The sequence below is a fragment of the Erinaceus europaeus genome, chromosome 11 (assembly GCF_950295315.1).
Source record: "Erinaceus europaeus chromosome 11, mEriEur2.1, whole genome shotgun sequence".
Classification (NCBI taxonomy): domain Eukaryota; kingdom Metazoa; phylum Chordata; class Mammalia; order Eulipotyphla; family Erinaceidae; genus Erinaceus; species Erinaceus europaeus.
The window spans coordinates 109497320-109569408 of NC_080172.1; the positions used below are offsets into that span (position 1 = coordinate 109497320).

Consider the following 72089-nt stretch of genomic DNA (forward strand, 5'->3'; position numbering starts at 1 on the left):
ATATAATATCAACTGAGGATCAGTCCTGGAACCTCTGGGACTTTGCTTGTTTTTCTTCATGCTTCTTTTGATCCCTACCATGTGATACTGCATCTGCTGATCTCAGCCTAATAAATGCTGTCAGGGTGCATCTTGGGAGAGAGAAGACACCAGGAACTTGTGGCTGCATGATAATACAATTTTTTATTGATGCTTGAGCCCCAGAGTTGGGTGCAAGAACAGCAGGTTTAGGCCACGTGGAGCTAACAAAATGGCCACCTCCTGCTATGTACGCCAGCTCTTGGGTCTTCTCCAGGTGGGGACACAGAAGAGAAAGAGAGAGAAAGCAGAAACAGGAGTGACTTTTATAGGAGAATTCCAGAAGTGGCAAGTCAGGATGGAATTGGCTAGGAAAGGGGGTGGAGAGAGGCAAAAGGCATGCTGGGAAGGTGGAAGCATCCTTAGCAACTGTTGCAATGGTTTTAACTGAATTAGCAATACCCTGAGGGGATAACGTGGTGGGGATCTGTAAATAATACTTGCATGGAAATACAGTGGTTTGTGGGCCCTGTCAATGTTCAACCACATCTGCACAATTTTCCAACACAATGTAATCACTGCCGCCTCTACATGTTTCACTTTAGACTGTGCCCAGAGATGTCAGGCCAGGGTTGTCAGCCCTCCAGCTTCAATACTCTGGTGAGACCTTTTCTAGCTCGGAGGGATGTGCTAGTTCCATTTTGGGCGGTGTGCTTCCAAAATACTAGTTTTAAAAAATTAAGTAGCTCAAGCTCCCAGCCCTCACCAGGAGGGGGCAAACTTCATGAGTGGTGAATCAATGGTTCAGGTGTCTCTCTGTCTTTCTCCCTCTCTACCTTCCCTCCCCTCCCAAATCCTCTCTGTGTTTTAAAAACAAAACAAAACACTGGAGCCACTGTGACTTTATGGTACAAACAGTGAAACCCAGTGATAACCCTAGCTGCAATAAAATAAAATGGGTTTCAGATTTCTGGATGGCTATGGAGTAGCAGCAGACTCACTACAATCTGCCTCACTCAACTAGAGAAAACAAGGAAAATCACCTGCTAACTCAATAAAATAAGACTATGATTTCTCCAGAAACTCACAAAGCCACAGGTAAGCAGACATGTGTGACTTGTGGATAGACAAGGGGTTACAGAATGATTCTCAGAACTCAGAGATACACTCATGGACAGATGGCACTAAACTGAGAGTTACCCAGTAAAGCACATACCAGTGGCAGAAAAATAGGGCTGGATGCTTAACCTAGGAACTCAGGGCCAGCAGTCTATTGAACTACCAACTCACAAGAATCCACTAGTGTTTAAGGAAAAATCTGGGGAAAATTAAAGATCTTTAGCTGACTTAGGCTCCCAAACCCATGTAGAATAATACACCCCAGCCAACCTCTAGAAGCTTAACTAGGGATGAATGGCTGAAACATGGAACTTGGAGAGACTGAGTTAAAATAACAACAACTGTTTAAAAAATCTAAATTAAAAACTCACCAATTAAAAATGGTGGCTTCTCAGGTAACTCACTTAGCCACAAATGGCTACAGGCAAGCCTGATCAGGCATTAAGGCAAAGGTCTCAAAATTTAAGTATCCCTGCTGAGTGGCAGTGGATGCCAGTTTGGTACTTGTAAAACAAAGCACTTGGTCAGAGGAAGAGAGACAGGGAATTTGGAGGGACCATAGATGTTTGCTTTTCCTTTGAACACTAAGAAAAAACAGTTCTCTAAGGCTTTAAGGGACTCCTAACCCCACTCTACCAGAGGGTGGATCAGCATGGAGATCATATCCTGACTTCAAAGACACCAAACCACCATTCTTGTGACACAGGATCAAATCTTCCCTTCCCCACTAAAATATGTAAACAGGGAAATCGAACACCTTAGCCAAAGTGTCTCCTGCAGGCACAAAAACAGTAGTCATACTAAAGGTGAAACCAGAAGTCAAATATATATATGTACTTTTTTCTGGGAGGCAGTAGGATTCTGAAACTGATAAGTAGCAGTTATAGCCCCTAGAACACACATACCTACATAAAGAAGAGACTTTCGGGATTTTACTATCTATGATGCAATTGCTTTCTCTGGAGTCTGACTGCTTCACAGGGGTTCTACGGAAAGTTACTTGATGTTGGGGGCTCAATTCCAGTCCTACCCCTACTCTTACTGAATGTGGCAATTATTGCTGCTGTCTCAAGATTTTCATCGTCTAGTATCTAATTATCTCCAATTCAAGAAGAATGCCAAGTAACAATTTAAAAAGAAGGGATGATTAAATGATTTTACTTAATTGAAACTTTCTTCCTACATCATCATTGTTATTATATAGTCATTTCTGTGTCTTAATTATCTAATCATTTTTGTAGGGTGTACATGTGACACTGAACTAAGATTGCTACATATATTCTGAATTAGCCCTGAAACTGAACTGAGAACCAGATATTTTTATTTCTGTATTAACATTGTCGATGACCGAGGCAGGTGGATAAAATACTTTCTTATAAATGACAGAACAAAAATTGGGTGTCTAAATCCAGAGTCCATGTTCTTAAGCATGCCTCTATTTCTGATATAGTGACAGTCATGTGCCTGGTTTCTTCTCAATAAAAAACAGGGTTTTTTTTGTTTTTGTTTTTAAGGAAAAGGGAGTTGAGCGGTAGCACAGTGGGTTAAGCGCACATGGTGCAAAGCACAAGGACTGGTGTAAGGATCCAGGTTCCAGCCTCCAGCACCCCACCTGCAGGGGAGTCGCTTCACAGGTGGTGGAGCAAATCCGCAGGTGTCTATCTTTCTCTCCCACTCTTTGTCTTCCCCTCCTTTCTCCATTTCTCTCTGTTCTATCTAACAACGATGACAACAATAATAACTACAACAACAATAAAAACAATAAGGGCAACAAAAGGAAAAATAAATAAATAAAAGTAAAATGAAAAATGGGTTTAAAATTTTTTTTAAAAAGTGAATAACAGGAAAGCACTTATAACTCTTCTCCAAATCTTTATTTTTCCATGTCTTAGGACAATATTTTGTCTAATTCCATTTTTTTTTTTGTCTCCAGGGTTATCACTGGGCCTAAGTGTACCTGCTACTACTACTAGTCCACGGCTCCTGACGGCCATCTTTTTTTCCATTGTTGTTGTTGCTGCTGTTGTTGTTGGATAGAACAGAGAAAAAATTGAGAGAGAAGGGGAAGACAGAAAGGGGGATAGAAAGATAGACACCTGCAGACCTGCTTCACCACTTGCAAAGCGACCCCCCGCCACCCTCCACCCCCCCCCCCCCCCCCCCCCCCCGCAGGTCAGGAGGCAAGGACTCCAACCGGGATCTTTGTTCTGGTCTTTGTGCTTTGTACTATGTGCACTTAACCTGGTACACTATTCCTTGCACCCTAATTCCAAATTTTTAAAACTGTTTAGATATTTGCATTCTGTATATGGCAAGACTCCCATTCCAACCACCTTCACTCTTAAAAATTTTCAGGAGTCCAGCAGTAGTGCAGCGAGTTAAGCACAGATGGCGCAAAGCACAAGGACCGGAATAAAGATCCTGGTTCCAGTTCCTGGCTCCCCACGTGCAGGGGAATCGCTTCACAGGCGGTGAAGCACTTCTGCAAATGACTGTCTTTCTCTCCCCCCCTCTGTCTTCCCCCTCATCTCTTCATTCCTCTCTGTCCTAACCAAGAACAATAGGAAGTTCTTGCCATAGCAATCAGGCAAGGGTTACATTTATTTTACCATAGCAATGCCATTTCTGGCTTATGGTAGTCTGAATATTGAACCTGGAAGAATTAGAGCCTCAGGAATGAAAGTCTTTTGAATAATCATTGTCTATTTCCCTAGTCAATTCTTTGACCACTCAACTATCTGTAACTTAAGCATTTGGTTGAAAACTGAATTGAGTTATGATTTACTTCATAAGTATATAAAAAAGAGAATCTTGTCTCTATTACATCTAACAGTTTTTAATCTTTGAAGGCCTATCATTTCTACCCTTGTTAAATCATGTAATATTTATAGACTGTCTAGGTATATTGTGTTCTGTTTGACTTTGTTGGTTATTTCCCCATACCGTATTTATAGAGCAAACAAACAAACAAATAAATAAATTCTTATTAAAGTTGTCTTCATATCTATGCCAGACTTATATAGTTTGCTGTTTTTATGGTAGAAGGTGAAAAGGTAAAATTTGTATTCCTTAACTGATCTAACTGGGCACACCTCCATTTATTTCTTTATGCTTCTCACCTTAACAGAAACCAGACTAACATTTTATTATCAATGAAAATCGTATCCCATTGCTAATTTGTTGTGGTATATTTATGTGGTATATTTATGTCATAATAGACATAGTTATGGTATATTTATGTCATAATAGACATGGAAGGGTATGTGTTTCTAAGAATGTGTCCATTTCCTTTAGGTTTTTCAGTTTGGTGGATATAGTTGTTCATAGCAGTCTCACATGATACTTTGTTTGGACTTCTGTGGTATCAGTTGTGACCTCTCCCCTTTTTCTTTTAGTGAATCTGTCCAGGGTAAAATGACCAATTTTGTCGACTCTTTCAAAGAACTAGTTCCTAGCTTCATTGATATTTTTTTTTCAGTGTTGTTTATTTATACTCTGATTTTTATTTCTCTCCTTCCAGAAACTTTTAAATATTTATTTTACCCAATAGTTGTTGAGTTTCCATATTTTGGCTCTTTATATATTGTCTTGTTTGTTGCTAAGTGTTAGTTTAATTCCACTGTGGTCTAAGAAGATACTTGAAATAATTTTAATTTTCCTGAATTTACATATGCAGTCTTTGTGACCTAGCATATTATCTATCCATGTGATGCTCCATATAGGTTCAAGAAGAAGGTATATTCCATTCTTTTTGTATGAAGAGTTCTGAAGATATCTAGTAGGTCTAACCTTTCCATCTTTTTCTTTGATTTTCTTGCCCTTGTTGATTTCCTGCCTGGCTGATATATCCACTTGGGGACAGTGGGAAGTTAAAGTCTCCTACTATTATGGTGCTGTTATTGATAGATCTTTTTAGGTATCTTAGTAGTGGCTTTACATCATTTGCTACTACCTCACTTGGGGCCTAAATGCTAATTATTGTGAGCTCTTCTTGGTTGACTGATCCCTTGAGCATTATGTAGTGACCATTCTTGTCTTTGATTATGTTAATCATGTTAACTATTTTGAAGCCATTCTATCAGATATGACTATATCTGTCCCTACTTTTTTTTTTTTTTTTAGATCCAGTGGCTTATATAATGGCTTTCCATCTTTTCACTTTTAATCTGTTATTGTCCCGATGGGTCAAGTGTATCTCCTGTAGACAGCATATGGACATGACATATTACTGATCCACATTCCTATTTTGTTCCTTTTGATAGAGATTTCAGACAAATGGCATTTAATGAGACTACAGATTTAAGATATTACAGTGCCGTGACTTTATGTAGTTCTTGATTGTTTCTTGAGTGCATGTGGTCTGTTTGCCTTTAAACACCCATTAGACCTTCCTGTAGAACTGGCTTAGTTGTAATTAAATGTTTCAGCTATTTCAAAATCCAAATATTTTTCCTTCCAATTTGAACAAAAAGTCTATCAGGATAGAGAATTCTTGGTTGGAAGCCTTTCATGTTTAGCACTCTATAAATGTCTTGTCATTCCCTTCTGGCTTTTAGGGTTTCTGTTGAGAAATCTGCCTGTAAACTTATGGCTTTGCCTCTGTATGATACTTATTGTTTTTCTCTTGCTGCCTTTAGCAACTTTTCTTTGTCTTTGGTCTTTGCAAGTATAATTATGATACATCTTTGTGTATGTATTTCTGGATCTATTTTATTTTGTTATTCTATGGGCTTCTTGTATCTTTATGTTTCTAGTTTTCAGCTGGGGAAAATTCTTTTCTATCATTTCATCAAATATGTGTTCTTTCCCTTTTCTTCTCCTTCTGGCAAGCCAATGATTCACATGTTGCTCCTCTTTAAAAATCATCACACATGTCTTCTGGTGTTGTTTTCATTGTCTCTATAACCCTTTTCTAGATAATGTCCTGTCTTCTATTTATATGTATTTCCCTCTGAGGAGCTAAGGCTTGGTATTTGTTTGAATGTGGGTATAAACCAAAAACTCAAGTTTTCAAATAGTCAATAGTCAGTAGGTTGCTGTGGTTCAGCAGGTCAGGTTTGATAAGCAGTTGAAGTGTCAGTCTAGGCAATGACAACACTGCACATGCTCTGGGTCTGGTTCAACAAATATTTTAACAGGCTGTCAGCTGGTAATTTACCTCCAATGTTTGTCAGTATGGAATCTGAATTCTAATATGGTGTCCCTCAAGGCTCAGATAGCTAGACATGCAGTTAGAAATCTCTCTTTTCCTTTTTACATCAATTAACTTCTTATTACATATTGCTGAATAGTTGTAGGAATGAAATTGGGATGCTGGGTTTCAACAAAACCTGCCCCTTACTCACTAGATTTGAGTTCCATATCTTATAGACAATGAATTGTGATTTATTGTCATATGAATGGATTTTTAGCTTATTTGGATAGGATGTTCATCTACTTGTCTGTCTAATAGAGGTTGACATTTTCATATCTTGCTGTGGAAATTATGTTTCTGTGTGATTTGAGTGGATTTTCTTTGTTCATTTTTTGTTTTGTTTTTGCCTCTAGGGTTATTGCTGGGGTTGGTACCAGCACTGCAAATCCACGGCTCCTGGTGACTTTTTATTATTATTACAACGTAGGACTGAGAGAAATTGAGAAAGCAGAGCTACCAAACTCAAGCAAAACTACTATAGTTGTATGCCCTCAGGAACATGCCTAAAATGGTTTCCCTAGCTTTCTTCTACCCTAAAATCCCTAATCTCATCTACTCTGATCCTACTTTCTGGTTCCTGTCTATTAATCATCTTGTCTCAACCTAGGTCGTACCACCTTCCAGATACCAGACTGCAGATGCTACCGTGACTCTGCTCCATTTTTTCTGGGCAGATGACCTCACCAATGTGTCCTGGACCCTCTCATAGTCAGTGCTCTGGCCCACTAGGGAAAGACAGAAACAGGCTGGGGGTATGGATTGACCTGTCAACACCCATGCTCAGCAGAGAAGCAGCTACAGAAGCCAGAACTCCTACCTTCTGCTCTCCATAAACGACCTTGATCCATACTCCCACAAGGGGAGAAGTGATAGGATGAAGATAAGAGGACTCTGCACTCCAGCTCCATCAATACCCAGAGAGAGAGAAGAAAAAGGAGAGGGACAGATGGAGGTAGTTATGATGTCATGAGTGTTTTAGAGGGAAAGAGAAGATTGAATCAGGAAAAGAAGGGGAAACTTTGTATAAATGTGGACAGACCATTGTAGGAAAGATGGTCGGCCCATATCTAAAACTTTAGGGGAACTGTGGTGGATTACAGTGGGGAGAGTGAAGATTCAGAACTCTGGTGGTGGGAATGGTGTAGTTTCAAACCCCTGTCGGCATGTAATTCTGTAATATAAAAATATAAAAAATAAAAAAGAGAAATGGAGAAAGTAGAGAGGAGAGAGTGAGAGAGAGAGAGACCTGAAGACATGCTTCCCCTCTTTGAAGCATCTTCCCTGCAGGTGGTGAGCAGGGGACTTGAACTGGGATCTTTGCTGTAGTCCTTGTGCTTAGTACTATGTGTGCTTAACTGGATGTGACATTGCCAGGCCCTCTGTTTATTTTTGTTTTGTGATGTTGTTGTTTATACTAGAGGAAGAATATGCAGTTTCTTTCTATTCAGTTATTCTAGTGTCACCGCACAGGGGTTAGTGAACCACAGAAAACTATGAAAAATATTAATTAAACATTGCAAAAACAAGACCAAATATGCTAGTTATATATATACAAGTATAAATTCTGTGCATTCTATTACCAAAGCAAAACCCCTCAGACTAATTCTGTGTACTTCTATTAGAATGAAGCAACTTATGTATTAAAGAGACAGAATCATTAAGGATAATCAGAAATTCAATAGTTTATAATTTCAAGGTTTCTACAGTAAATAGGTACTACCTTGTGCCTGGTACAGAGTAGCCTCAACTTTAGTTTTGGTTTATATATCAACTACGACTATGACTATGCTAGTGTCCTCTGTATAGCACATCAAGGCTAGAACAGTAACAAAAGTGTCACAGCCATGCAGCCCTTCTTAGCTTTAGAGTGAAGTTGGGTAGATCTGCGAGAGGTCCCCAGGGTAAAATTCCTTGTAGTGATTTCAGTTATTTGTGGTGTCTCTCATTTATCATGATCATATCTTTGATATATAGGCTAAGAAGTGGTATACAGCAGATACCTACTTTCATTATTTCCCCTTTACCAGCAATAATGTGAATTATTCTGCAGTTTACACAACTCCACCTCTATTTTATAAAATAATAGGAAAAATAAGCAAATGTTCATCTACATAAAAGGAAAATTTTCCCTAAAACATGTAAATTCAGCTGTTTATTTCAATAATTAATGTACTTGTCAATGGTAAGACATTATACATATATAAAGGTGAATAAAAAATGCATAATTCTTGGACACTTAAAACTTACTGTTTATTAAGAGACAATATTTAACTTATTATTGAACTTAAAAACAAAAAGAAAATTTCATGAAAGCATGTAAGTACATCATAAGAAGTTTGTCTCTCTTTACACAGAAGGGAAGACGGTGATGTTGACATTCACTGCTACAGTTAAGGGTTATTATTATTATATCTTCTCTGTCATGTCATTTTTTTCATCATCTTTATTTATTGAATAGGGACAGCCAGAAATCAAGAGGAAAGGGAGTGATAGAGAAGGAGAGAGACAGAGATTCCTGCAACACTACTTCACCACTCCCAAAGCTTTCCCCCTGGGGATTAGGTGGTGGTGCACCTGTTTGAGTGCACATATCACAATGCACAAGGGCCCAGGTTCGAGCCCCTGGTCTCCACTTACCGGGGGAAAACTTCATGAGTGCTAAAGCAGGGCTGCAGGTGTCTCTGCATATCTCTCCCTCTGTATCTTCCCTTCCCTCTCGATTTCTGACTGTTTCTAGTTAATAAATAAATAAAGATAACAGAAAAAAATGTAAAAAACTTTCCCCCTCCCCTCAACTCACCTTTCTAACATCCAAAATGCTGATTCACCCAAATGAAGATATTAATACTCAAAGGATAATTTGTTCTAATCTCCCAAATCAGGTCTGAAAATATTAGTGTATACCTCATTTTATTAAACCTTCTATGACGTGCAAAATTATGATGAACATTCACTCATCAGTAAGAACCACAGGTTACTTTTAGGGCAAGAATAGACAAAGTACACAGCTATGGGTGAACTGTTACGTATAGTGAAATATACTGAAACAGATCACTATTGGGGGAAGAGATCAATGATGCCCTGCCTAGTATTCTCTGCTTCATCAAAAAGTTGAGGATTTCACATATATTCATTTCCCTTGTTAGATCTCTAAGATCAGGTCCATATCTGAAAGCTTTTCATGGGCATGAAAGAGAAAAATCATAGTGTTATAATCCTAAATGGTTAGTATAAAGCATTTTAGTAAAAAAAATATATATATCCGACTGCATTCCTCTTGTAAAAATGAAGCCACTGTCAATAAGATTAAAGTAACTTTTGGCAATCCAACTAGCATTCCTATACCATGTAGCATCAGTAAAGATAGTCCCTACCACTGATTGGATGTGCTTCTTCCAGGACATTCCTCCCGAATTTGCATATACAAAAGGTGGCGCAGATCTCTCTTTCAATTTTTCCATAAATATTATTTTACATGTGTCTTTGTTACTTAAAAAATACTGACTCGATCTTACAAATTTTATGTGAAAATACAAATAGATTTGCCTCACTCATTTTTACTGTTGCCCAGTATGCCCAAATGGGAATGTTGGTTGCATCCATTTCCTCTTACTGTAAAACAATGTTACAAGGAATTTTCTTCTGAGTACGGGAGTGGTTTTCTAGAATGCTATACATAGATGTAAACTTGTGGATACTTCTGCACTGTAGCTGACACGTTCTTATTGTCCATATTACTGTAACTGACTTTAACAATGTCAAAGATCATTCTGTAGTTCCTTCCTTCTCTCTCTCTCTCTCTCTCTTATTCGGAGGCTAGGAATTTATTATACAGTTGCTAGCACATTGGTGCAATTTCTCATCTCATCAAGATAGATATATACAAAACACTCTCACTCACAAGTTAGGTCCATCACTGTGACCAGGACCTGAAATGCTTCCCTATCCCTGTCCTCCTTCCCCAGGGCCATTTGCTTTGGTACAATATACCACACTAGACTTAATTTTTACTTTATGTTTCATTTTTTTCCTTATTTCTTAAGTTCTTGCCGTAAGTGTAATCATCCCATATTCATCTTTCTCTTGCTGGTTTATCACACTTACCATGATTCTTTTAAGCCCCATCCAAATGAAGTGAAGAAGATGAAATCATCATTCTTAATAGCTGAGTAATATTCCATTATGCATAGGTACCAAAGTTTTCTTATGTACTAATGCTGTTGTTGTTTCCTTGTTTGCTGAGTCCGGTGAACTCTTTGTATAGTTTGATTATCAACATTTGTCTGATATATAGCATAAAAAATATTTTTTCTCATCCTTTAAGGAATCTTTGAGGTCAGCCATATGCCAATTATGTTCATATCCCAACTTAGTCAGATTTGTCTTTTTCTGCTAGTATGCATGAAGGCAATAATCATCTTGGTGCTATATGTGAAAATTCATCAGAAATGATAGAAAATAAACTCAGATTAATTTAACAAATATTATAAGAACATTTAAACATCTGGAAAATTAAACAATAATTACTAAGACCATAATTTGAAGAGAATATAATATACATGCATGGGTTTGTAGCTATCAGTAAATAACTATCAGTTATTCCTGACTATTCTAAAGTTATACACAGTTAAGGTATTTGTTTTTAATACTTTAACTTTTTATTATTTATTTTCCCTTTTGTTGCCTTTGGTTTATTATTGTTTTTGTAGTTATTGTTGTTGATGATGTCATTGTTGTTAGATAGGACAGAGAGAAATGGAGAGAGGAGGGGAAGACAGTGAGGGGGAGAGAAAGACACCTGCAAACCTGCTTCACTGCCTGTGAAGCAACTCCTCTACAGGTGGGGAGCCGGGGGCTTGAACCCGGATCCTTACTTCGGTCCTTGCTCTTCTCACCATGTGCGGTCCTTGCTCTTCTCACCATGTGCGCTTAACCCACTGCGCTATCGCCGAACTCCCAACCATTTAAATTATTTTAGATATTTTCTACATTTTTTTAATGTTCCTGGCACATAGATAGTTCCTTTCAGAAGTTTCTCTAACTTTCTTAATTGTAGCTATGTATTTTAAAAGAATTAAGCCTGTGCTTCCTTAGCTTTTGTATTTGTTCTTAACGTGTAAAAAAAAAGAGAGAGAAAGAAAGAAAAAACTGTAATCTTTTTATTGGAGTTTCTTTCATCCTTCCCCTGATATAGAATCAGGGGAAAAAAGTTATGGACTATTTCATTTGCAGAAAATTTAATGACTCCCTGTGACTACTTCAAAAGCATCCAAAATTTTATTTTATGTTTAATTACTAAGTAAGAATAATACATCCTCCCCCCCACCCCAGTAGAACAACAGGAAATGGGACTAGCATGGCAAATTGCAGTCCACAAAGAACACTCCTTACAAAGTAAAACAAAACATCAAAGAATATCATTTCCTTTTGCAGTATCCTAGAAATGATCACTTCCCTAATGCATGGATCGTCTCTTGCCAAAACGTTCATGCTAACATAGACATTTTAAATAAATTAAATGAGGATTTTCAAAACTGATTAAATGACAGCAGACAAACTAGTAGAGTAAGAGTCAATCTTATTTTCTACCCCTCCCCCACAATCAGTCAGAAATATAATCGTCTTATACCGTCCTGATCCAAAAGCAAATGAAAGCCATATTGCACTCCAAGCGCTCATGACAGAGGGATCTTAGGAAGCAATTTCCAACCCTCTGACTTTAGACCTTATTAAACCTCTTGTTTGTATCATTGTTTTCACATTTTCTTAGTTTCTTTACATCGACGGCAGAATAAGGAAGCTGCAATTTTGAGTACAAGATTGTTTTAATTTCATCATCCCTTCAGACCCATTTCCTCTTTAATTTGTAATTTGAAACATTAAAATAATAAAAAGTCTTCAGTAATTCTAAGACTAATTATTTGACAGGCCTAAGATCTTAATCTCAGACACCTTATTTATTCCAGTGAAGCACATACAATTTTAAGTATTGAGAGAAAAAATAATTTTGAATCGTCTTGTGAACGGAGAACATTGTATTTAATTGGATAACAAATCAGTATATTCAAATTTATTTTTAAAGGGAGCAATAGTATATTTTTGGGAACCTAAGCTCGGTGCTGCCTATTCTATTATGTACAGATAAACTTGATCTTTCTCCTTAAAATGCATTTATACTGCTAAATATGTGATAGACATATTCATTGGTTACATAAAACTCTGACCTAGAGATTGTCTCACCATGTTAAATACCAAGGAAAAAGGATTATGACTTTAGCTGGTAGTGATGTAATAAAATACAACATAGCAGAAAGATACATAGGAATGACATTACATGTATCTTATATGTATCAGTGATTCCTTCCCTTCAAGTAAGTTCTTGGGATTGTTTCACAGGGGTGACTTTTTTTTAATAGAATGAATAGAAATTAGAATGTGATACATATCAAGAGAGATTTTAAAATTAAGCCACTGGCCAACTATTAAAAACCACTTTGAATAGGTTTTTTTTTCCCATATAGATGTGTCTACAATCCCCTCGAGTAACTGGAAAAAATGTATTTACAAGAGGCTGCCACAAGGGGCAAGATGTAGGCAAGAAAATGTCTACATTCCTCTTTCACCTTCTCCTCGACACCTGTTTGCCTTCAGCAGCAAAAGCTATGCTTTTAGCTTTATTATATATTCATAATTGTGCTGCAAAAAGAAATCAGTCTCTCAAATCATCTGTCTGTAAATTCAGAGTTTTTTTTGTGTGTGTGTTTGCAATTAACCCATCTCTAGTAAAAGATATGTAAACAAATAAATTCCAAAAATAAAGGAATTTTTATTCAATAAATACTTCCATAGTATTAACCCAATTTCGGTGACAGTATTTGTATATAGTGAAAACATTGAGGTAAGATACAGATGGACCACTTACTAAGACTACAGCATTTCATAACAGAAGCTGTTCTATGAAATTTCAGACAAAAATTTGTGGGTTTTTTTCAAGAATTCATCAGCACAGTACATTACTCTAAAAAACAAAATCTAAGGCCTATCGAATACTTTCCTAAATTTTGAAATATATCAGTGCTTAATCATTTCTATATGCCATGAAAATCTTTTTTATTATTGAAAAGTAGAACAGCAAAGTAATTCCTTCGAATATAAATTCCCTTTATGGGATTTAAAAAAAAGGTAAATGTCCTTTATTTCTTGAGTACATGATCTTGTCATTAAAATATAGTGAAAGAGCTGCTTGTATAGATTGAAAGAATGATGCTGGCCAGTTTATGTTAGAATAATCACCCTGAATGGAAACATTCCCACTATATGCATGCTTACACACACACACACACACACACACACACACACACATTCCTACACATTCTGAGCTACAGTTTTAGAAAATGTCTTGACAAGTGTGAGGAATTCAAAAGGAAGTGACAAGAAAAGAACTTTCTTCTGTATTGTGCAAAAGAGCAAGGAGTTTAAAAGCTGCTTGTAAAGTGCATAGGGAGCTGAGAATTGCCTCTAGTTGGCATAAAAGTCTCACACTTGGGTTTGAGATAGCAATGACTGCATTTTAAGTCTCAACTTGGTCAGGTAGGTCATCGTGTGCCCAGATACTTGTAAGACATGATTATGGATATTCCTGTAATACTATTATGAGATATATAGTACATTTTCTTTTTTTTTTTTTAAATATGCATTCCTTTTTCTATTTCTTTATTTTTTATATTGATTTATTACCTTTTGTTGCCTTTGTTGTTTTTTTATTGTTGTAGTTATTATTGTTGTTGTTACTGACGTCGTCGTTGTTGGATAGGACAAAGAGAAATAGAGAGAGGAGGGGAAGAGAAAGACACCTGCAGACCTGCTTCACCACTTATGAAGCGACTCCTCTACAGGTGGGAAGCTGGTGGCTCGAACCTGGATCCTTATGTTAGGCAAGTCCTTGCGCTTTGTGCCACGCTTAACACACTGCCTCCGGACTCCCTGATTTCCTTTTTATAATATGATGACCCTCATTCATGAGTAGAACAAGACTGATCTTAAATGAGTTAAGAGTTTGTTCGTCAATATGACAACCTTTAGATTTCATCTGAATTTTTTTTTCTCTGATTCTTTGAAAGATGGCTTTAGGATTTGAACTTTAACACTTTTCTGAGCCTCCAGTGTGCTTGCACCTCACCCCGTAGGATTCTTAATTTAACAAGCTGCCATAGTCATATGAACCTTGTTCTTAAAAATCAATCAATCATCATCATCATCATCATCATCGTCATCATCATTATTCACAGCCTATTCTGTTTCTCTGGAAAATCCTGAATACTGCAAATATGTCTTAGAATTTTCCCTGTTGAGACTGGGAATGTCTAAGTGCAATAAATCACTCTGACTTTGGCAGAAGAGGGTAAAAGTAGAAAATAAAAAGATATCTAGGCCAGGCAGTAGCACAGCGGGTTAACCACATGTGGGGAGAAGCGCAATGACCTACCACATAAGGATCCCCAGTTCGAGCTCCCTCTCCACCTGCAGGAGGGTAGCCTCAAAAGCAGTGAATCAGGTCTGCAGGTGTCTATCTTTTTCTCCTCTTCTCTGTCTTTCAGTCCTCTCTTGATTTCTCTCTGTACTATCTAACAACAATAACAATAACAACAACAGCAATAACAACAACAATAATAACAACAACGTCAACCAAAAAAGGAAAAAAAAAACACCAGGGCAACAAAGCGGAAAAAATGGCCAAATGGCCTCCAGGAGCCGTGGATACATAGTGTAGGCACAGAGCCCCACCAATAGCCAACCTGGGGACAAAAAAAAAAAAAGAAAGAGAGAGAGAGAAAAAGGGAGAGAGGAAGGAAGGAAGGAAGGAAGGAAGGAAGGAAGGAAGGAAGGAAGGGAGATAAATAAAATAAGGATATATCCAATCTAATGAGGGCATGAAAAGCCGAATAACACAAATGAAATTTTTCCAGAGATGGCAATAATGAAGACTTTTCAGAAAAAAATATGTATTGTTTTTCTTTTATAGCTTGGTTATACTATATTATAGTTTACTTACTGTTTGTTCCATGATCCTGTCTTTCAACCATTAGTCCACATTTTCAGTAAAACTTACTATATACATTACCTTCATTAGATGATATTTTGGAAAAAAAATACACCAACGTCTTAACAATGCCACAATATATGGTGTTCTAGTATATGGGAATTCTATAGACAGCAGCCCAAGGAGAGGTGCAGTGAGGAGAGGGTTCAGCTTGCAAGTGTGAGGTCCCAGGTTTGATCCTTAAGTTCTCTCTCTTTCTCTGTGTCTCTCTGTTTCTCTCCCTCTCCCTGGTCCCCCCTCCCTGCTCCTCTCTCTCATCAGTTACTGAACAAGATCAACCGCAAAGAAGGAAGAGGAGGAGGGAGAATGGGAGGAGGAGGAGACTACAGAATAGAAAAACTCCAATTCCTTTTGCCAGTTTAGCCTGATATTTTGATAACTTCTGTAAATCCAGAGGCTAAATACATTATCCAACATTATGCTCAAGTTTTATCTGGTTCCAAAATGACTTTGGAGGTACGTACCTCTCTTCTGAAAGATGGGACTAGCAATTACTTCCCAATTAGAAGTAGAAAGAACCCCACTTCCTAGTGAAGAGTAAGACCTGGGAAAGATCTCTGGCAAATCATCTACAGCTATATCGTTTCTTCTCCAAAACAGAAGATTCTGGGTGCATCTGGGTGACAAGTCTAGCAGATGGAGACTTGTCTCAAGTGGCCTCCCCCAGGGCTCTGTTCTGGCTCCTACGCTATTTAATATTTACATCAATGACCTCCCAGAAACTTCTTCAAGGAAGTTCATCTATGCCAATGACATCTGCTGTGCAACTCAGGCATCCAAGTTCGACATCCTCGAGGAAACACTCACGAAAGACATGTCTCTGATATCTGATTACTGTAAAAAATGGCGACTAATCCCTAGCACTAAAAAACGGTATCATCTGTTTTCCATCTACACCATGCCTCAGCCTCGCGTGAGCTTAATGTGCAGCTTGGCGATACGAGAATCCGGCATGAAGCCCAGCCAGTCTATCTTGGCGTTACTCTCGATCGCACTCTGTCATTTCACAAACATCTCATAAAAACTGCAGCAAAGGTGGGTGTGAGGAATAACATCATTGCAAGACTGGCCAGCTCCTCATGGGGCACGAGCGCTCCCACACTACAATCATCATCTCTGGCATTATGCTATTCCACTGCAGAATACTGTGCCCCAGTATGGTTCCGTAGCCCCCATGTCCACTTGGTCGATTCCAAATTATATTCCTCCATGAGGATAATTTCTGGTACTATCCGTTCCACCTGGGTTCCATGGCTGCCAGTTCTTAGCAACATCGCCCCGCCAGATATTCGTCAGGATGTGGCATCATCTAAGTTCATTTCCCACGTCTACGCTCGACCGGACCTGCCAATATACGCGGATATCTTCGCCCACCCTGTCCAACGCTTGACGTCTCGTCACCCAATCTGGTCCCCTACGCCTACACTGAATTTCTCTGTTCCAGTCTCTTGGAAACAGAGCTGGCAGTCAGCTGAGGTAAAGAACAAACACCTCATCACAGACCCCTGCGAGCGTCAACCCGGCTTTGACCTAGCACGTTATGATTGGGCCCTCCTCAATCGCTATCGAACAGGCCATGGCCAGTGCGCCACTATGTTCCATCGCTGGGGAGCCAGAGACGACCCGAACTGCCCCTGCGGCTACAGACAGACTATGACCCACATAGTCAACGACTGCCACCTCTCCAGATTCAAAGGAGGTCTCGAAACTTTACATCAGGCTCAACCTGATGCTGTTGACTGGCTACGGAAGAAGGGCAAACGCTAGAAGAAGAAGAATCTACAGCTCTATAAAGTTGACAGCTGGTGAGGTCAGATATTTATCTTTCCCAGAATTTACCATGGACTGTAATGTAGGCAAGAAGAATGCAGATATATTTCATACATTCAACTCAGAGGCTCTTAGAATAATCTTGAGTAGAAAATCCAAGATTTGGCTTTATTATACATCCTTTCAATTACATTCTGTCTTTCACTGCATTTAACTGTGGAGAATGTCCCTTTTTGGATCTCTGAGCTTTTTTTTCTTTCTTTCTTTTTTTGGGGGGTACAGTAGTGGCTCACATCTATTGGGCCTATAAGAAAGGGCTGCAGGTTTGAAAAGAGAGGTCTGTGAGAGAGAGATATATTAGTCACAGAACAAATTCATCTTGTTTTCTCCAATAACTGAGAATTGTGATTCAATCATTGGGACAAGAATAGCCCTTTATTAGCTAGAAAAAGTTTAATCAGCAAGAGAAAGAATCAGCATGATTTGATCCTCTCAGCTTTGCTCTTTCCTCCATCCAGTATTTCCTTTATCTAAGAACTACAGACAAGTGAGATATCAAGGTACTGAACTCACTCCATTTCTTACACTTTGCCTATCTGTCTCTCTGGATTGCACGGATTTTTAACATAACTGACTTTCCCCTCAATATCTAGTCTGTTCTCTGTTCTCATCTTCCCTAAAGATTTCTCCTGACCCCTCTAAAAATACTGCCCAGTAACAAAACACGCCAAGCCTCTTTTCTGTTTTGTTCCTAGTACGTGGACACGTCCATCATCTGTCTGTCTATGTGTCTATCATCTATCTATCTATCTAGCATCTATCTACCTAAGATTTCATCACATCTTCTGCTTATATATGCACGTACCATCTATCTTTCATCTATTATCTTTATATTTATAAAATATTTCTACTAGAATCTAAATTCCATAGAGGAAGACTCTTTCCTGTATGTCTCTTCTTTATGCATAGTTTGTAGAACAGTTTATCTCATTCATAGAAGATTATCACAAATGAATAATAGTACTTACAGAGATTTTAAAGAGCATGCTCATCTCCCTTCTATTATTTTCAATGTATGTGTTAACAACAACTGATTGATGTCTATTTTTCAAAACTGGGCCATTGAGACCACTAGCTGAGGCATTCTTTGTTCATGGACTAGTAAAACTCTGCCTAGAATGCAATGAATTTATATATAACTTAAAAATGTCTCCGTCATTCAGGCTATTTTTTTTTTTGCTAAATACAATCAAAACTTTCCCAAATTAATATGAGCTTTTAAGATTTTGGTACCATAATGATGTATGATTCACCAAGTATCTCAAATGTTTTTTCTTTGTTAAATAAAATCTAAGGAAATGACTCATTAGTCACTTTGAATGATTTCCAAATAACACTACCAGCCTGTGTTTGTCTATACTACCAAGGTGAATTATTCATTAGCATTTATGAGAAGTGCCTGAAGAACACTAGCAGTGGGAGTAAAACAACCTGGAATGGTTTTTAAATGACCTTCCAAGCAACTTGGATTAACACTGGCATTATTCTCTCTGTACAAATCGAGTTAAAATTTTCCATGTGTCAGGTCACAGAAGAAGGCAGTGAAGGAGTGCTATCTTAGAGAAGAAATGACCTTCTGCACCTCACACAATTAAATTCTGCTTCTTTCTCTGTGTGTAGTATGTGTATCTCCATGTCTGTGGGAGAAAGAGAAAGAAAAACAGAGATGAGAGAGTCAGAGAGAGAGAGAGAGGAGGGCAAACGAAGAAGGAAAGAAATATAAAGGGAAGGAGATAGATATGGGGCATGAAGACAAAAGGATAAACATATGAGAAATAACATCTATACGGCTGAAAAGGAAGGTAATGGGGAAACGGGAAAGGAAGGGGGGAGGAAGGAAGAAACTTGTGACAGAAATGACAGATTCAGAAACAGGCTTTCTTGTGAGTTGACACACCAGGTTGTCAGCCTCCCAGGAGTTCTACCAGGTGTGCAGGGTCACCTGACTTAATCCTGATTAAATTGTAAATTGTAACACACACACACACACACACACACACACACACACACACACACACACACACACACACAAGGAATTGCCATGTTTCTTCTCTCTGTTGAGGTCACACTCCCTGGTTGTAGCAAAGCCTGCTGCTAGGCACACCCCTCTTGTTTAATAAAATTGTATTAACTTTATCCCTGTCCTTGATTTGCGGCTTTCTCACGTTGTGCAGAATAAATAATAAATGATTGTAAAGCACTTGTACATATGAAATGCCACATAAATGCTTAATAATAATCAGCTTAGGCCAGGAAGCCAGAGGGTTGAGTAGAAATCATTGTACAGGGCCAGTCTTGTTTATGTGGCTGAAATCATCCTGTGTGATGTCTCTACTTCACATCCTCCTGCTGATTGAATTTTCATCCATTCAAGAATCTACTTCAGTGCAAACTAAATAACCCTTGTTCTCGCACCCCTATAATAATGTCATCTCTAATTGTATAATATAACTGCAATAACATATCTTTGCCTTTTTTTTACAGCTCTCCTTCCTCCATCTTAATTCTTCCAGATTCCTGCCTGGACTATTCCGAGATATCATTTCTTACTTTTTGGCAGTGCCTGTACTACTCTATCTTTGGAAAAAACATCTGCTTCTAAGTGTTGGACTGGACTCTCAATCACATAGGATTACATTTCTTATCAATTTAGTATTTTGCAATACATAAATATTTACCTGTTACTGTCTTGGCACACAGTGTACCAAAAACAGCTTCATACAAAATATCTTTAATCATATTTCAAATGATCCCTTGATACTCTATGATATTCTATGATCTCTTGATATTATTCCATGATATTCTATTATGTAAGTGAATTATTATAATGTCTAGTTAACATATCGATGGAACAAACACCCTAAAATTAGAATTGCCGGCTAGAGTGATGTACGTATATTAACACTTTTATTATATTTTCAATTTGCAGTCCAGAGAAATTGAACTGTCTTACACCCTCACTTATCAGACATCTGACCCTTACCCACACCCTTATCTTCCCTTACCCCTCCATTTGCCTCTTAGCTAAAATGAAGTAGTCTCCAAAAAGAAATGTTTGAAGCTCAACAATTTTAATTTTTTTAATACTTTCCTATTTTTCCCTTGTGGCACGAAAATTAGTGGGCCTTGGGCTTTCAAACAGGTGGAGTAGTCTGGAGGGTGTATAATTGTTCTTGGTGAAACCATCAAGACCACATTTAGTTCTTCCTGCTCTACTTCCTCCAATTCAATTAGACTGTTTTTACCAGGGGGAGAATTTTCAAAGCATCAGATGAAGTGTTACCTCATGATTAATAATTCATGACAAGAAATGAAGATGGGAAAGGTAATAATGGCCTCCAAGCTGTTCTTCTCCACTATTCCCTTGTTCTCATTCACATAAAATGCTATGTCTCAGTCATTAAAACAAATATACAAAGTTTCACTGCTCCATTAAACCAAAGATCTGAATCAGGAATTCATAAGCTTTTTGAAGTCCTAAACCCCTCTGAAGAATCTTGTGAAAGCTCATGGAAAACACAAACAGTGACACATACAAATAAACTATATGTGTAATCCTCATCGGTTGGTCATCTCTACAAGATTATACAAGAACACCTTAGTAAGGAAAAAAAAAAAACATGGGCAAACAGACAGACAAAATGAAAAGATAGATAACTCAATAAGAAATTAAAAGAAAAATAGAGTATATAAAGGTTGTTTAACTTGCCTCTACTTTCTGTGTACCAAATGCAAATGGGCAGTGAAACAATGACTTTTTTTTTCAAGTGTGATTTATTTTGCTCTGCGGGCACTGTGTGAGGGAACCAGTGAGGTAGGTGAATATTACAAGAATCCATTATGGTAAATTCATATAGTTCATGGCAAATCAAATATTAAGAGGTTTGGGCATGGTTGGTGTTGAGATCTATTTATAAGACTACTATGGAGGCTGTAGTATTTTCTTGCCAAATGCTATCAGCCATAAAATGTTCAAGTCAGTGGATCACACCCACTACTTCATGCTCTGCTACTTGGCATTCCTCTAAGTTCTTCCTCAATTGTCATATATCCACAGGCCATAACAAGGGACAACAGTCAGCAGCAATTCAATTTCGACCTCCATCTGCTGGCAATAAGAACATAAGGGGGAAATTAATGTACATGAACATACTTGTCATTATAATAGCCCAAATTGTTTTTATAGTAGGAATTTATTCCAAGGAAATCAGAAAAATAATTGATATCCAAATTCCCAAACAGCAACTCACACGGTAGATGGCTAAATTAACTATCTCCATTTTTTTTTGAAGGCACAGAGATACTAAAAAATTGTCAGAGGTCACATAATGCTTTCAAGGTGAAGTATGGTTATCAGTAAAGCTCTCTGCAAATTAGTTTGGCATTCCTTAGAACTCTGATATCTAATATGCAAGCTAGATAGCACATTATAGCAGCAGTTAATTCAATTACATAAATATACAGCAAAATATTTGTGTTCTACTAATGAACATAGTATTTCACATTCAGTTTTATCCCTTTAATTTCCTTGCCTTACAACCAAACTTAAGAAATACAATTTTCCTAAAAAGTACTATGTCTGTCATTTTGGACAAATCACCTATTCCTCTATTTCTTCCTCTACAAAATGGAAATAATAAGTAGTAAATAACTCAAAGATTTGTTATGAGGAGTGAATTAAAAGTCTTATATAAGCATTCATGAAATAGGGATGCCAATATTTTAATTCTATATTTTTTACATATTGATAAATTCAAATCCATTGAGATGATATAGCTAAGTGGGTGAAAGAGCTGATAACAGCAAGTAGAAAAAGCCCTTCATTTCCTGCCATTTTCCATGTCCTGTGGAAACTACTGAATATTTCAAAAATTCTGGGATATAGTCAGTGTACTGGACAACTCTTACGAAGGAAACAGTCACAGCTAAGGTGATAAGTAGTCCAAGCAAGTCAATTTGCCTAAATGAAAGAAATTAGAGGTATCTTGCAGAAGTATTGAAGAGATCCCCAAGTACATCTCTTCAGGAATGGAGCATGTTTCCCAGAAATTAGTGGAGAGTATTACTGAGCAGCACAGAGTCAGTGTACTTACTGTATCAGCTAAAAGTCTTAACAAAATTATATATACCCCCACCAGCAGGGGAGAAGCCTTGTGAGTGTGCTTGATGCATGTGCTGAAGCCATGACACATGTGCTTCCCTCCTTCTCTCCCTTCCCCTTTCCTCTGAATTTCTCTCTTTCTCTATCCAAATAAAGAAATGATGTAAGTGCCAATGTAAAGTCATATATTACAGTATCAATAACTATCTGTTGTACTTGTTGTTGATGTATCTAGACTTTTTACTACCTATAGTAAATATTATTGCTATTATTATTTAAAAACTAAGAAACACTATCTCTTGCATAGCACATGGTGCTTTTTTATTGTTTATAAAGTCATATTTGGTACCAACAAGTAAAGGTGGAAAGATCACTAGTTAGCAATAACTGCTATAGTCTCTTTAACTCTGTGTGTGTGTGTGTGTGTGTTCTATCTTAAAAATACACACTACATACACACAGGGACACACACACACACACACACATCTTCTTCCATAAAGTCAGTGAGAACAATGATAATCAGTAGTCAAATGTTTAAGAACTGAAATTAGTCACAAATGTGCAACAATCTAAGGAATGTTTAGTCAAGAAAAAAAAAAAGTTGAAACTTAGTGAGAATATTGAGCTTTGTGGTAATTTAATTTGTCCTGTTCCCATCCCCTTTCTCCCAGCTCTATGGTAACCTTAAAAACCAATCACTTTGGAATCAGGATAATTGTCTTTTTAAAAAATTAGCAATCTAGTAGCCACTACAGAGAATGGATTTGGAACCCCCTAATAGACCATTCCCAGAGAATTATCATTATCTGACTTCTCATGGAGTTCCCTGAAAAAAAAAAAAAAAGTTGTTTTCTGGACTTGTCTTCATTTGAGCCAATTCAGAACAGACAAGGTGAGAAAAACCATAACCACAGGGCATTTGACAAAAACAAAGATAATTGCCTAGCATCATAGATGCCAACGGTAGCAATGAAACTTGGAATCAAAAAGAAAGAAAAATGTTTATGTTTTTAAGCAAATAAAGGGAATGTAATTTTCATAGAGGGCTTTGAGAAAATCTAACACATTTCTGGAAACATCCCCCTCCATCTGTATGTGAAGGGCAGTACACACCACTAATAGAGTTAAGGAAACCCTAAACTCTGCTGTGACTACACTTGAACCACTATGTGCAAGAAGTGAAAGGTAAGACACAATTATAAACCAGTGAAGTAGTGAGTGGACTCCCTTAGCAAACAATCAGAGGATTACTGGTTTAAGGACATTAAAGATATTTCTATATATCATTATCCAATCGTTATTTGACTATCAAGATAGCTAAACATAGAGGAGAATTTGTGACTTCATATAACCTACAATACTGATAGTACAAGACTTGTGGGTGGGGGAAATAGCATCGCTTTGCAAAGAGATTCTCAGGTTCTGGTAAAAAAAAAAAAGAAAGAAAGAAGGAAAAAGAAAGAAAGATATGAAAGGAAGGAAGGGAGGGAGGAAGGGGAGGAAAGAGGGAGGAAGAAAAGGAGAGAGAGGAATATAAGAAGAATAAGAAAAAAACAAAACCTGTATAGGGAACACATTAAACAATCAGATAACAACAATAAAAAATGAGGCATAGATATATTCAGCATTTGCAAGTCTATAGATCTAAACAAGTAACAAAGGGACATTACAAAAGAATGAAGCAGGAATCATAAGAACATAACTATCTATTTCATTATATGTAAAATTTGAATTGAAAAGTGCAACAAATATTGAACCAAGTAACTTTCCACATTTCTCTTGTTCTTCAAACTGGACTCCATAACAGAAACAAAAAGGAAGGTAGATAATGAAGGAAATGAGTCAACGATTGAATGAAACTGTTTAAACTTTAGGCAAACACTAAGTCTAAAGAAGAGGATATCCAGAAATCACGCCCATTCACTGTCACAGCAAAATCAATAAAATATCTAGGAATAAACCTGACCAAACAAGTGAAAGATTTGTATGCTGAAAACTATGAGTCACTATTCAAAGAAGCAGAAAATGATAGAAATGGAAAGATATCCCATGCTTATGAATTGGAAGAATTAATATCATCAAAATAAAAATTCTCCCCAGAGCCATATACAAATTTAATGTGATACTCATCAAAGTCCCACCAAGTTTCTTTAAGAGACTAGAACAAAAATTACAATCATTTATCTGGAACCAGAAAACTATTTAAACCAATGCCAGCAGCTCAGCCTTCCAGAAACAGTGGAATAACCTATCCATATCTACACTTGTGCAGAACTGAGCTCAGTACATACATCCTGATTTTCCTTGAACTCATAGACCAAATGAAATCTTTTTATTTGAAGTTAAGCAAAAATAAAATCTCACCTTATAAAAGTAACTTACAACAAAAACCTATACTGCAAAAGCATATTTTCTTTCCATAATTAGAATTAAGCCATCACAGAAAAAGTCATTTTGTTGCTCTCTATTATTGTAAGAAGATATTACTGAGTATTTTCATCTTAGCATTTTATAGTACTTGACACAAGGTACATTTAACTATAAGTTGAATGGATGAAGAAATAATTTGATTAAAAAGCCAAACTAGGATAAAGGAGGGACACTGCTGATGGTGTTTGAATCAGTGTGGAGTGAAATGTATTTTTTGCAAAGCAATACTAAGTTGGTTTTGCTTTTTGTCTACAACCAAAAACGTAGGTTTTAACAAGGCAAATATGACTTTAAAAACATTTCCTGGTCCTAAATTGTACTGGTAGTAAGCTGCCTTTTGAGTACAAAAATAACAGGGGCAAGTCTCAAGTTGAAGAAGATACGACACCTTTCTGGAAATTTTGAAATCAGCCACAGTCATAGAATAGTGTGAATGAGAGGTCAATAGCCATGTAGCAAAAGAGTGAATGTTGACTAGCTTAGAGAGAGCATAAAATGTAAATTTAACCTAGAATACAGTATAGATGCACATGTAGTATATATTATTGTATCCTTATTGTATTCCTGTATTTTTGTATATAATTATAATGTTAGATATATAATAATATTTCTGTTTGCTTTTATTTTCAAAATACTCAAGACTTCAGTGGTTAGAGAAGCAGCAAGACTGCCGAAGGGAGAGAATATTAGCTTTTGGAACTCTTTTAGCTGTTGTCTTAATACTGGTGTGAAAAATATTGCATAGTCACTAGTCCCAAAATAAAGAAATTAAAAAAAAAAACAACTTAGAAAAATGTTATCAGATCTCATTTTTTCTGTCATATTGCAAATCTACTAATAACTTTAAAAATAATTTAAATGTTATTTACTTTCATAAATAAATAATAAATAATGAATAGTTATTGTATTATTATTTTATTGGAGAGAGATAAAGAGAAACTGAGATGAAAGAGGGAGCTAGGGAGACAGGAATAGAAAGACACCTCTCTATTGCTTCATCCTTGCCGTGGGGACAGGGGACCTGAAGCCTGGTTTTCCTTCACTGTAACATGTGCGCTCAACTGAATTAGCTGCCCCTGCGCTTGCTTTTTTGGTTTTTGTTCAGTGCCCAATGAGGCATTTCCTTTAGTTGCCCACTTTGTTGATAAAAGTACTTAACTAGATCTCTTAGGAAGCTGCCTTGGAGGTAAGCTTGAGTTTCTTTGGAATGTAAAATCTGAAACAATGTCTTGTATGCAAATTGTCTGAATAGAGGTTGGGGGTGGGAGAAACAAAGTCAAAGTATGAAAATACTTGTTTAGTAAACCATGGAAGACCAAAGGGCTCACTGTTAACTTAAACATTTAAAGAACATAGAAATAGCTGAAATAGTTCCTAATATTAATTCAGGGAACAACCTAAGAGAATTATTTGCACATTCACCATGTCTCTATTAAGATATGACCCTGAGGACACTCACTGTTTTGCAACTTTTGGTTTCACAGCAGGTTTCTCTCACCAACTTCTGTAAGATGAGAGAAGTCCAGACAGAAAGATAAATACATTAAAATACTACATCTTGAGCCAGGTGGCGGTTGGCACACTGGGTTAAGCACGTGTTACCGTGTGCAAGGACCTGGGTTTGAGCTCCCACTGATGGTTTAGGAGTGTTGAAGTAGGTCTGCAGGTGTCTATCTCTCTCCTCCTCCCTTCTTCAAATTCTCTTTGTCCTATCAAACAAAACAGAAAATATAAAAGGGGAAAAAAAACACCCATAGGGAGTGATGGATTTATAGTGCTGACACCCAGCTACAGTGATAACCCTGGTGGCAAAAAGAAAAAAATAAAGTAAATCAGATCTTCACTTGAACAAAACAGTCAGTGCAAAGTGGGTAGAAATTAGGTTCAAAGATACTGTCTATGGGCCCACTAAGATAGCTTACTTGGAAAAGATGTCCACTTTGCCATGCACATGACCCATGTTCTAGCCTTCACCCCACTGTAACACCATCCCCAGTCTGCTCTGGAGGAAAGATTCTGGACTACAATTCCTGCCCCTCTATCTCTCTATCCCACTGTCTCTGCACTAGTTTATCTCTCTCTATCTGCAAAGTTCACCTGGAGCAGCAACACTCTGATGTAACAATAACAACAAATAATAAAAGAAGCTGTGGCAATGATGAGTGAAATCAGAGGTGAGACTGATCAGATATTACGCAGAACAAAGTCGTATTTGGACTACATTGATAAGTCTTCCATATCCTACAAGCCTTGTAACACATGATTAGTTCCCTTGTATACAATTCTAATGTCATCAACTTATCCTTTGTTTACAATACTGTAACATTTCAGGATTTCAGCCTCAGCTTTCTGTAGGTTTATATGTCTTACTACATCTACCACCAACGTTCTAGGATCATCACAGAAACCAAATGACTCCTATCGTCACCTTTCTCCCAATAAATGTTCCCTTTCATTCTGGTAATCACATTCATTTTATTCTATAGAAAAGAGGAAGTGAGTGGGAAGGGAGAGATAGGCACTTCACCATTTGTGAAGCTTCCCCATTGCAGGTAAGAAGTAGGGGGCCTTGAACCTGTGAACTTGCACAGAGCAGCCACCCAACCTCAACCATCCTATTATCTCACAAAGTCTATAAGCAGGTTTATTGTGTCTTAAAAGATTTTTTCTTTATTAACTGTATTTATTTATTGGATAATGACAGCAAGAAATAGAGAGGAAAGAGGGGTAATAGAGAGGGGGAGACACCTGCAGCGCTGCTTCACCACTTGTGAAGGGGACTAGGAGCTCAAACCTGGGTCCTTGTGCACTGTGACATGTGCACTCAAGCAGGTGCACCACCATCTGGTCCCTACTTAAAAAGTTTTTTTTGTACTTTGTTTATTATGATTTAAAAGATTGATATTTGCTTTTCACTTCCTGTCCTTCACTTTACTTGACACAACCACCTTAAGTTTCATCAGTGTTACTGCAAACAGGAATTATTTCATTTTCTCCAAGCTGAGTATTAGTCTATTTAATATATATACCTACAGCTTTTTATTCAGTCACCTATCAGTGGGCACTTAGAATGATTCCTTGTTTTGTCTATTATGAGCAATGTTGCTGTTATGAACATAGGGATGTAATTATCTTTTTGAATTAACATTTTCATATCCTTTAGACAAGCTTAACAGTGCCATTGCTGGCCTACCTTTGACTTTTTATTCCAGTGGTTGGATAGACCCTGAATTGAAGAGAAATATCTAGAGGAGAGAACAGTAGAAGACTATTTCTGAACATCTGTTTTGAAAGCTGCTTAACAAATTTAGACATTTAACAATTTCTAAAAACATTTGTTTTAAAAATAAGTAGACGGAAAAAAAAAAGAAGTGAATAGATCAAAGGACATTAAGAGCAAGAGAAAGGACAGACATACAAAACACTACAAAGTCTCTATCTTAGCATTTAAAGTCCTTATATATTAAATAGGAAACTGACTTCATTGTATTCATTTTGATAGATAAAAGCAACTGAAGACTAATTTCAACTTGCTAAAAGATAAGCCTTTGTAATATATATCTAAAAAGAACGTAGACCCTTTGTGAGATATTCAAAATATGATGGTTGAGGCTGGGTGGCTGCTCTGTGCAAGTTCGCAGGTTCAAACCCTCCTACTGGTTAGAGTGTAGCAGATGCACTGGCTCAGTGACCAGAGTCTGATACTTTTAAGATTGTTCCAGTGTTGAGTTAGTCAAATCTACAACAACTTTGGTGAAAACAGAGGCATGCAGCCCTACTTTTAAATTTGTTTCCCATAAGAAATAATATTTCTTCCATGCAAAGGAATGTCAGCAGGACATGCCTGCTAAAAAGTATTCTCGGAATATGTCTGTTTACTGTGTCTCACTGAGGGCATAAATCCATATCTCAGTGGAAAAGAACATATGGAGCCTGAAGAAAGAAGGGGAATATATTGGTTTAAAAACAACTCATTAAGACTGATGACTGGGACCAGAAATATCTTTCACCTTTACACTACAACATTTCAAATTAGCTTCTAATTGATATAAAGTAGAAAATTTAAAAATAGTTTTATTGCCCCAGAAATTACTTGTGATGCTGCTTCTGTGACAAGGAGGATCTAGACAAAAATGGCTCAGAACATATCGGCATAGCCAAGATAAAGTTTATTAATGCAGTTTCAAAGCAAAGTGCAGGTATCCACCCATGTGTCTGATTCATACGTCTTCCATTCTAGCTCTCAAAACTATATGAAGCTAAGCATAAATAGCTATTAATCTAAAGTCAAGTTCCTCTAAAGAAGAGACAAACGTAGCCTAATTAGTCAATGAGTTGCTCTTTATTACGATCCCACATTGTGGTGATATTGTGAAGAAAAAAGTGATAGCTTATCTCAGGCAATGACACTGCCCTCTCCTGTAACCTAGCCTAGAAAACTCAGTTATATTTAACTCCTTTCTTTTCTTTGCCATTATAATTAATCTGATTCTAACATGTCAATTCTACTTCCTAAGTACCTTCAAAAACCTCATCTGCTCTCCAAACCCAATACAACTTTCCTTTTCAGGACTTTATTACTTCCTCCCAGGATTATTAAAATAGCCTCCTATCTGTCCATCATCAGTCAACCATCCACATTATTGCCGATAGTGTGTAAGTACCTCACTCTTGCATTTGAAAGTCTTAACCACCTACAAAATGAGGGCTTGGCTTATATCACTTCTCAGTCCCTGTCCCTCTTATACATTCTGGATTTGTTTCTCTCTGTAAACATTTATGTAATGACAAACAATTCCCAAACAACTCTGTAGTTAAATAAATATATGTGTCTTGGCATATGGTAATTTTCCTAAATTTCTGAACTGATGTTGGTGTCTGTGCCTGTCTGTCTATTCATCTATTAATCAATACAAATTTCACAAAGAAAAGAATCAGGTTAAGTTGTAAAAATATACAACATTATTGAAAGCATACTATTGGGGAAAATTGCTTTTGATAATTGCCTCTGACATTTGTGCATCACTTTAGAGACCTGGTGAAAGGATTAGTAGCAGGTAGATAGTTCACCTGGTGGTGCACAGACACTGACATATGTGTGAGCCCTGAAGTTCAAGATCTTGGACAGTGCCCAATGGACAACACCAGTACAACTCCATGGATGGAAAAGTAGTGCTGTGGTTTCTCTCTTTCTGTGTATGTTTTCCCTTTCTCTTCTAGCTCTAGCCCATTTTCAAAAAGTAAGGGTGGCAAAAGGTGAATAAGGGCAAGAGACTGGCATACTTTAACAATGAATCTTTAGTCACTACCAAGCCACCCCATCAGTTGGGGCCCTATTCAGGGAGTCCTGAGATTCCCAAATAGACGTGATGGGCCTAGACCTCTAATAGATCCCTCTTTCCATTGTTACTGATCATCTCTAACAGGAAAATCACAATAGGCCCCTTTGTGGGCCCCCATAGGACCTTGCCCTCATTGTGAATTAACAATGGCAGAGAATGTCCCATTTTCTGAAGGGAGGCTGGACAGCATATTCTTTGTTCCACTTAAGGAAGATGGGTACTGATATTGGGGCAGCTTGAAGCATTCCTACTCATGACCACAGAATGTGAGCTCAGATCTACAGGGATGCCAAGGTCATACAGTCTCCTAAGCTGAATAGGAGGCCCAGATCAGATCCAATTGATGGGGTTTACAATCAACAATATTTATACACCTTTCCCATATTTGGGAGCTACTTTCTCCCCTGATCCAGCTTTCTGGTCCTTTTTCCAGTCATGCCATCATCTCCCCAGACAATAACTTGGATGCACCTATATATCAGATGTCAGGCTCAGAAAAAAAAAAAAGAAAGAAAAAGAAAAACTAGTATACTAATTTCTTTGGAATATAAATAAATAATATTCCTCACTATCTACACAATGGAGATAGTCAACTCTTCATCTGAACTATTCCAGCTTTTACATTCATGATTAGTCAACAATTTGTTTGACTCTATATATTAACTCTTTTTTTAGCCAGCAGGTTCCAGATGCTAACATGATGACAACTGGACTTCCCTGGGCAGACGACCCCACCGATGTGGCCTGGAGCCCCACTTCTGTGGGGGCCGTTTCTCCTCTGTGCATCTGCTGGCAACCATGGTGGAGGGAGGGGAGACGGGCCACCTTGGGGGTCCTGGGAACCCTGGTGACAAGAGAGAGTATGTGGAGAGGAATCAGGACCTCCTCTAGGAGAAGCTTCAGAGAGACGACTCGTTTATTTTGGGACAAAGGTAGGTAGATTTTCCCAAGGGTTAGAAAAAGGTTATGGTAATCATTGAGCCACACACACAATCCAGAGTTAAGTCTTGACCTATCAGGTGTTTGTTCACTACCAGGAAGTTACCATATAAGGTCTGGTCATGAGCTCACCATGCATAGGCAGGCTTCTCTTTAAAGGTGAATCATGAGCATCTCAGGGCAGCGGGGGAGGCGGCAGTTAAGCAAAACCAGGATATTTGCAGTGGATTTTAGTTGGCCATATATGGTAACTTATGACCTTTGTTCAAAGGGAATGAGGAAACATATGCGAGGAAGTTCATGGTCTGGAAAACTCCATCCACCATAAGGTCATGGGATCAAGTGAGGATCTGTCTACTGCCTCTCTTGTGAGGAGATTGCTCAGGGTCGAATCTTTCAGACCTTCATGGAGATGATGGCCTGGATTTCCCAGACAGTGGGCCTTTCCCCACATGCTTCCCCAGAACCCTGCCCCACTAAGGGAGAGAGACAGGCTGGGAGTATGGATTGACCTGTCAATACCCACGTTCAGTGGGGAAAGCAATTCCAAAAAAAAAAAGACCTTCTACCTTCTGTACCCCATAATGACCTGGGGTCCATACTCCCAGAGGGATAAAGAATAGGAAAGCTATCAGGAGAGGAGATGCTATATGGAGTTCTGGTGGTGGAAACTGTGTGGAGTTGTACCCTTCTTATCCTATGGTTTTTGTCAGTGTTTCCTTTTTACAAATAAAAATAAGTAAATAAATAATAATAATAAAGCAATGAAAAAATTAGACTTCGAAGGTTGCTCAGTGGAACATAACATGCAAGAGAGACTGGGTTCATTCTTTTATGCCATATTTAAAAAGAGAGGAATGACAATTATAGTAAAATTTATTATAATCCAATTTTTCAGAGATTATAAATATTAACATGTAAGTTAGTTTTGTTATATCTCCTCTTTAAATACACAAATAAAATATTTAAAAATCAAAATTCTGTGTCATAGAAAACTTTTCACTTACTTTGTTAACTATATTTTATGTACATGCTTCTGGTTAGGATGTAAATAGGTCCAGTCTTTGTGGAAACAGTATGGATATTTCTCAGAACACTAGGATTCAGCAATCTCTCTCCTGGGAATTTATCTAAAGGAAACAAAAATACCTATCCAAAAAGATCTGTGTACACTTTTGTTCATAGAAGCACAATTTTAATAGTCATAATTTAGAAGCAACCTGGATGCCCAATGACAGATGAGTGACTAAGAAATTAGTGGTATGGGGGTCCAGCAGTAGTGCAGCAGGTTAAGTGCATATGGCACGAAGTACAGGGGCCAGCATAAAGATCCAGGTTCGAGCCCCTGTCTCCGCACCTGCAGGGGGGTCGCTTCACAAGTAGCTATTTTTTTGTGGGCCAGTGAAATAGTTCATTTGAATACTATGCTTCTTTGCTATGTTCATAACCCAGGTTCAAGCCTGGCCCCTACAGCAGGTAAGAAAATGTTGATGCTGTGGTCTCTTTCAATTTCTCTCTCCCTGTCCCCCTCCCCTCCTCCTCCCCCTCTCCCTCTCCCACTATTTCTCCTCTGTCTAAAAGAAGGAGGAAGAGGAAAATAAGTTATTATTGCCATGGTATAATTAGATTTAATTTTCGTTGCTGAAGAAATTAAGCATTTTGTCCTAAGGACATCCCCCATTTGTTTTGTCTCTATTATAAATTACCTATTCATACATTTGGCCCATTTTTCCATAAAGGTATGAGGTGACATATATTTTGTCAGCAGGTTTCAACACACTTGGGGGAAAGATATATTCGTGGAACACGCCTTTGAACCTGCACTCAAAAAAGCACAGATAGAGGTTAGTGGTGAATAAAGCAAACGCTTTTGCTTAATGACACAGGTGGGGAAATTCTGTAGAACATGTTTTTCTAGAAAATAAAATATCTGTGACTCACAATGTAGGTGTACTTACAAATCTGCTTCAAAAGTGCTTTCATAGAAGGAGCTGTTGGAAGCATCATATAAATATCTGCCTTTTGTATCACAACATTTCTTTAGAAGGATGTGTATAATAGGTCTTTCAAGCCTAAATTTAGGAGTTGATGATAAGAAAAATATCAGAGGAGTTGGAAACTTCAGAGTCATCCTTGACATGTCCCCTAGCCAAATTGCTCACCAATTCCTGTTCATTTTTTTTTTTCCTGAGCATCAATCCAATAAAACCCCCTGGGTCTGTCCCCTTTGTCACTGTCTCAATTTGAGCCTTGTAACATCTCACCAGGACTATTGCAGCAGTTCAAAGTAGCTCCCAATTAGTATCTAGTCTTAGAGTTCTGTAAGAGTTATATCAATAGGTAAGCATCACTTTTTCTCTTAAAAGAACTAGTGAAAGCTCATCAGAGCACATGCAGTCATTAAAAAGTCACATGTAGTTCTATCTAACCTGGAACATTAAAAGTTGAAATCCCCACATGCATTCTTTCGGTTGCTCCATTTAAACAAAAAAATGGAAAGGTCTGGAAATGTATGTGTAAATCTTTTGCTCAAAGTGCAATATACTTCTTCAATATAGCTTCTCGGGTTTTTAAATTTTTGTCTGAGATAAAACTTTTTTAAATTTCTTTATTGGGAAATTAATGTTTTACATTCAACAGTAAATATAATAGTTTGTACATGCATAACATTTCTCAGTTTTCCATATCCCCACTAGGTTCTCTGTCATGAGATAAAGCTTTTAATGGTTGCTTGATGTGCTCTTATGTGGAAATGTTGTCATTTCCAGTATTTAGCTACAACTAGCAATGTCACCATAAGTATATTTTTCTTTTAATATTTTAAAATATTTTAGATTATTGTGTTTTATTCAAAATTTCTTATATTTTTAACTTTTATTGTTGCATTTATTATTGTTGTTGCTATTGTTGATGTCATTGTTGTTAGATAGGACAGAGAGAAATGGAGAGAGGAGGGGAAGACAGAAATGGGGAGAGAAAGATAGACCTGCAGACCTGCTTCACAACCTGTGAAGTGACTCCCCTGCATGTGGGGAGAGAGGGGGCTCAAACTGGGATCCATACAAGGTCCTTGCGCTCAGGCTACATGTGCTTAACCCACTGCGCTACCGCCTGACCCTCCCTTATTTTTTATGTATTTATTTTTTTACTAGATTTCTGCTCACCTCTGGATTATGTTGGTGCCATGAATTGAATCTTGGCCATTAGACTTTAATACATGATTTTTTTGTTTGTTTTTTGCATAACCACTATGCTATTTCACTGCTGTCACCAATACTTCTGTAGCCAAATCTGACGTCAACTTCACTCTTTCTCTACACATGGACTTCTCTCCCTTTCTGGAAGCTAATAGAATTTGCTTCTGTCTTTGATATCCCTTATGTGAGACTTCCCTTATTTCTCTTGTTGGGTTCTCTGAAATGTATTGTTAAGTCTAAAATCTTTCACTTTTAAAAATCTATGGACACACTGCTTTACATTTTTTATTATATATATTTTTCTTTTGTGAAAAGAGCACTTTTATTTCTATCTTTGGTAACTCTTAGCTTTTTTTATGCTCTTCCTCTTCATTTTGCTCTGCTTCCTTCCAGATGTTCCTCAATCTGAACTTTTCATTTATCCCTAACCCAGTTGCCAATTACACAAATATTTGTAACACTTTTTTTATGCTGTTCATTTATACATTTCATTGTTATTTTTTATATTTATTTTCCCTTTTGTTGCCCTTGGTGTTTTTTATTGTTGCAGTTATTATTGTTGTTGTTATTGATGTTGTCATTGTTAGATAGAACAGAGAGAAATGAAGAGAGGAGGGGAAGACAGAGAGGGGGAGAGAAAGCTAGACACCTGCATAACTGCTTCACTGCCTGTGAAGCGACTCCCCTGCAGATGGGGAGTGGGGGCTCAAACCGGAATCCTTAAGACAGTCCTTGCACTTTGCTCCACCTGCACTTAACCCACTGCGCTACTGCCTGACTCCCTCATTGTTATTAATTAATGAGATAGGGAGAGGACCAGAACATCACTCACATATGCAGTGTTGGGGATTAAGTTCAGAAGGTCAATTTACATAGGCCTTAATGTTAGACAGCTTAATAGCTACATATTCAACTATATGAAAGCTTTACTTTCAGAGAACTCATTGTCTCTACTTTGGTGTGTGTCTACAAAGAAGTTGTCCAGAAATACATTTTCTGTGGTGCCGACTTCTCAATCTGGTAAGAGCGTGCCCTGAAAGAGTTCAAGAATTAAAATCCTTGGCTCATTGCTAGTTTAGTTAGACTATGTTTACTTTAATAGAAAGATAAGTAAAAATATTGGGTCAACATGTCAACTCTTGCTGATTCCTCTTTTCAGCACATTCTACTTTTATTATTTATCTGTGCACCTGAATGAACTTTTAAACTGTGAATTACTTTTGATACAGACTAAGTCTTAACATTTGTTTTATTATTAGAGGCTTATGGCTACACCATAACTCAGTGCAGAATCAATGGATGAATTCTAAGAAACAGATCCTAACTGGAAGTGGAAAACTCTTGAATCATTTTCAAAAGTATTTATCATTTTTATTTTGCAAAAAACGTAAACTTCAGAGAAGATAAGTAATGTTTCCAATGCCCAGCTAAGATTTCAATTGCTATCTACGTCTAGAGTTGAGGATCAAAATTGAGGGGTACAACACCACACAATTCCCACCACCAGGTCTCTATATCCCCTCCCCTCCCCTGATAGCTTTCCCATTCTTTATCCCTCTGGGAGTATGGACCCCAGGGATGACACAATTTTAGCAGGTTCTTAAATGTTAAGTGACAAAGTGACATTGAAAGATAATGTTCCAGTGGAGGGGATGGGATGCAGAGTTTGTCAATTACGGTGCACAAAGACCCAGGCTCAAGCCCTCAGTCCCCAATTTTTTTATTTTAAAAAATAAATTATCATTTTTAAATAGTAATTTTTAAAAAATATTATCTTTATTTAGTTATTAGGTAGAGACAGGCAGACATCGAGAGGAACATGGAGACAGAGAGGGAGGCAAACAGAGAGAAACCTGAAGCACGATTTCAGCATATGAGAAACCAAGGGGAAAGCTTCATGAGCAGTGAAGCCGTGCAACTGATGTTTTTCTTTCTTTTTCAATTTGTCTGTGTCTCTATCCAAAACAAAATAAATAAATAAATAAATAAATAAAAATTCAAGTCTTAAAACACAAAGTTTATAAAAAGTAAATTGTTGGTATGCTTCTAGTTCTGCTTCTGGGATCCCTTCTGTTACATTGCTTGATGTTGTGGTCTATTTACATGGTCATTCTGTTACATTGGTTTGGTCTCACCCCCCCCCCCAGGTTTGTTTAGCCCTAGCCTTTTAAGGCTTCTTGCTTCTCCCCGCCCCCATCGGGGATATTTCCTGAGTTCCAGATGCCGTGGGGGGGGGGGGGCAGGACAGATTTGTGTGGTGATTAGTTTTTTGAACTGTTTGCTTGTGTATAAAGAAATACTGCTTCTCTGCTCAGCCATGTGTCCCTGGTCTCAGTCTCCCGCCCGCAAAGCTAGCCCGGCATACTGGCGCCCCGAACTTTGACGACAATAAATATTTTGAAAATACATTTAACTTATTTCCCATTTTCTCATTTAAATGAACATGAGTGGGAGAATTAACCAATAAAGAGGGTCCTATTTTTATTTGAGAAGACATTATTTCTAGCTAAATATAATCCATTATTTGTGAGGTATGACATTCACCATTTCAGTTATGTACTGATTACCTCAGACTAGAAAGATAAAACTATACTATTTATGAGAAATAATCTGGGAATGTTTGTTCTATAATAACCTTGCTGAGAGAATTTTATATTAAAAGAAGACTTGAAGGTATTCATAACCCTACAACATGGTTGTATATATATATATATATATATATATATATATATATATATATATATACTGCTCTATTTCAGAATGCTCTAAAGTTCACAGTCTTTTACTCCTTCATGAGAAGGGGGTAAGGTAGGCAGATAATTTTAAGTGTGTGTAGAAGGATTCAGACAAATGTTACTTCAGGTACTGGTTTAAACTATGTATGCATACCATTTGATTCTGCAGTTAACTTTGGAAATTTTAAACACAGAATCAATGAAAAAAATATGATGAACTAGCTTTATGATCTTGCCATCTTCATGAAAAAAATCTTCATTGGTCCAGCTTCAAAACACATGTTGACTTTCAGAATTTGGGTATATAAGTATGGTTAAAGGGTGACTATACAATACCAAAATAACCTTGCAAGGTCAAGTTTTCAACTTTCTTCATCATGAACTAACTAATAGTCGACCAGTCTAAGAAGGTAGATCACCCAGGACCCTGATCTGCCCTGACATGCTCTTGTTATTTCAGGCATGGAGACACAGTCCAAGGTAAATGTCACTGATATGTATTTCTCTAAAGCTGAATAAAAACAAAGGCAGAGCTTATTGATTTTTTAAAAATTAATTTCTTTCTGCCAGACTTCATTTAGGCCCATTGCCTACGTTCTTTGAGAACACCTGGACAAGCAGGAATTTCACTGCTGATTTACAGCATGAGAAAACCAAACTATAAGGAGCCAAATTCTCCTTGTCATTCAACAGAAGAAGACAGAAATCTTTAAGAGAGCCATAGTGATCATTCAAACTGCTAAGAGGAGTAAATAATTTATCCAGGGAAACATCCCAGAGGTTCAAGACCTGCACAATCTGATTTCAGAGATCCTTCTGGAGTTAGACATTCTCATTGTTTGAAAAGTGTTTGTTTTACTGGCAAATTCCCATGCCCTCTTTGCATTGTAATTGGCTATTTTATTAATTTTTTTCATGCATTTTGGCAGAGTATATGTCAGTATTCCTTAAATGGGAAGTGGAATCTTATTCACTTGGATTCCTTTTCTGAAGAGTATAATCTAAGATTAAACCCCGAGTGACTGTGCCCCAACATGCTATCCTACTATTGAAAAGCTTCTGCAAAAAAATACTTAGGATCTTATGAAAATATTTAGTCATGGGTATTTTGACGTAGGTACAAAATGTTCTGCAGGTTCCAAATGTTCTAGATACCAACCATGTCTCAACATGAAAGACAAGAAGAAAAGGTCACTTAAAAGAGAATACAGCTGCAATTGAGAAGCTTTTGTCACATAGTCTGATTTTGATAAGCATTATAAAATTAGGCTTTGAACCCCTGGCCTTCCACATGCTCAAAGGAGCCACTCCGATTAGAAGAAATGAAAATGAAATGTACCAGGCACAAATCACGTCACTTTTGAATAAGGGAAGGGATGATTTAGTTTGCTTATGAGCAAATGACCCTGGAAATGCTGTGACTCTTCTAATTCTTTGGCCAGAACCCTCAGAGTGGAAAATAAGCAAAATCATAAGGAGCTTGATACACTGAAACTGCTAACTTGTGGCATGTATATTATAAAAATTGACTGTGTATCTTTAAAGCCAAGGTGTTTTATTTTTATGAAGAGTTAAATTTATTAGTCTCAGCTTCTCTCTCCCACAAGAAAACGGTTTTAAATAGCTGAGCTACAATATTACAATACTCAAAAGATGACCCATGTCTAGTTGCTATGCAGGCGACCCTATTGCTGTACAAATGTATGGTAACCAACTGAAATTGTTTTGTGCTAGAGAACAGATAAATGGCATGGATTGAAATTATGGTAAATTTAAATTGATGGCCTAATTAGTATTATCTCTTTTTGTATTCATTGTAAGAAAAATTATCCAGGAGGAACTCATTTTGCATTAATGTTGATATAAAGTGTAATTCTCCGGGATTTTCATTGTAATTTGGCATTAATTAATGCATCATTATTTTAAAGTGTTAATTAAATTGTTACAGAAAGGGACATCTGCAATGGCTCAGAAAGAAAATCACATGAACAATTAGTTTTGTATGGGTCTGTGGCAAAGAATCTGAGATCACATGCATGGCAGCAACAAGAAGGCAAAGGTAAATGCAAGATGTGAAGAGCTGTGCTCTTGACAATACAGGGCCACTTCTTTCACATCTTTCATTGTGTTACTATGAAGAATGGGAGGTCTCGAAATCACTCGCTATTTATTCGATGCCTAGGACAGAAGGAATATCATCAGGACTATATTGTTGCTTTTTTTTTCCTTTATTTGATTTTTTTTTTTCTTGGTAGTTTATCAAAAGTCAAAGACCAGGCCAGTAAGAGAGAACAACAAACCCCTTTCTTTATAGTGTTTTGTACAGATGTCAGAAACAGACCTCTGTAGAAGACTACTTGAGTATTTTGGCTGGTAATAAACACTACACAAAAATGTGACAAATCAAAGGGAGAGAATCTATGGTGATCCCTTTACACAGTGGACCATCATTGTTAAAGCATCTGGAAGTTATTGAATGTTATAGTGGCTTAAGATATATAATTCCAAGAAAATTCCACCATGATTTCATATATCAAGGAATCACGATGATCAAATAGCAATGTGGGTTGGCAATTTGATTCAATGGAGCTAGCGATTAGACATGAATATATAAAAGAGACACCAAACACTCTTGTCACCATGGTCTCATATGAAAAAGAAATTAAAGGGGCAAAATTATCCTATTTTGGTCCCCCTGGGGCATTACTGGATGAGCATTCTTTCGTAAATCAAGATCTCCATTGGAAGAGTAGGAGAGGATTCACCTCTTACTATGTAAAGCTATAAAGTCCTTAAACTGGTTCTATTCTTTTCTTCAGCAATAAGAATTGAATATTAACCATAATGATCATCTCTAATTTCTTAGATTATGAACATAAATGGCAAAGTCGGAGTTCCTACAAGAAATTAGAAGTCAAATATTTCCTATTCATAAAATGATACGTTGAACAGAAAATGTTAGGAACATTCCATGCTACTGTGACTGTGACAATTGTTAAGTGAATGAGCATTTACTCTCTCTCTCTCTCTCTCTCTGGCTCAGTGTCTGCACTACCAATTCACTGCTTCAGGCAGGACAGAGAGAAATTGAGACAGGAGGACTAGATAGACACCTGCAGGCCTGCTTCACCAATTGCAAGGCAACATCATCTACAGGTGGGAAGCCAGGGGCTGAAACCCAGATCTTTGAGCTGGTCCTTGTACTTTGCACCGTATGTGTTTAACCTGGTGCGTCATGGCTTGCCAACCCCCCCCCCACACACACACACACCTACCTCCATTTATTGCCCTTTCTATGGAGATATAAACTGGTTGCAATCTTTCTTGAGTGTTTTGTGCAACTTGTAGCCTGATGACAGAATTATTCAAAGATTGGTTGATTCATGTGGTCTGACAACAAAGTTTCTGTAAGTTTTAGGTTCTATTCAAGAGTTACTGGTTTTTAGTGGCCGTGGGGCAGGTGGTATAATGCATAAAGCAGTGGACTCTTAAGCAGGAGGTCTTGAATTCGGCCTCCAGCAGCACATACAATAGAGTGATAGAGTGACTGGTTCTTTCTCTCTTCCTATCTTTCATATTAATGAATAAATACAAATATTAAAAAAATAAGAGTGATTGGTCACTCAGTCAGTAGTCTCAAAGTGATGATCTCAAACATTTCTATTGCCTACACTATAATCTCTAAAAACTGTTATAAAATATAATTCTATTTAAAGCAATTGAAGCAAAATGGAAAGAAAATTTAATGACAAAGAACAAGATTTTGTTTGTGAAGGCTCTTTCTTGGCATAGAAATGGTATTTTTTTCAAAGAAGATATAGCACAGAGGAAAAAAGTTAGTAAAACCAACTTGCCACTGCTACACTAAAAGAGCTTCCCTACCCTACCTCCAGGAAATGTTTTAAATCTTGTCAATTAGGGGATATTCTTTCTGTTCCTGAGATACTTTTTAACTTTTATATATGTATGTTTAAATTTTTACTAGTCATTTAATAACAGTTTACAAGATTAAAAGATTACAGGGACAGAATTCCACACTATACCTACTGCACCCTAAGATATAAGAGTTTGATTATGATATGGTCAGTCCTCATCTTTCCATAAGAATTACTCCCAATCACCCTAATTTTTTCCAGTCAGTGTTTACTTTTCTGTTTACTCCTGGCTCTGCATTCCTGCTTCAGTCAACTTTCAGTTTATTGGTGATCACTATGTGTATTTTCTTTAAGAATATGATAGAATTTCTTGGACTCTGCCTTTCATAACATTGATGGGTTTACATTATCTAATAGCAAAAATTCTAGTTTACGTATGACACATACCAGTGCTCAAAGATCACTTGTCAGGCTCACTAGCTCATAGAATTTCTCATAATTATTTTCTTTAGATATATAACTATATATAATTTATTTCCTTTATACATATTATTGGATAAAGACAGAGAGAAGCCAAGAAGAAAGGAGGGAGGGGATAGAAAGGAAAGGGAAAGAGAGACTCCTGCAACAGTTTCACAGTTTGTGAAGCATTCCCCCTGTAGGTAGGGACTGGGGCCTTGAGAGCCTTTCACATGGTAATGTATGCCCTCAATCAGGTGTCCCACCCACCACCCTGTTCCTTCTCATACTTTTTTTTTTCTTCTCACTGTTATGCTCTCCCTTCCACCTTCAAGATCACACACCATTTCCCTGTTGTTCAGTACACCTTACTATTTTTATTTTCATTTTTCCACCACTCTGGCTAAACTTTTCACATACAGAGAGATAAAGAGATGTAGAGGAAGGAAAAAACACAGCACCTACGGAGCCAGGGAGCCAGGCAGTAGCGCAGCGGGTTAAGCGCAGGTGGCACAAAGCACAAGGTTTGGCATAAGGATCCTGGTTCGAGCCCTCAGCTCCCCACCTACAGGGAAGTCGCTTCACAGGCGGTGAAGCAGGTCTGCAGGTGTCTGTCTTTCTCTTCCCCTTCTCTCTCCATTTCTCTCTGTTCTATCTAACAATGACAACATCAATAACAACAATAATAACTACAATAACAATAAAAAACGAGGGCAACAAAAGGGAAAATAAATAAAATTACAAAAAAATAAACAACAACAACTATAAAACACAGCACTGAAACTTTCTCTGTTGCCATATGGTATTGGTATACTGGGCTGAACCTGGATTGTGGACATGGCAAAGGGGGCACCCTCCTGAATGAACCATCTTAATGGCCCATATAATAGACATTAGCCCCAAATTGCTATTAACTTCTTTTGCTGAAGAGTTTAGTTGCCTATTTGTTTTACTGTCTACTTTCATACCATTCCTGCAGCCCTTATTCTGCAAATCAAAGTTAAGTAAATTTCTCCAAACAAAAGACTTCTTAGTTTTTTCTCAGGAAAACAGAAGTAGCATTTAATTATAGCTTTAGTTTGGTTTGTTTTGGAGTTTGTCATCATGGAATTTCAGTAGTTACCTTGGGCTTTTTAGAAGATTCTGGTTTCTTTGTTAGTAATGTTTTAGCCTTTTGCATCATATGCCAATTCTGGGCAAGTAACATGTTTCCAGTTTCTACTATAGGTATCTGTAAGCGCAGACTCTTCTGACCATGTTTCTGAGGAGTAGTGATTCAAAGATATGAAGAAGAAAACATTTTCAGACAGAAGGTTTGCATGAGGGAAAGGAAATGTGCAGCAAAGCCTAGTATCCTCCCGGCAATAAGAAAAACTCAGAAAAACAAAAGATCTAAAACAAGTTCTACTTTTTAAGAAAGAGAAGTTCTACATATCCTGATCTAAATTAATGCGGTGGCATTCAGTTATAACAACTTTGTGCCCCCAAATACTCTTCCTAGTCTGCCCTTAGGTCTTCAGGAAGCATTTTGTCTCCTGTATAATTGCTAGGGTGAATCCCTAGTTATAACGTACTCTCCAGCATATATAATAATTGTTGCAACTGAACCCATCCCATAAATATTAGTGAGTGAAGAGACTGGTTGGGATAAATCAATGTGGGTGACATATTTAATAAACTTTGTATAAACATTGCTTGCAACAGCTATAAATAAAATTGTCTTTAGGATTTTTACATATTTCACATCCCCCTATTCATGGTGAAGCACAGATATAATAATTTCTAGCTGTGCTAAATGACAAGAAATGCTATTTCAGACCTGCCCAGATCAGAACAGGCAACAGGGATGTGGAGTGTGCCCATTCTGGGTCCATCATGTGCTGACCGTTTCCAAGTTTCCGCATCAATCCCTTGTCAGTGGGAATGCCGTTCTGTCTAAATAGAACTTCAAGCCAACATGCTTCTCCATTCCTTTTTTACTTTATTTTTTCCAAAGGAAAAGAAAAAAAAAAAAAGAACACCATAAATAACACATGATAGAGATGGCATTTTACATTCACATAGATTTGGACATAAATAAATAAAAGGGATTTTATTCAAATTCTGTCATCCTTGCATGCCATTTAAAAATTATCTTTCCCTACCAGTCCAACATATTTAATTGTACTGTGAGAGTCACACTGGCTCCCTCCTGTAGCCACAGACTGAGCTTTGAGGAGACCAAGGGGCATCTCTCATGGTCATGCAGTATGGATGACTTTGGTGAAAATGAATTCAAATCCCTCTGGAAATTCTGTCTCACTCACAATAGGTACGGCGTTTTCCAGAATTTTTTTGGAGATAGTTTCGGACTTTAATTAACTTACCTCATAATAACCCATCCAAATTGATATATTTCATTGTATCAATTTTATGGTTAAAAAAGCAACCTACCATTATTCTGAGGGGCGGAGCCAAGATGGCAATTTGCAAACAGTAGCTGGCATGAGTACCAACAAGGAGATTGTGGATTCTCTGGATACAGTAGAATACTGGGCTATCAGGAGGAGGGTCCTATGGGTGAGACCACTCTTGGTTTAGAAAACGGAGGCCAGGGGGCAAAAAGAAAGGAAATCTCTTGATTATTTCTGAAGTTCACCCCTCCCCCCACCCCAGAAATAGCCCCCACTCCTAGTAGGCTCCCTGCTGAGCTATTTTCTTTGCCAAGATTCCTTCTTCTTCTTCTTCTTCTTCTTCTCCTTCTCCTTCTCCTTCTCCTTCTCCTCCTCCTCCTCCTCCTCCTCCTCCTCCTCCTCCTCCTCCTCCTCCTCCTCCTCCTCCTTCTTCTTCTTCTTCTTCTTCTTCTTCTTCTTCTTCCCCTCCTCCTCCTCCTCCTCCTCCTCCTCCTCCTCCTTCTCCTTCTCTTTCTCCCTCTTCTTTTTTTTTTTTTTTTTAGGTTGGTGGAGCCCTATTTGAGTGATAAAATACCTGACCAATCAGAGCCTCACCCCTGCCTGGGAAAGACTACCTGGAGGTGTTTTTTTTTTTTTTTTAATATTTTGTACAATTGGCCATCTTTGCCTGCAGTCAATCTGGAGCGGTCTAAGCTACAGAGTGACTGTTAGGGTTTTTTACTCTAATCTGTTTTATTATTACTATTATTATATACGTGTATTCCTTTTGCCCCCTCCATCTTCAGGTTGACCAAAATTAACTGTTGTTGTTTTCTCCATTGCTAGGTGACTAGGAGTCCTATCCAGTGTGAGAAGATCTTGGTTCTCTCTACCTCTTTCCTACACTCTCCTTTCTCCCTCCTCCTAGCTAATTAAAAAAAAAAATCTTTCCTTTCACTGCTTTTTTTTTTTTCTTGTTCTTGTCTTCTTTTCTTCCTTTCTCTTTTTGATTTCTGAATTCACTGATATTTCTTTGTGAATTATTTTGGGGAAGAAGTCTGACACCAAGTGGTCTCTATGTGTGTGTATCTCTCTTCTCTACTTCCCTTTCTCCTCTTGCTGTCCCTAGAATTTACAGTGGATAGTAATAATAATTGCTTATTCTTGCTTTCCTTTTTTTTTCTTTCTTTCTCTTTATTTTTCCTTTGGATTTGGTTGCTTTTTTCTGGAAGTGTTTGACTGGAGGTGTTGTTTGGCTAGCTGGTATTAGTTGAACTGCATCCATCCTTCCTTAAGTTACTACTTGTTGTTAAAATTCGGAGGCTCCAGCTGGCCGGGCTAACTTCACGGGCGGGTAACAGAGATGACCAGAGACATACGGCTGGGCAGGGAAGCTGTATTTCTTTATTCAGGAACAACGATTTATAAACTAAGACAAACTAATCACCAAACAGAACTCTGTTGCCTCTTTCCCCCGCGACGGCGCCAAGCACTCTCTAACTCTGCCACTCTCCAACTCTCGAACTCTGGAACTCTTGAACCCTCTCGGGGTTCCTTGGGGCAGGGCCAAGCGGGCCCATGAAATTAGCAGGACTGATCCAATTTTCTTGGCGGGGAGAGCTAGAACAACCCAATGTAAAGCATACAACAACTACTGTAATTTCTGAGGTTGGGTGACTACATTTGTCATAAAGGTATTTAATATAGCATGGCTTGTACTCAAAACACAACAATTGAAGAATGACAGAACAGAAAAATAAAAAACACATCAATAAAAAGAAAATGGTTAAATCAAGTGCAAATAAAACTTCTACCACAATTAATCAAGACAGGAGCCCAGAATAAACTCCAGATCAGTCAGAAGTAACCATAGATAAGAAAAGTATGCAAGCAATAGTAAACCTAATAATCACAGAAATGAAGACAACTATAGAGGAAAGGGCTTTCAGAATTATGGAAATAACAGATGAGACCCTCAAGGAAACCACAAGCAACCATGAGGTAATTAGAGAACTGAAAGCTGAACTAGCTGATCTAAAAGGTCAATTAGCAGAACAAGCTAACACTTTAACTGAACTGAAGAAAGAAGCCGAGGGAAGGGAAAGCAGGCTAACAGAAGCAGAAAACGGAATTAGCCAGAAAGAGGATGAGCTAGAGAAAACAAAGAAGTGGTAAAAGAGTTCAAAAAGTGATTGAGAGACACTGAAAATAACAAGAGACATATCAGACTATCTCAAAAGAAGTAACACTCATATAATTGGCCTGCCATAGGAAGAAAGAAAGAAAGGGGAACTAAACATTATAGAAGGAATTATAGAAGAAAACTTTCCAGACCTAAACAACAGAAAGGATATTAAGATTCCAGAGGCCCAAAGAGTTCTGAACAGAATCAACCAGACCTGAAGACACCAAGACACATCATAGTTACAATGAAAAAAAGTAAGGATAAAGAAAGAATCCTAAAGGCTACAAGAAAAAAAAAAGTCATGTACAGGGAAAAACCCATAGGATTATCAGCAGACTTCTCCAGCTATTACAAATTGTGCTGCTATGAACATAGGTGTACACATTTCTAAAACCTGGAAGCAATCCAGGTGCCCAACAACAGATAAGTGGCTGAGAAAATTGTGGTATATATACACAATGGGATACTGTGCAGCTATTAACCCATTATTAACTATTAACCCACCTTCTCTGACCCACCTTAGATGGAGCTAGAAGGAATTGTGTTAAGTGAGCTAAGTCAGAAACATAAAGGTAAGTATGGGATAATCCCACTCATAAACAGAAGTTGAGAAAGAAGAACAGAAAGGGAAACTCAAAGCAGGATTTGACTGAATTTGGAGTAGGGCACCAAAGTAAAAACCCTGGGTTGAGGATGAGGGAGGATGTTTAGCTTCAAGGTGGTGGGGGTAGGGGGGGCGGGAGGTTTTATGGAACACAGTGTTTTGGTGGTGAGAATGGTGTTGATGTATACTCCTATTAATTTGTAGTAATATAAATCACCATTTAATTAATATGAGAGGGGAAAATTGATTGAATGTCTTAAACTTTTTTAAATCACAGACTGAGTCTTTTAAATACATAGGCTGAGTCTTTGATATGTTGACTCTCTTAAAAGCTTAGACCAGGGAGAACAGAAGTAACCAGTGACACAGCTATATACGAATAATGTCAAAAGACATAAATTATGGTGATGTTGTGTATGATACAGCAAATCCTAACAAAGAGACTTTTTTCAAAGTTAAACCATTTGCCAAATAATGTGATTATAGCAATAACTATCTACTGTCTTCTAAAACCCTAAGACAGCAGGAATATCCTTCTTCCTCTTTAGAGCCTATATTTCTCCCCCAGTCCTGGAACCTCTAGGGTGGGGCTCACTTTCTTGCATGCTTCTCTCAATTCATACCAAATGATATTGCATCTGCTGATCCAACCTAACCAATGCAAGGAGTACCACCTCACCATGCTTCACTTCAGACTGTGTCCAGAGATGTCAGGCATGGAATGTCAACCCTTTACCCTCATTACTCAGATGAAACATTTCCTTTCATAGTATTCTCTAATTCCACTCCAGGAGGTTCATTTCCTAACTAAATCCCAAAACCTAGATATAGACCATGTCCCATAAGATAGAGTATATGTTCACATGTATCCATAAATTAGCATCAAATATATACCTGAAAGCAAAAATACACAATAGTATATAGTAAGTCATTAAAAAGTTCACAATGCATTAGTGTCTACTTAGACTTAGATAGCCTTCTCACCTACTTCCTATTACATTTCTCTTACTCATTCCAAAGCTAACCTCATCAAAGCAAGTACTGCAAAAGCTGAATAAGGAAAAAAGACACTGGCATATTTTAACGATGACTTTTTTTTTTTTTAGGTACTGTGCTCTTAACCTTCCAGTTTGGAACAGGTCCTTTCCCACCTGTTCTAATGACTTTTTAATCACTATTAGGCCACTCCATCAGCTGGGGCCCTATTCCGGGAGTCCTGAGATTCCCAAATAGACTTCATGAGCTTAGACCTCGAATAAATACCTCTCTCCATTGTTACTGGTCACTCCTATCAGGAACAACACAACAGACCCTTTGTGGGCCCCCATAGACCCTTGCTCTCAACTTTGTTCAACAATAGTAGAGAATGTTCCATCCTCCGAAGGGAGGCTGGAAAATATATTCTATGCTACACCTGTGGAAGATGGTCCTGATACTGGGGCACCTTGGAACGTTCCTACTTATGACCAAAGAATTTTAGCTCAGATCTACAGGGATGCAGAGGTTACATAGGCTCCTAAGCTGAATATGGGCCCCGGAGCACATCAAACCAAAAGGGTTTACAGTCAAAAATATTTATACATCTTTCCCATATTTGGGAGCTACTCTCTTCCCTGATCCAGCTTTCTGGTACTTTTGCCAGCCATGACATAACCTCTGCCGACAATTATTAGGATCCACTTGCATGTCAGATTTCAGGCTCAGGCAAGAAAAAAAAAACTAGGATAGCCACAGGCCCTTTAGAATATAACTAAAATATGACTACTAGCTATCTGCAAAATGGAGCCCCCCCCCCAATTCTTCATCTGCACTATTCCAGCCTTTAGGTCCATGATTGGTCAACAACTTGTGTGGCTTTGTATGTTAAATCTCTTGTCAACCACCAAGTTCCAGATGCTAGTATGATGCTGACCTGACTTCCCCAGATAGAAAACCCCACCAATGTGTCCTGGAGCTTTGCTTCCCTGGAGCCCTTCCCACTAGGGAACGAGAAACACAGGCTGGGATTATGGATCAACCTGTCAACACCCATGTTCAGCTGGGAAGCAATTACAGAAGCAAGACCTTCCACCTTCTGCATCCCACAATGACCTTGGGTCCATACTCCCAGAGGGTTAAAGAATAAGAAAGCTATCAGGAGAGGGATGGGATATGGAGTTCTGGTGGTGGGGATTGTGTGAAGTTGTACCCCTCTTATCCTATAGTTTAGTCAATGCTTCCTTTTTATAAATAAAAAAATTAAATAAAAAAAAGATTAAAAAAAAAGCAACCCACTGGAAGGCAGCAGAGAATTTGAAAATATTTGGAGGGTGTGGGAATTCCATATATCTGAGCAGAGTATCTGTGAGTTCACCTGAGAGCTTCCTTTCAGCTAAAGCTTCCCCTTTCACATTCTTTGTGTTACTAGATTCTAGAGGATGATTACTTGTGCGAACATTTAGGTTCCTCCTTCTAAATAAATTGGACCATGTGGGGGAGATAGCCTAGTGGCTATACAAGAGTTTTATGCTTGAAGCTCTGAAGTCCCAGGTTCAACCCTACACACCAACAACCAACATAAATCAGAGCTGAACAGTGCTTTGATAAAAAAAAAAAAAACCAAAAAATAAAACCCTTAAATATGTAAACAAATGACTAAATGATATAAAATAAAAAGATTGTATATAAGGAGCCAGGCAGTGTCTCATTGGTAGAGGGCACACATTACAGGGCCAAAAAAACACAAGGTAAAGTCCTAGGTCCCCATTTGAGAAGTGAAGCAGTGATTCTGGTGCCTCTCTCTATCTCTATCTATCTATCTATCTATCTATCTATCTATCTATCTATCTATCTATCATCTATTTATCTATCATCTATCTATCTATCTCCCCCTTCACATTAAAGTTCTGTCTTTATTAAAAGGAAGGAGATAAAGAAGAAGATGGAGAAGGAAAAGGAGAAGAAAGAAGAAGCCTGAGGAGGAAGAAGAGAAAAAGAAGAGGAGAATGAGGAGACAAATGGTTGACAGGAGTAGCTGTGGATTTTTTTGGAGGTACTGAATACCAGCAATAACCCTAGTGGCAAATGAAAAAAGAGAGAGAGAGAGAAAGAGAGAGAGTGATAGAACACAATACAGTGTGTCTTCAATTTTAAGCTTAATGAAATGTCATATACGCACTTGGAAAGGCAGGTATTGACTATATTTCTTACATCATTTGAAATTTACAACTTTCACATTTATTTTTATTAGTGATATTTTAGTTGCACAATACATTTTCCTGGCATTAATGGAAAAAACATGGTGTCTTCAAACAGCCAAAATAATCTCTCTAAATTCCCACTGAGTTTAAGCAAAGGCCATGCAATTTTATGAACAGACTTACAGTTATATATATTAGGTGTGCTGAGTTCAAGTCCATTAAATTAGTCTCTAATGAAAATTCATCTATATATTTTTTCATTTTGTAATTGTTTTTCTTTATTCTTAATGACTAACATTAACCTCATTTTGCTAAAGGGAAAAAAAATTAAAAAAAACAACTGCCAAAACAAGAAAAACTGCATATAAATTAGAGGATGATCTGATGTCTTTTAAAATCACAGACTGAGAATTGGGTATGCTATACCAATGATCCAGAGGAGACTTAATTAGGGCTCAATTGCTCAGTTCGTGGTTCCTATGTCTTTATAGAAGCTAAAAGAAAAGCTAAATCATGTGTAATTTGCCATTATTTTCTCAGATAGCTCTTCCTGAAATGTTATTTTTCACTTACCTTTTCTTTTTTTTTTTGTTCATCCTGAGAGCATGATATCAGATCTTGTATATACAGTATGCCACTTGCCTACTGTCAGAGAGAGAAGTGACAACACTTGTCACCACCAATCTCTTCATGTCTGGTCTCATCTAAGCAATACATACAACCTGATATCCAGGTTTTTGCTGAAACTCAGTGTTATGTAACATGTCTTTGCTTTGCTCTGAAGTAAAAAAAAAAAAAAAAAAAAGAAGAAGCACCACAGGGAATACATTCTTAGCTCTCTAAGAACAATGAGTATGCCTGGTACAGTTTGTTTTCTGTTTAACTTAATTTTACATTTTTGTACAGACATTTTGAGGGATCAATTGAGGAGGCAGAACTGAAAAGGGTCAAGTCACATTGATGGAATTTTTTTACACAAACATCTACAACCATCAGAGCAATATGATTACTTATATCATTAAAGAATTATGACCTTTAATAAAAGCAGTGCATATACATAAAACTAGTTCCTATGTCTGCTCCCAGCTTACTTACATTGAAGGCAACTACTTTTTCACGTTTTTATACCTGTCTTAAAAATATGTAGCTATTTAGGCAGTGACTTATCATTTTTAAACATCACATATTGACCTTTTATAACAATAGATGAAGTCTTTTGTTGTTATACACATATACACACACATACACACACACCTTCACACCTTTTCCTCCTTTGCCTTAATCTTGGAGTAAATTTATTAATGGAGAGTTCAAACTCTTTAATTTTTGTTGTTAATATATTCACTACCAGAGAGGTGCTGCTGTGGCAAAACTTTGGACTTTTAAGCTTGAAGTTCCAGTTTGATCCCCATTAATAAACATATATTTTATTTAGAACACTACTAGGGTTGGGAAAATAGCTTAATGGTTATGCAAAAGACTTTCATTCTCAAGACTCTGAAATCCTAGGATCAACCCTCAGTACCATCATAGAACAGAGTTGAGTATTGCTCTGGTCTTTCTCTCTCTTTGGGAATTTGTCTCTGTATCTTAATCATTAAGCAAACAAAATGTTTTTTGAAAATTATTTACATATATGTATAGAGACTTGAGTTAAGTGGTTGACTGTGTTTATATCTGTTTTCTTATGCAACTTATTTTTGAAGTTAATAGATGTGTTTCTGGGGTGGAGGGTAGATAGCATAATGGTTATGCAAACAGACTCTCATGCCTAAGGCTCCAAAGTCCCAGGTTCAATCCCCTGCACCATCATAAGCCAGAGCTAAACAGTGCTCTGGTTAAAAAATTTTTAAAAAATAAATAGATGTGTTTCTTTTTGCAAGTTTTTTTCAGCTATAACTATTAATCTATTATACAAATTTGCCACTTTAAAAATAAGTTTTATTGAGGTAGCATTAGTATAAAACATTATATAAACTTTAAGTGTACCTAATTTTAAATTACAAGTGTACCTAATTAACCTTGTGGAGTTTATATACAGCTAACCTACAGCCAACATAATACTCAATGGTGAGAAGCTTGAAAGCATTCCTTCTCAGATCAGGTACTAGACAAATATGCCCACTATCACTATTACTATTTAACATAGTACTGGAAGTTCTTGCCATAGCAATTAGGCAAGTGCAAGGAATTAAAGGGATACAAACTGGAAAAGAAATTAAACAGTCATTAAGTGCATATGATATGATAGTATTCATAGAAAAACCTAATGAATCTAGCAGAAAGCTCCTAAAAATTATCAGGCAATACAGTAAGGTGTCAGACTACAAAATTAACATACAAAAATCAGTGGCATTCCTTTGTAAAAACACCAAATCAGAACAAAAGCTATAAATGTTTATCTGGAATCAGAAAATACCTAGAATCACCAAAACAGTCTTGAGAAAAAAAAATAAACCTGGAGGTATCATACTTCTATTCCTCAAACTATATTGTAGGACCATTATAATCAAAACTGCCTGGTGCTACAACAAAAATAGATACACTGATCAGTGGAAGTTTAAGTAAACCAATAGGACAACATCAAATTAGAAAATGCACTTTCTAATGGAGGGGATGGGGACTCAGAAGTCTAGTGGTGGGAACCATGTGGAATTATACTCCTGTTGTCCCATAGTTTTATAAATCAATATTAATTCACTAATAAAATAAAATAAAATAAAATAAAACCACAAAAAGTGTTCCAATGTAGAGTCATGATGGTTAGGCTGTTGTATAAATCAAAGTGATTTTGATCCCAGGTAGCCTGGTTTTTAATAAATCCTAATATAATTAAATGACAAAGGATTAAGGACATGATGACCTGAATTTTTGAATCTTACAACTTCTATTTGTAATATCACTGGCTGAACATTTATTGAGGAAAAGATGATTCACAATCATCGGTCAACTTGTCATGTTCCTCCATCACAAGGCAGTAAGTCTTTACTTCTCTTTAAATTCCTTTTTGCTTGCCCCCTGATAAAGCCCTTGGATATGCTTCAATAGATGATAGTTAACTAAATGTTTACTTTGCCTTTTTCCTCATCTTATTTCTTAAGTCTCACTTAAAGGTGAGATAGTATTTATCATTCTGATTTATCCCATGTAACATGATTCTTTCAAGTTCCATCCAGGTTGTATCATTTCATATAGCTTAAGAACACTTAAATGTGTATATATAAAATAATTTCCCCAATCACTCATCAGTCTTTGGAAATTTGGGCTGTTTCCAAAGTTTGTATATTATTTTAACAGTTTTGTCAACATTTAATAAAAGTTAATTAAATGAAGACAAAAAATATTCTAGAAAGTATAAAAAATGTAAGAGATAAAAGAAGAAACTGTAGAAAAATGAAAAAAATGGGTGGGGGGAATTAAGGACTAACATACAATTAGCATACATTCTAGAAATAAACAGTAAGAAGGAAGTTCCTTTTAAAAGAACACAAGAAAAATAAAAATAATATATATTGAAGCACATAATTTAAAATAAAAAATTCTGTATTTGCCTAATGAATTATTGAACAAAATTCTACAAAACTTCCAAGAAAGAGCTACTACCTATACTTTTTAAGCTCTCCCAAAAGATTGCAGACACAGAAACATTCTCTTCCATCTTCAATGATGCTAACATTATGCTGACAGCAAAAATAGATGTGGACACTGTCTAATATTCTCCACCAAAAAGATTTGCCTTTAAAAAAAAAATCTATTCCATCCACTCCCAACCTGTCTCTTCTTTAGCTATCACTAAATTATTCTCTACATCTGAGAAAGTTTTGTTGTTGTTGTAATTTTTGCTTTGTTTCTTTATATTCCGCATAAAAGATTAAACATGCTATATTTGTCTTTCTACTTCTTACATTTAGCATTATGTCCTTAACATCTATTTATATTATCACAAACAGCAAGATTTTTATTTTCTTTTTTGTTAATAGATACATAATACCCCATGCTTCTTAATCAGACTATCTAGTCAAACTTAGCAAATGAGTTACCTACTCTTTCCTGTAATATAAACCTCCTGGGATACTAAAGTCCTAGATTTTTATTGTTGGGAAGATTCTTTATAACTGTTTCAATTTCTTTGGCTGTGATTGGCTTGCTTGTGTTTTCTACTTCATCTGGTAAGCCAGTAATGGGTATATTACTTCTTTTGAGTTCATCCCTTGTGTTCATCCCTGGTATTGTTTTCTGTGTTTCTTAATCTTTATTTTTAGTTCTTTTCTTTCTTAGTTTTCTCTAATTTATCCTTGATCTTGCTAATTCTGCTCTCATTTTCCTCAGCTCTATTACTTAATTCAGCTCTTTTGTTACCAAAATATATTGTTCAACCAGTTGGTCTCTTAGCTCAGCTATTTCAGCTTTCAGCTCTCCAATTACCTCAGTATAGTTTTTTTTTTTTCAGAGTCTCATTTGTTGTTTCCCATTTCTGACACTTCCCTCAAAATTTTTCCTTACTCCTGTGATGATTGCATCAGTTAATGTTTGTTTGTTCCTGTTTCTTATTTGTTTTTAGTTTATAGGAAATTTTTTCTGGGCTTCTGACCTGAGTCCCTGTTGTAGTGGTTATTTTATTTTATTTATTTATTTTCTTTCTTTATTGGGGGATTAATGGTTTACAGTTGACAGTTAAATACAATAGTTTGTACATGTATAGCACTTCCAAACAAAAATACAATCCCCACTAGGTCATCTTTTCCCATCATGTTCCAGGACCTGAACCCTTCCCACTCCTACCCTCACCCCAGAGTCTTTTACTTTGGTGCAATACATCAGCTCCAGTCCAAGTTCTGCTTAGCGTCTTCCCTTCTGATCTTGCTTTTCAACTTCTGTCAATGAGTGATAAATGTGCCTATGAGTCACTGTTGTAGTGGTTATTTTCAATTTGATCACTATCTTTGGTATCTTTTGAAATTTGTGTGCTGGGTATTGCTGTTTACATATAGTGTGAGGTGACCTCTGTTCTGATGATCCTAGTGTCTCTGGAGCCAGCCCTGTTGTGATATGTCTTAGAAGTGGGCAGGCTTGGGAGTTGGGTGGTAGTGCAGCAGATTAAGCCTCACATGGTGCAAAGCACAAAGACTGGTGGAAGGATCCTGGTTTGAGCTCCTGGCTCCCCACCTGCAGGGGAGTCGCTTCACAAGTGGTGAAGCATGTCTGCAGGTGTCTATCTTTCTCTCCCCCTCTCTGTCTTCTCCTCCTCTCTCCATTTCTCTCTGTCCTATCCAACAATGATGACATCAATAATAACTACAACAATAAAAAAAAACAAGGGAATAAATAAATACAATATAAAAAAGAAGTGGGCAGGCTGAGGATCTAATGTTGACACAACTGTGTCTATATTTATAAGTCTCTGCTGTCATAAAGAGTGGGTGGGGGATACAGATCTGGGTTGATGGAGTGGCCATCTGGTAGGTTTGACAAAAGATGCTCTCTGGGAAGTACAATCTATTGGTCCTAGGCTGCTACAGACTGCAACTCTACCTGTTGATCTCTTTATGGAGCAAATACTGGTAGTAGATGTCCCACTGACCCTCCAACACTTCTCCCCAGAGTTCCCCAGGGATATATACAGCAGACAAGGCCTACTGCACCTGGGTAATTTCACAAAGAGGACATGGAGCACCTTTCCTCCCCTAATATAAAACACTTGTCACTCAGGAAAATTGCCTTGCTGCTCTAGTGAAAGACAGAGTCCTTCTTGCAGAGATCATCCCAGTACACCTGAGGAATGCAGCTAGGCAGGTTTTCTGGAGGAGGATCCACTCTCCTTTGTCCTATAGTCTGCCTTAGTCATTACTTTTTGGGCTTAGGAGTGGGGCCAGAACCTTGGAGAATTCAACTCACTACTCCAATGTCCTGGGGTCCCCTGGCTTCAGTCCCTCAGGGCTTGGTGGAGGGGGTGAACAGGCAAGACAGAGAAATAGACACTGGGCCCTCTCATTCCTGTGAAATGATTGCAGAGAAGACAGAGGATAGTTAGAGAGATTTGGTACACTCCTCCAGGGGCAGTGGCATTGGGTAATGGCTTCAGGAAGTGCTTTTTCTCCAGAGAATGACATTCTTTGCTTCACCAGAAATCTTAGCTATTCTTTGATAAAATTTGTCGAGTTATTTCATTGTAAAATTTGTTTTCTGGGAGAAAGCCATCTTTTTGTGATTATATCACCAATGTTCCACCATGGACATCTGATTCTTTTTTAGTAAGGTGTATGATAGCTCTTAGTTTTCCGTCCACATTTAGATATTAAAGAGTAGGTGGCACATGCTATCCGTGCAAATGTGTGTTAAAGTCTTTCTTTGTAGCACAAAAAGTGATTAGTTAATTTACCTGTATGCATGTACTGATTAATTTTGATGGAGAAGAGACTTCTAAAATTTTGAAAGCAAGACACAGAACAGAGATGAAATGAGGATAGTCTTCCTATTTCAATTTTCTCTTAATTTTCATATCAATGTGTATTACATTTTTTTTGGTTGTTTTAATTTCCATGAGTTATTATAGGCAAATAGTCTATCATTTAAACAGGTCCCAGTTTCTCTTTTCCTTGTAATCATAATAGACCAATGTATCAATCATTTAAAATTGTCATTTATTAAACTTTTGTGGTGTCAAGGGCTCATAAATCCATGATTATACTACTCCTGGGTTAATATTTATTTTCAGAGAGAGAAAGATGGAGAAACATAGAGAAAAGACATCAGAGCACAGCTCCATCCTTCATGGAGCTTCCAAAAAAAAACATACATCCTGCTCTTTTATGGTGTCAGTACTCAAATCTGGAGTTAAATGCCGGGTAAGTTAAGCATTATTTTAGGTAAATTATCTCCCAGCTCCAGAATATCAATTATTATTAACAAAAGATAAGTTTTACATTATAAACAGTAATATTTAGAAATCCATTCAGATAAAGTAAGGAAGTTAGAAAGAGGATATCTCACCTGTGCAAACTGACAATATTCAGAAATCCACATGTTTTACATTTGCTTGTTTTCACCTCCACTAAAATTGACGGGCTGAGATAGGATTCTTCAAAGAATGTGTATGGATTTGTCAACCTAACTTTTTAAATAAAAATATTATTTTTATTTGCTCTTAATAATATTTTACAAGGTTGTAAGATAAAGCATATTGTTCCACACGACATCCACCACCAAAGTTCTGTGTCTCCCCACTTCCACCTCACAAAAATAAGTACCATACTTCTCGCAAATCTTAGAAATAGTTTGATTGCTTCTGGTTTTTTTTTTTGTTTGTCTGTTTGTTTTTGGAAAGTTCAAATTAATCAGATCTCTATATTCCATATATGAATGGAACCATCTGGTAGTTGTCTTTCACCTCTTAACTTAGTTAAGCATAATAGCATCCACTTTTATTCATTTTGTTCCAAAGTACATAATATCATCTTTTTTGACTTCAGAATAGTATTCCATGAAATGTATATCCTATAACTTCTTTGGCTGGTCATCTGTTGAAAATGTCATTGGAATTTTGACAGAGATTGCATTGTAATTGTAGACTGATTTTGTTAAAATGGCTATTTTAATAATGTTTATTCTTCTAATATAGGAGCAAGGAATGTTCTCCTACTTCTGTGTGTTCTGCTCTGTTCCCTTTAAGCAGTGTCCTATAGTTTTTGTTGTAAAGGTCCTTTGTGAGTTTCACCCCAAGGAATTTTATCTTTTTGGATTTGATTACAAATAGGATTGAGACATTTATTTCCCTTTTCTCTGATTCCTACTTTGTATACAGATTTATGTGTATTGATTTTTTATACTGCTATATTATTAAATTTATTGATTTTTTTCTAGTAGTTTTTGGTTGAGGCCTTGAGGTTCTCTAGGTATCATATCATGCCATCAGCAAAAGTGATAATTTGATGAGAAATCTTATGCAAGTCTAGTGGACTTGCCTCTGTATTACTTTCTTTCTGTCCCTAGCAGTCTGCAGTATTTTTCCTTGTCTTTTATTTTAGACAGTTTTACAATGATGTGTCTTGGTGTGCGCCATTTGGATTCAACAATGTAGGTGTGCCCTCATCATCTTGGATTTCTATCTTTTGAACATTGCTCAGATATAGAAAATTTTCTGTTATTATTTCTTTGGATATGTTCTCTACTCTTCTCCTCCTCCTAAGGGCAGGAATCCAAATAACTGATTTTCATCTTTCTGATAGAGGATGCCATTTAATAGAAAAGTGCTTCATTTGTCTTCTAAATGTTTTCTTTGCAAGAGGGTAAAATTCATATGGTTATATCTTCTAGTTTTGATATTCCCTCTTCCACCTTATTAAGTCTACTACTGAGGCCTCTTACCTCAACCTGAATTGCATTCAAAGTGTTCTTTGGGCCCTGCAGTTCTGATTGGAGTCCGCTCCCCCCAGTACTTTTGTAATTCTTTGGTAAAATGATCACCAAGTTCTTGAATCTTAAGTTTAGTGTTTTGTATTGACTTCATGAGTTCTCTGAACTCTTTCTCTTTTTGTTTTTTTTCCTAGATCTGTGTCTGTCTAGTCATTTGGCGTTTCTGTCATTGTTGTCAGTATATTTCTGTTTCTGCATTTAGTGTGGCTTTTGTTGTTGCGCCAGCAGGAGGCGCTCTGGCTAGAGTTTTTTTTTTTTTTTTTTCCAACGTTTATATATCTTGGTGAGGCAGAGGAGTTTTTTTTTTTTGTTTTTTTTTTGTGTGTGTGTGTGTGTGTGTGTGTCTTTGGTGTGTGTGTGTGTGTGTGTGTGTGTGTGTGTGTGTGTCTTTGATGTCAGTATAAAGTTTCCCTGCTATGGTTCTAGCCTCTGGGAGGGTTACAATCTTGTATACTTCCTTTTTCTTTGTGTGCAAAGAAAAGGCAAGATTTATTATTTCTAGAATTCTGTGTTTTCCTTCCTCAGGCCATGTGTTCTGGCTTTTTTTTTTAATAGGGGGATTAATGTTTGACATTCACATAAATACAGTAGTTTGTGCAAGCATAACACTTCCCAGTTTTCCACATAACAATACAACCCCACTAGGTCCTCTGCCATCATGTTCCAGGACATGAACCCTCCCCTCATCTGTGCTCTCTATCTTAATAGCAAAATGGTACCCATTGCCACTATGTCCGGCATCTTAAATTTTGAAACCTTTCCTTAACTCCTAATCAAGCTTACCTGAGTTAAGAAGTCACAGTTGTGGTGCAGGTGAGATTTTTCATATCCTGATTTACCAGGATATGTGTTTGGTATGAATATAGTGTCTCCCTGCTGTTCTTCCAGACTGTGGGGTAACAGCATTGAAAACTTAAGAATCATAATTTTTAAATTGGGAAGTTTGTAGATGATTTTTTTTTTTAAACAGTTGTTGTTGCTTTAACTCAGGCTCAAAAGTGGTGCTTCTCAGCTGATAATCTTTCAGCTTGGTGCTAGCTGTCCCAGAGTCTGTCTTTTTAGTCCGAGGAATCAACCCTGACCCACTGACTACCCATGAGCTATGTGTGTCTATACTTACCTGTGGCTTGGTGAGCGTTTGAAGAAATCCTGGTCATATTTTTTGGATTTTCACTGCTTTTTCTAGTTGAGCTGGGAAAATAAAATGAGTCTGCTGTTAATCTACAGTCACGCCTCTGGAAGCCCTCTCTTGTCAGCCTAATTTTAAGAGCTTCTATATAGGTCTTTCCAAGAACACACTCTTTAATCTGCAAATTTCTTATTTTGTTTCCAAATAAACTGTTACTTGTCATAAGTATTGTTTGTTTTTACTTGTAGTCAACAACATAAAGAAAAGCCTAACACAATTATGACTTAAACAAGGTGTACATGGCCAGTTTTATTTAAAGCAGGAACTTCAAGCTTCCTGTTCCAAGACTTACAAATGGGACTGACAATATGTGAAGTGTTTTGCACAGTATCTGAATACAGAAAATCATAACAAAAATTTCAATAAATCCAGTTAGTCATTAACAATTGTTTGCCTGTAAATCTGAAAAAAATACTACATGCTTATCATATGGCATAAGTGCAGCCACCAACAATCTGGTGCAAGTTCTATTGCTGAGAATGAAAACAAGTAACTTTGTCCTTCAAATGATAACTTCTCTGTAGTCCGATTTTCAAGTATAAGATACAAATTTCCTAGGCAACTTTTACCTTAATGGTATGTATTTTCATTTTTTTTTTGCCTCCAGGGTTATTTGCTGGGGCTCAGTGCCTGCACCATGAATCCACTGCTCCTGGAGGCCATTTTCCCCCATTTTGTTGCCCTTGTTGTGGTTATTATTATTATTGTTGATGTCGTTCGTTGTTGGATAGGATAGTCAGAAATGGACAGAGGAGGGGGAGAGAGAGAGGGGACGAGAAAGACAGACACCTGAAGTCCTGCTTCACCTCCTGTGAAACAACTCCCCTGCAAGTGGGGAGCCGGGGGGCTCGAACCGGGATACTTACTCCGGTCCTTGCACTTTGTGCCACATGCATTCAACCCGCTGCGCCACCAACCGACCCCCAATGGTATGTATTTTCTATCAGATGAATAAAGATTCTTATCATCATTCTACATATTATATATTAGGTTATATATTTAAACAATTTTATTAATCTTGTCAATATTATGATATTAATAGCTACCATCATAATTTGATGGTAACCTCAGTAAGTTCTATTTTAACATTTGTAAACATTCTATTTTTTTTCAATATCTTCCTTATAGGGATTAGCAGAAATATTAAATTCTTTCTAAGACAAAAATATGATAAATTATTGTTTGAAAATATTTTACCCACTAAATCTAACTAGACCTATGATGCTATAATGATATAATTATTTTCTTTTATGGAGTAAGCTTTTTTTTTTTTGCTAAAATATATTAAACTTTTTAAAACTTCTACAGATTTTCCCCGAATCTTTCCAGAACCTGTGGTAGATAATTCATCGATGTACACTATTGGTTTTGCATTGTATTCTACATATGTTACAAAAGGAAACAGTTTTTTTACCTGATTCCTGTATTGTGTTGAGTAGTAAGTGGTATATCTTCCTGTTCTCAGTATAATGGAAATTATTTATTCTGCCCCCTTTTTAACTTAAGAGAGCATACCAAAACTAGCTGAGAAGTCCAAGTAGATATCCATTATAGTGCAGTATACTTGTGCTAGGTCTTATGAAAGTGATGGAAAGACTGGGAAATGTATTACATATGGAAGATGATGGCCAGATTAAGATAAAGATTATTCTTCAAAGAAGCTTAGATGACTCACAGGCTAAGCCCATTCTGTTATTATAAAGTTTCTTTTGTACATGTACACGTGTTCATCAAAATGTCCTATTGACAAACCTTAAGTACTTCATTACCCAAAATATGAGGACTTCTAAAAAACAAAATATAATAAAAATGAACGTGGAGCAGCATTAGTAAGGCTAGCTAGTTTTCCCAGAGGCAGGCATGAAATCCACATCTTTCACTTTGCCAGTTTGTCTGCTCTTTCTAATGCCAACAACTCAATCCTCTCAACATAGAATATATTGAATAACGGAATCTTTTCAAATTTGTGAGGTACTTCAGTTCTCATCTTCCCAAAGTATCATTTACTATGAGAATTTGTCCTATCATTTCAAAGTCAGTAAATGGATATATCAATATTCTGGAGCTGTTGAGGTAAGAAATACATTTTTTCTCCTAAATATCCTGTTAGCACAATGGTTATTTTTTGGTAACCAATTTACTCTGAACCTTGTGGTTTTAGGAAACTTTCTTATGAAAAAACTCAAGACAAGATTCTTCAATGAAAAATCAATTTTCTATTCATTGTCAACAATTGTTAATATAATAGAGAGACAATAGACTTGTGATTGAACAGTAAGAAAATAACTCAATTTAAGCAAGTATATTTAGAAAATTAAATTTGCAGTCATAAAAAGTTTAGCAAGAGAGAGTTAGGTGGTAATGCAGCTGGTTAAGCACAGGTGGCACAAAGTGCAAGGACAGGTGTAAGGATCCCAGTTTGAGCCCCCGGCTCCCCACTTGCAGGGGTGTCACTTTACAAGCAATGAAACAGGTCTGCAGGTGTCTATCTTTCTTTCCCCCTCTCTGTCTTCCCCTCCTCTCTCCATTTTTCTCTGTCCTATCTAACAAAGACAACATCAATAATAACTACAACAATAAAACAAGGGCAACAAAAGGGAATAAATAAATATTAAAAAATTAACAAGAAATCCTAAAACAGAATTCACTCTTCTCTGCTTGTTACTCAATAAGTACCTACAAAACAATCATCTAAGTTTCATTCCACACTAGAAAAATGTTTCTATAATTAATCTTGGCGGCATACTATTTAATAAAGTCAACCAACTTTTACAATACTTTTAAGTTCACTCTTCTGTCTTCTGCATCACATTGAATCATCATCAGATATGTTAGAAGTCTGTGTAGGAAATTTATGCTTAAGAGGAAGAAGACAAAACTTGTGCTTTTTTTCCTCTTCAGAAGCAGAGAGACCTAAACAGTTATTCACAAAAGACGTCTACTATCTGTAGTAGTCAAATTTATACACTTACTTATTTAAGAAAGAGGGAAAGAGATCAGAGCTTCAGTCCGGCACCACCTCCCAGGCTATTGCTGTGTAGATCGTACCCAAAAGATGTGTGTATCTTTTATACTGGCTAAAAACAAATAAGCAAGAAAATATTGAGATTGTACTGAGTGGAAGGCATGAAGACTGACATTGGGATGGGAGAGACATTAGAGGATGAAGTGATTGTGATAAAGAGATAATTAACAATTTTTACATGATATTCTTCAAAGCAGTACTCATCACAAGTATTAAGAGAGTGATTGTGGTATTCTTTTTACATTTCATTAATAGGAGTATAAATCTGACGACTTCTCCATTCCTCCCTGCCCCACCAATTTGAGGTCCCATGTGTACAACAGAAAACTTGCTGCCCTTGACCTTATATGTGGAAAAAGAATTGTGTGATTATTTTCCTGCTGTTGAGAATGTTACAATCTATTGGTAGGATGGAGTCTGGATTGAAAATATTTCAAGATTGGTATCACTATAAATAAGGACCCACAGAGTTATTTATCCCATTTCTCCATTGTCTCAAATAGTACCTGGCACTGGAGGTGATCCACAAATTCTTGTGGATGAATGAATGAATGAACTATGTTACAAAAACTATACTACACTGTCAGTTTCAATCTGGATAGTGGTAGACTTAAAAACTGCCACAATCTATGATATCATTTACTTACCATTCTTAAAATGAAAAAAATGATAGACGTGGATAACAGATTGGCATAATAAGTAATTGTGTAGCCATGATATTGTAAGAATAGCAAAGTCTCTCATGATACGGTGACTATTTTCTGTACCTTAATTATGGTAGTAGTCACATGACTCTACCTGTGTGTGATAAATTTCTGTAAAGCTGAAGGCACACACAATTCAATGCTTGTCAAATTGGTGGAGCACAGATGAAGCTGATGTAGTGTGACCATGTTAATATCCCACTCATAGTATTTGCCATTATTATGCAGAATCTTTCAACTAAGGAAAACTGGATGGAGGGTATACAGGATTTCTCTGCATGTCTCTTCTGTTTGCACATGAATGTATGATTATCATGAGATTAAAAGTTAGAAAACTATTTTAAAATCCTTAATAAGTTCAATGTGAGAGTTCATAGAGAAATAATATTATGATGAGTTTGGGATCAGAAGACCAGCAAATACATGGATGATGGTATGGGTGGTTGGGCTAGGAAGTGACTCTCTGAGAACTTCACGGGGGCACGTGGAGGTTAGAAACATGTTCTGGCAATTTGGCAACATGATCTGTAGAAGAGAATGTATAAATTTTGGAGTCTCCATTCCCTTGTGGAAAGCAGTCTCCTCTTTAATTTGCATAAGGGCAATGATCTCCCTAATCACTAAATTCAAGACTCCTTATTTGTATCATGGAAGGCATAGTACTTTTTTTTTTATATATAGATATATGAGGACTGCATCTCAAATGTATTTTGAGAACCAATAGTTTTTTTTTTAGAAAATATAGACAACTTTTCTTTGTCCATGGACACAATCTTAAAGATCAGTCAAGGGTTCTTGCTTTCGGATTCAAGACAAATTATTGTACTTTTTTTTTTTTTTTTTTTTACCATTGCTCAGCTTGGGGAAACTCGAAGAAAAATGAAGTACAGGAGCAGAGTCCTATCATCCATGGCCTCTTGATTTGCTAATTTTATTTATGCAGAACAAGGCAAGGGAAAAAAGTCAGAGTATCTTCTGAATAGTGGCAGTGCTCTCTCTGCATGCTGAGCATCAGCAGTGCTTAATTCCTGGGTCCCTGCAGGAGAAGAGCTACTAGGAGTACCAGCTGGTTCCCTACGGCTGGTCCACAGCAATAACCAGTCACAAGAAGAAAACTTGCAAAATAAAATGTTCGCTCACATCCCAACAATTTCCTTAAATCTACATTGAAAAATAGAAGCAATTTAGAGAGAGATAAAAGATCTAAAATAATAATTCCCCAAGGAGCGTTTTTTCTGATTTCCCTCTAATCTCAAAATTTAAAAAAGATTATCATTTTGAAGCCTTGGTTTGTGTGTGAACATGTAAGTGTACTGAGTGTGTATTTTCTACGATGAGTATTAGTACATTTTCCTCGAAAGAAGAAAAACAGGTTGGAGACAGAAAACTCTAGGCTGACAATATATAGTTTTGTAAATATGACTTGTAAGAATACCAGCATTTACCACCATTAGCTGCAACAATAAGAATTCCACAACTGAGCAGTATAAAACACATTTAGAGTGTTGCTGTATAGCTTGCTACTCATGCAGTTGGATGGTGTTTATTGAGATGTACAGTGAAACCAAAGAGGCTGATTGCACGCAAGAAAGGAATCTAAATTGACTTCTCCAAATTTCTACTGCTTTCAGGTAATAAAAACCTAACACACCACATTCTAAACAAAATCTCTGTCAAAATGGACAGTTAGTTTGAAATTCAGTCAGAAATGTCAGGCTGGGAAAGTAAGTCAACATATATACTTGCTTCAATAGACGTGTTTTTGTTTTGTTGTGAATTTTTTTTTGTACAGTTCTGGTTTTGCTCTGTTTTTGCTACTATTGATACATCAGCCATCCAATCATGAAAAACAATGTCCATGTCACTAAAATGGCCTCCAGGCATCCAGTATATCTACATTGGGGTTAAACATCTGTGTGAAGATGTGACAGCACACCCTATAAAAGGTATTATTGAGTAATATAGACTTTCTGTAATAACCAAACAGTAAAGAATATAGCTTTTTAAAGGTCTCCCCGTGGCTGATCTCATGACTCAAAGATAAGACACTGTGCTGCAAGCTAAGTAATAAAATCTTGTGGATACTCTGGGCTAGCTTGTGACAAATCATATCAAAGTATTATTAAAGAAAGAACTTGAGACCCAAGACTATTATTGATTCTTGACAGAATTTCTTATAAATAAAGTGCTGCAATCAGGTCCTGGACTTGCCAAGGTCCTGGTAGAATTCTTCCTATTATAGGGGAGGCTGCAAAATAGTAACGCTCCATTAGTGAGAGCCAAAAGTCTCTGTGTGCAGGACCACAAGGATGGGTCATGGTCAAAAGAGAGTGAGTGGGAACACAATTTCCAAAAGCCTTTTAAGGCACTCTTTGCTGATCTATTTTTTTTAAATAGGTAAAGTTACATTTGAAATTCAATGTGAAACAGTGTGTGCCCTGACTGTGTTAGCAGAATGAATCTGTGACCCTTCAGAGCGCTGAGGACACACCTCCATTAGTGTCCATATTCTTACAGGGAAGAGGCTGATACAGTCAACTGAAATGACAGGGTGATAAATATAAAACCACTATCATCAATAAGACTGGAATGTAAAAGCACTTAGTTTCAGCCTAAGTAACTCACAAAAGTTTGGTTTCAAGAACCAATGCGTCATCCATCACTACTCTACCTTCTGTTGACAAAGTAATTGTAAGATATCTAGAATGGAGGTTCAATATAAACCGACATTTTTGAAAGGAGGAATTGTGTGCTGTACTTACTCATTAAATGTATTTTTCCTCTACTAAAGATGTTTCCTTTTTTAGTTTATGTGTGAATAACTTTAACTAAAATTCCCTTGACACCCTGACTTTGCTCTGAATAGCACCTATGTTCATTAACATAAAACCTGAAAGAAAATAATTTAATGTAGTTTTTTTTAGCAGTTCAAAAGCCTTTAACAAATTGATCGAGCACAATTATGTATTCTGAAGGGAAATATAAAGATCACAAAGGGTTGAAAAGTCTACTTAAAAATGAGAAAAATACTTTGTGGTTAAAAAAATAAAATGGAAAGAAAAATAGACAGCTAATATGAAAGTCTGTTGAAAACTGAATGAAAGAAAGTTTAGGGATGTTTAAGCATCTGTTTGTTTTCTGGAACAGCAGTGTTAGTGGGGGAGAAAAACAAGAGCCCACAGCAGCATGAGGCTCAGATACTTTAGCAGGGGATACTACTTTAAAGAAAGGTATAAACTTTAGAGTCAGCTAGACCTGGACTTGGATTCCAGCTACCACTTACTACTCATGATGGAAAGGGCATTACTTTTTTTCTAAGACTGTTTCCTCAGTTTTAGGCAATATGAAAATTGATATAATTCTTAGAGTATTGAATGTTCTCTACATACATACAAGCACAGAGAGCCCAAACACACACACACACACACACACACACACACACGGGGGTGGGGGAGAGAAAGAGAGAGAGAGAGAGAGAGAATTAGGTCTCTCAAACCGCATTCCAAGCAAATCATGTTATGACAAGTACTTGTATTCTTAAATCCTAAGGCGTGTGTATATTTGGGGGTGGGGGAGGGGTGGACTAAGAGTAGGAGTAAGAACATGATTTCTCCTAAAGTCAGGATGAACTTTTTTCCGTAGGGGTCAAGTGATGGTACACCTGGTGAAGCACACACATGACAGTGCACAAAGACCCAGGTTTGAGTCCCTGGTTCCTACCTGCAGGGGGAAAGTGGTGATGCAGGGCTGCAGGTGTCTCTCTGTCTCTTCCCTTCTCTATCTCCCCCTTCCCTCTCAATTTCTCTCTTATCTCTATCCAAAATTAAACAAAAATATTTTTTAAAAAAATTCTCACTCCCAGCCTCCTGTTGAACTACACAGGGGGTATTTTGGGGGATTTCTTTCTTTCTTTCTTTTTTTTTTCTATTACTTTCTATTGTTTATTTGTTGGCTGGTTGGTTGGTTGGATTACTGCTTGGTTAGTTTTGTTAATTTCAGGTACTTTCTTCAAAGGTTTTTTTTTTTTTTTTTTTGGTTTTTGTCTTTTGATTTTTTTCCCCACACACAGTCCCACCCTCTGGCACTTTGACTTAATTTTCACTATGTTTTCACCTGGGAGTGGGCAGAGGAAGCAACTGCATCTTACTGACCTTTGTTCCTACATTAACTAGCACTTCACTTTGCTAGAAGTAAAGGCTCAAGTAGTATCCCTTATATGCCTATGGGTTTTCTATCTTATAAAATCAGGGTAAGGAGAAATTCCAATGACTGGGATCAAACTATATATATTTTTAATATTTACTTATTTCCCCTTTTGTTGCTCTTGTTTTATTGTTGTAGTTAATTGTTGTTGTTGATGTCGTCATTGTTGGATAGGACGGAGAGAAATGGAGAGAGGTGAGGAAGACAGAGAGGGGGAGAGAAAGACACCTGCAGACCTGCTTCACCGCCTGCAAAGCGACTCCCTTGCAGGTGGGGAGCCGGGGGAGCCGGGGCTCGAACTGAGATCATTATGCAGGTCCTTGCGCTTCACACCACGTGTGTTAACCTGCTGAGCTACCACCCGACTCCCTCAGATCAAAATCTTAAACAACAGAACTAAAATCCTAGTCCTTTTTACGATTTACAGAGATAATCCTTTTGACTACTGTGAAATTTTCTAAAATTCAGGCAGTCAGTCAAAAAGCATTTATGAAGCCCTGAAGCCTTCTGAGCAAAGGATATGCAACTGAAATGAAAAGCTGTCCACAGAGCTCTGAGAAACTTACTATCTTGCTAAGAAAATAGACATGAGGGGGATGTTAGAAAACATACCACCACCATATGTAGGTTATAAATCTTCAGCTGGCAGGCAGTACCCTCAGCAGATACGTTCCCCATTGCCCCAAGCCACTGTATATAAGTTATAGTGCAGAAAGTGTATCAGTAAAACTATATTGTACCTGTTGCTCAGCATGAGGCTAGATTTATGTTTCTCTGGAAAAGTCCAGACAACCTGAAGAAACTTCCACCCTTTGTTTCAAATGGCAGCACGGTCTCTTGTTGAAGTATGTGAACTCTGGAGACAGCCAGGATCATCTCATTTTTTTTTTTTTTAACTTGAGTGACCTTCGATGAATCACTTTAAATTCTTTGTACCTTGCTCACTTTATGCAAGAAAAAAAAAAAAAAAGGCTATGAAGAAGTGTAAAGAAGGGATTGTTCTCATAACATCTGGGGAGAGGAAGCAAATTAAATTGGTAAATGAAAGACCAACATTTAGAGAGATTCCTGACACAAAATTAGCATGTAAACAACAGTACTGGGGCTGAGGAGACAGAAGAATAGTTATGTAAAAAAACTTTCATGACAGAGGCTCTGTACTCACCAGGTTCAATGCCCAGCACCACTGTAAGCCATAATTGAGTCACGCTCTGGCTTCTCTTTCTCTCTGTATGTTTCTCATTAAATAAATCAATAAAATATATTTTGGGTGTGGGTAGATAGCATAATGGTTATGCAAACAGACTTTCAAGCCTGAGGCTCTGAAGTCTTAGAGCTGAGCAATGATCTGGTTAAAAAAGAAAGAAAAATGGAGTTGGGTGGTAGAGCAGCAGGTTAAGTGCATGTGGAGCAAAGCTTAAGGACTGGCATAAGGATCCTGGGTCGGGACCCCGGCTCCCCAACTGCGGGGGGAGTTGCTTCACAGATGGTGAAACAGGTCTGCAGGTGTCTATCTTTCTCTCCCCCTCTCTGCCTTCCACTCCTCTCTCCATTTCTCTCTGTCCTATCTAACAATGACAACATCAATAACAACAATAATAATTACAATAGAACAACAAGGGCAACAAAAGGGAAAATAAATATTTTTTAAAAAGACATTACTTAACCAGTAATCTTGTGTGTGTATATCTGGAAAGCAGCATATTTTTCTCAAGAATTTTATTCACTAACTTTCTTGAATCCATAGCTAAAATTCATGTTCTGCAATTGAAGAACTATGTATGTATGTGTATATATATATATATATATATATATATATATACATACATATATATATATATATCTTATTAGTGGTTGGATTTCTCTTGTACTCTACATTGCATTGACCTCAAATTAAAGCTGTAAGGACATATAGGAGAATAAGGGAGAAGGATTTAGTAGTAGAGGAAGAATTAAAAAGGACTTCTACTGAGAAATTTGGGGGGATTATGTTATGGAAGTAGTGAAGGGGTGATATCATATATGACATTATCACTTAGCCAACAGGATAGGACACTGAACTATAGAACTTGCAGTAGTAACCATTTTCCCCTTACCTGACAGGCACAATACATTATAACCTTTATTATTTCTACTTTACTATTAAAAAAAAAAGTGGTTTGTGTGACTTTTCCAGGGACAGACTGATAGCATTTCAGAATTCAAGCCTGAGTCTCTCTGATTTCAAACTCACTAGTCTTTCAAGGACTTCTTTCTCCTTATGAAGTTGTTCTCCAAATAGCAAAAAACAATTTCTTTGCCAGGAATAAAATTTAAGACCTATTTTCACTCTCCATACAAGTAAGAACCACCAGTAAATTTTCTCAGAAATCAAACAAGCAACTCGATTTCATGAAAGAAGGACCTCTGTATTTTAACCTCTATCTTTCTCTGGCTCAATGCAAATCTAAAAGACAAAAATCAAACACTCTTGCTGTTCAGCCACTCCATTTCTGCCTTCTGCAGCAGCATTTGTGTCCCTAGAGCACCTGAACCCATTTATTTTCCATCTGTTTCTTGCGTTCCTAAAGCAGTTTTACTACACCCCAGAAGGGTTTGCTTCTCTCAGTAAGAGAAGGGAGAAGCTCTCAAAGACATACCGGACGTACCATGGTTTTTACAGGTAGGCCAGGAGGATGAACAGGTTCAAGAGTCCAGGAACACAGATAGCTAATCTTGTAGCACTTGGACGTGCATTCGCCTGCACGACTCTTTGCTTCAAGTTTACAATTCAAGGAGAGATGTATCTGGGAGCTCTTGTTTTGCCAACTTTTCCATACAGAGGGTGGAGCTTAGGGTGTTACTATGGAATGAGAAAGGCATACAAATTGGTGAAGTTGGTGGGAGGGCAGATTTTCATGCATGCTGTTAAAATGTTAAGCCAAGTTTAGAATGTTGCAGGGATGTGAGTATTCAGAAGGCTTGGAGAATCAATTTTCTCCCTGAGGATGGCCTCAGGCTTATCCGTCTGAAGCAAGAACGTCTAAAGCTCATCATTTTGTACCATTGACTGACTGCTCCTGGGGAAAGATTCCCTTATGAAATCTTGGAAGGTGTTTCCCTAGAGTTATGCCAGATTTAATAGCTCCTGTTTGGGTCCAATTAAGACCGCTCAGGAAACTGAGAGAAAACAGAATCAGCAGGGATGGGGAGATGCAGTAGAGGTCAAAGGGGACTTGTTCATAGCTTTTCAGAGGGCAAAGGGGACTCATTCATACCTTTTTAGGTATCTAGAAACAGCACTTGTTCATGTCCTCTCTCACTCCAAATTGTTACAAGACCCAATTATTCCACCTATTAAGGGCTTAATGCAGCACCCATAAGTTAAAACCGGTTTAACAACTAAGAATTATAGTTGATATAAAATGTTTGAATTTGGGCTAATAACATATATACTAAGTTACTAGACAGATGAGATTTAAAATGACTAAGGTAAGAAATTGGGTTCATAATGGACACATTAATAGACCACTAAACTGACTGTAAAGATACTGGCAGGCACAGTCAAGACACCAAATATATAACAACTCCATCCATCTTGAGCTTCCTCATCGTGTCACCTAATAGAATTTAAAACACTATTAGCACACTGATAAATTCTTATTATGAATTACCCAGGCATGCTGTCTTTTGAATTAAAAGACAAGCACAGGCATCTGCTACTTTGTTGAGCTAGGTCATCTTTCTTTATCTTTATACTGAAATGCTGAATTTATTTTTCCAGATTATTAGAGAAGCCACAAACTCCTTTATATTTTCATGAACAAGCAAAAACCTTTTTTGTGACAATGGTAATTACTGTTCTGACTGAATAATATCCAGAATGACTTGAGGATAAAATGGATTTGTCATGCAGGCACTGAGCCCAGTGATAACCTTGGTGAAAATAAATAAATAAATAAATAATAAAATAAAAAGTAATATTAAATTAACATCCAAATGAAATAATGAGACAAAACATTTCAGTGAAGCAAATGAAAACCATCAAATATGCATACACATTCACTTAAGCATATGGGAAGAATCCAGTGTGTATCATTTACAATGTGTAGAAGTATTTAAGAAAAGTGGGGAGTTTTCATTGCGTTGATCACATTCGCTCAAAAAAAAAAAAACCTCTGTCAATTTTCCCTATATATAAGACTCAATAAAATAATTTCACTACTGCCTTGATTTCCTCTTCTTTCTTTCTTTAGTCTACACCTTTTCTCTGTCTTATATTTGTTTTGTACTTTCCCTTGAAAATTGAAAAGTTGGATCTTCAGTAACTATAACTCCAGTCTTATTATGAATGCAGTATAGTGAACTGAGAGGTTCTTACCAAGTAACTCCAGATAGATTCAATCCCAGAACTGACAGGTATGAAGATCACAGTGAGCTTTGGCATATGATTCAAGAAACAGAATATGGTTAAGAAATCTCTTTTTGAGAGTCCGGTAGTAGTGCTGCAGGTTAAACGCACATGGTGCAAAGCTCAAGGACCAGCGTAAGGATCCCAGCACCTGCAGAGGCATTGCTTTGCAAGTGGTGAAGCAGGTCTGCAGTTGTCTATCTTTCTCTCCCCGTCTGTCTTCCCCTCCTCTCTCCATTTCTCTCTGTCTTATCCAACAACAACTACAACAATAAAACAGCAAGGGCAACATAAGGGAATAAATAAATAAATAAATAATAAAATTTAAAAAAATCTCTATTTAGAGGACTTTCGGAAGTATGCCTATTGAGTAGCAGCAGACATTTTTCACTCTGCCTGGCCAACTAGGAAAAGCAACAAAAATCACCTGAAAACTCACAAAATAAGACCAAGGTTACTTTGGAAATCTACCAAGCTACAGGTGAAT

At 37.2% G+C, this 72089-nt stretch overlaps 1 long non-coding RNA gene across 3 annotated transcripts; it reads right to left on the reverse strand.

Annotated features, from left to right (window-relative positions):
* Positions 1–20605: 20605 nt before the first annotated feature.
* On the reverse strand, positions 20606–59744 carry LOC132541439 (uncharacterized). 3 transcript variants are annotated; one of them, XR_009552651.1, is made up of 7 exons: positions 59212–59744; positions 56670–56786; positions 43773–43892; positions 33032–33145; positions 32780–32891; positions 32081–32203; positions 20606–21369 (listed from the first exon to the last, which is right to left on the reverse strand). It is a non-coding gene; the product is annotated as an uncharacterized LOC132541439 (long non-coding RNA). The 3 variants fall into 3 exon arrangements; XR_009552649.1 differs by having other exon boundaries at positions 32081–32222; XR_009552650.1 differs by lacking the exon at positions 43773–43892 and having other exon boundaries at positions 20607–21369; positions 32081–32222.
* Between the last annotated feature and the right edge of the window lie 12345 nt (positions 59745–72089).